The sequence below is a fragment of the Bos mutus genome, chromosome 11 (genome assembly GCF_027580195.1).
Source record: "Bos mutus isolate GX-2022 chromosome 11, NWIPB_WYAK_1.1, whole genome shotgun sequence".
Classification (NCBI taxonomy): domain Eukaryota; kingdom Metazoa; phylum Chordata; class Mammalia; order Artiodactyla; family Bovidae; genus Bos; species Bos mutus.
In genome coordinates, this window is record NC_091627.1 from 7,076,665 (window position 1) to 7,147,498 (window position 70,834).

At 55.2% G+C, this 70,834-nt stretch overlaps 1 long non-coding RNA gene across 1 annotated transcript; it reads right to left on the reverse strand.

The window, feature by feature from the left end:
- Window positions 1-26,078: 26,078 nt before the first annotated feature.
- On the reverse strand, window positions 26,079-33,153 carry LOC138989951 (uncharacterized). The gene is made up of 3 exons (XR_011466141.1): window positions 31,233-33,153; window positions 26,912-26,980; window positions 26,079-26,655 (listed from the first exon to the last, which is right to left on the reverse strand). It is a non-coding gene; the product is annotated as an uncharacterized lncRNA (long non-coding RNA).
- Window positions 33,154-70,834: the final 37,681 nt, after the last annotated feature.

Here is a 70,834-nt window from a genome sequence, read left to right on the forward strand (position 1 = left end):
GCACACATGCTGTTCTGTCCCCTGGTGAAAGAAGAAGGGTAGGGTGATCCCGGCATGAGGACCCTGGACTCACCTCTGCTACACAAGCTGGGGGACCCACCCTTTCCACATTCTGGCCTCAGTAGTTCCAGCGGGTGGTTGGGTGGGTGGGAGGGAGGGTGGGAAAGAGTCAGGAAAGAGGGTGGAGGCCCACCTCCAGGGGAGGCCCTTCGGAGGCAGCTGTGTGGACTTGAAGGGAGGCCTCCTTTCTGCTCCACCCCCCCTGGGGCCTCCAGTAAGAGGGAGGAGGAGGAAGAGGGTAGCTGGTTGGCGGGGAGGATGGTGGGGTCATCTCCGAGTCAGGACTCGGGGGAGAAGTGGGCAGGGCAGTTTCTTCACACCCTGGGTCCCACACCTTTTCCTCCCCCAACGCAGAGGCGGCCAATCCATCCATCCCTCCACCCACTCACCCATCCATCCATTTACTCATTCACGCATTCATTCGTTCACACACTCAGATACTGTGTGGGCAATAGGGTACACAGGTAGCCCAGTGTCTGTCCACAGTGAGCTTCCTGCGGGGCAGCTGACGACACGTGGAGAGCTCAGCACGAGGACGTTCGGGTGTGTTCAGCGCTGGGAAGCTGTGGAGTGAATGTCGTTGGGCTGCGGCCTCCTGCAGGAGCTGACGTTTGGGCTAAGATTGGAAGGATCAGTAACAAGAGCCCTGCAGCACCGTTTACAATAGCCAAGACACGGAAGCCAGCTAAATGTCCATGGACAGAGGACTGGATAAAGAAGATGTGGTACATATATACAACGGAATATTACTCAGCCATTAAAAAGAATGAGCTAATGCCATTTGAAGCCACACGCATGGACCTAGAGAGTGTCATACTGAGCGAAGTAAGTCAGAGGAGGAGAAATATTATATGGCCTCCCTTATACGTGGAATCTAAAAATAAGTGATACAAATGAACACACCTACAAAACAGAAACATACTCACAGACTTCCAGAATGAACTTACGGTTGTCAGGGGGAAGGATGGGGGGAAGGGATAGTTAGGGAGTTTGGGACGGACATGTACACGTGGATAACCAACAAGGACCTGCTGTATAGCTCAGGGGACTCTGCTCAATGTCATCCGCAGCCTGGATGGGAGGGGAGTTTGGGGGAGAATGGATACATGTTATCTGTAGGCTGAGTCCCTTTGCTGTTCACTCGAAACTATCACAATATTATTTGTTAATCAGCTACACCCCAATACAAATTTAAAGTCTTTTTTTTTTTCTTAAGGAGCCCCAGCAGCCCTGGGGAGAGGGTCTCCAAGTGTCAGGAATGGCAAGTGCAAAAGCCTGGAGTGAAGAGTGGAGGGGAGCCTGTGTGAGAGATGGAGGGAAGGATGTAAGATGGGGACCAAGGCAGAGTCCCACATGGGCTGGTACCACGGGCACAGAGTCCCATGTCCTTCTGGGTACAACGCGAAGCCACCGGGCACTGGACATGAACCCAGTCTTGTCTTCAAAGGCGCTGTGGGTCTCGCTGGGCTGCAGTGCGCAGGAGGCCGGGAAGAGTGTGGTGGAGGCGGGGAGGCCCTGGGGAGGCTGCTGTGCAGGGAGAGATGGAGGGGCTGGACCTGGGGTGGCTGTGGGGAGAAACGGGGCACAGGTCGGACAGCAGAGCCAACAGGACGAGCTTATGATTGGGTATGGGGGTCGGGGGGCCTGAGTTTGGGGACATTCACTTTTCATCCCTTGGGACAGAGCGGAGCCTGAGGTTGGGGTAAGAACTGACCCCTCTATGAGTGGCTGTTCAGTTGCTCAGTCATGTCCGACTCTTTGCGACCCTGTGGACCGTAGCACGCCAGGCTTCCCTGTCCTTCCCAATCTCCCAGAGTTTGCTCAAACTCATGTCCATTGAGTCGGTGATGCCATCCAACCATCTCCTCTGTCGCCCCCTTCTCCTCCTGCCCTCAATCTTTCCCGGCATCAGGGTCCTTTCTGATGAGTGGGGCAACCCCCAGACTACAGACTCCCTGGACCCACAGCCCCACCCCACATCCTCGTTTTCTGTAGTTGATGGGGGCCCCACACTGTGTTTGATCAGCTGTCTGGGCCCCTCAGGGGCTGGCAGTCAGTCTGTCCCTCTGCATCAGTCCGTCTCAGAGAGGAGGGACCCCCAGGCAGAGGGAACGTCCACCCGAGTTGGAGCCAGACCCTCCTCGCTCTGCTTTGCTCCAATGCCTCCTCCCAGGAAGCCGGCCCTCCAGGCTGGGGGTTGGATGCTCTGCCAGCTGCGGGTGGCACTCCCTGGATCCCAGGACCCGGCCCCCACAACTGCCGGCTGTTTACCCACAAGGGCTTCTACCTGCCAGAGATCCCTGCTTTCCACAAGGAGCTCCAGCTCCCTGATGGCTGGGGAGGGCTGTTTTAGGGTCAGGACTATACCATCAGGCACCCAGAAAGCTGTGGCCTGGAAAATCCCATGGACAGAGGAGCCTGGTAGGCACAGTCCCTGGGGTCGCAAACAGTCCGACATGACTGAGCGACTTCATTTTCCTTCTTTCTTTCTTTGAGGCTTGTGAAGACACTGCCCGGCTCCTTCCTCCCTCGTGGCCTGACTCAGGGATGCCCCAGCACCCACCCTGCTGTCCAGCCACTTCCTCCCTCCTTCCTCATCCCCTTGTCCAGCAAAGCTACCCTTTTTTTAAAAAAATTATTTTTCATTAATTTATTTGGCTGCACTGGGTCTTAGTTGGGGCATGTGGGATCTAGTTCCCTGACCAGGGATCGAACCCAGGCCCCCTGTGTTGAGAGCTGAGTCTTAGCCACTGGACCACCCAGGAAGTCCCAGCAAAATTACCCTTTAAGTCCTTCCCAGCAGTCCCTCTGCCTGCCTTCTGCTACCCCAGTCCAGGCCCCCATTATTTCTCGCCTGATATCTGCAGCAGCCACCCCACTGGGCCCCCCTCCCCCACTTCTCCCTTTGTCCCTGCAGTCCCTTCTGCTCGGAGAAGCCAGAGCAATCTTTCTGGAAGGTCTCTGAATGCATCGCTCCTCTGCTAAAACCTTCCATGGCTCCCCATGACCCTCAGCATAACATGGAAACTAACATAAGCCCCAGGAAAGGCCCAACCCAAACTGACTTCTCCACCTCCCTCCTTGGTGGTACTTTCCACAGCTTGTAGCTCTCTGCTTCTGAAACGGAACATACTGCAATTGTTTGAATTAGCCCTGTTTTCTCCTCACCCCTGGGCCTTTGCACGTGTTATGTGTTCTTTGCCAGGAGCCTCCCCACGGCCTCTGCCTGGCTGACTCTGACTCAAGCTTTGGGTTTCAGATTAGACCCTCTTTTGCTGCCCTCTCCCCAGACCCTGCCCTGCCCATCACACCCCTGACCACCCTGGACAGATCCTCCTCTTCAGGTCCTCATCATGCCCACACACAGGAGGTGTCTGGGAGACGGTTCAAGGGCAAGTGGGAGGGTCAGGCTCAGGCCTCTGGGGCATGTGGGCAGGGGAGAGAAGGAGGCAGCCTCAGTGCCATTGTTGTAGCCAATGTAACCCCCTGTCTCTTGGGCACCAACAGAGTCCCATGGAAGGCCTTGGGCTACAGCCACAAATTTAGGAGCAGCTGGAGGGCACTGCCAAGGACAACATACTGGTCACTGCGTCCTGCTCTGTGACAAGAGCCATCCTTGCTGGAGGTCACTCTGTCCCTTTCTCATCCCCAGGTCACAGAGGAGGAAACTGAGGCTCTGAGCGGTGCAGGGACTTGCTCAAGGTCACATAGTCCTGCCAGTGGTGGGGTAGGAACCCCGGATTATGGCTGCATTTGTCATCAGCCACCACCTGGCTGGTTTGGGGCACTTCACCTAGACTCTGCAGGCCTCCAGAATAATGGGTTTCTTAACTGCAATGACCGCTTTTCAGGGGGCTTGTGCAGTCAGCGCCCTGAAGGTGAGCATGATGCAGACACAGCTTTTGGAAGAGGTGGGTCAGAGAAGGGCGGTGACGTGGTCGGGGTCACAGAGCGTGGAGGGGTGGTGGGGGCCAGCTTCAGAGGCTGTGGTATCTGGTGAGATTTTTTTCATTCAGCTTCTCTCTGAAACGGCAGCGATCAGGGCTGGCGGGTGGGTGCGCTGCTCGGCCGGGTCAAGGGAGAGCTGGGGAGGCTCCAAGGTGTCAGGGCTGTGGCTTCAGGCCCGCTCTGGCCCTGGCTCTCCCTCTGCTCCCAGGGCAGGAGTGGGGATGGGGAGCATGAAAGGAGTGGTGGACACGTGAGCCACTCAGAGGCTGGAGCCCACCTTCCTGGCCAACTCTGTGGGGTCTCAACATAACGCTTCACTCCCCTGTTCCTGGCGCAACTTGGAAACTTTGGGGGTGAGCCTCAGTGGCAAAAAAAAAAAAAGGAATCAGCCAGCTCGTCTGCAGCTTGGCGCAGCCCCGTGGGAAGAGCACTGGATGAGGAGTCCAAGCTAGGCTCTGGCATGGCCTCCCTGCGTACCTGGCCCAGGCCTGCTCCCTCTCTGGGCATGGGATTCCTGGTGAAAATCTCTCACGTCAACCTAATTCCCCTTGATGCTCTGGATAGCTCATCCAGGGTAGGGATGGGAGTTCAGAACCTCGTTCTCTCCAGGGCCTCCTCAAGTGAGTAAAGGTGATGACCTGGTTGGTCAAAATCACTCACAAAGGGCCAAAACCAACTGCGGCTCAGAACACCAAGAAAACCGTCCCCACGCTTGCTCTCAGGAGACGTAAAACATGCGGGTTTAATCCCTGAGTCAGGAAGATCCCTGGAGGAGGGTATGGCAATCCACTCCAGTATTCTTGCCTGGAGAATCCCATGGATAGAGAAGCCTGGTGGGCTATAGTCCATGAGGTCACAGAGTCAGACAGGACTCAAGTGACTTAGCACATGCTCACGCTTGCTCTCAGTGCAAGAGAAGGCTTCAGACTGAAGTTGAGGGTGGCGGGTAAGGCGGTGTCAAGTTAATACCTTTTGAGAATTTACGGGAGGTGAGCCACACTTGCCCACCCACAGTAGTAGTCTGTCTTTTGGCCTGAGTGTCGACTCCCTATCCTTACTGCCTCAGTGCCATGATTATTCACATCCTGAGATATTGTTGGGTGCCTGCTCTGTGCCAGGCACAGAGGCTCAGAGGGGAGCCCACAGTCGGGCCAGGGAAGTTATCCAGAGCCTGAGAATTAGAACACAGTGTGGCACGAGGGATCACCATCCCCATTTGCCAGATGGGGAATCTGAGGCTTAGAGAAAGGGGCGCTGAGCTGGGAGCTGGAATTCAATGCCTCCACAGTCTCCTACAAACCACACAGGAGCTTGGCAACCCTCAGGAGGCTTGTGGACCCCTTGGCAGGGCCCACAAGAGGTCACACAGTGGTGCCTGTCTGTGCGCCTCTTGCTGCCTCCATTTCAGCTTCTGGGAGGTACAGGGCTGCCGTTAGCCACAGGGCCTTTGCACATGCCTGGACTTCTCTCCCTCGTGCTGTAACAGCCCTAGACCATGTACCCACGAGGATGGGGTTAGGGCCAGTTTCTCCCATGTTTAATGGAAATCCACTCCAGTATTCTTGCCTGGAAAATTCCATAGACAGAGGATCCTGGCAGGCTACAGTCCATGGGGTTGCAAAGAGTTGGACATGACTGAAGAGACTGAGCATACATGCATGCATGCACCCATAAAACCATCACTACTGTCAAGACAGTGAACACATCCACCACCCTTCAAAACTTTTCCTGTGCCCCTGTGGGACCTCCCAGCACCCAGAGTCCCCAGGCAAACACAGAGCTGCTTTGTCACTATAGGTCAGTTGGCACTTTCTAGAATGTTTCTAGAAATGGAGCCACACAGGATGCGCTCTGTGTCTCCTGGCTCCTTTCACTCAGCATCACGACCTTGAGATTCCTGCCCGTTGCTGCAGCATCGGCAGTTCATTTCTTCTTACTGTTACCGAGTCCTGTTCTCTGGTAGGGATGCCCAGGACCTGTGGAGCCACTCTCTAGCCAATGCATATTTGGGTTGGTTCCAGTTTTGCCTGTTACAAATGCAGCTGCGGTGAACATTCGTGTCCAAGTCCGCGTGGACCTAAGTTTTCCTTTCTCTGGGATAAATGCCTAGGAGGGGAATGGCCTGACCATATGGAAGGTGTATGCTCCACTTTTGAAAAAGCTACCAAATGTTTTCCAGAGTGCTTGAACCATTTTACACTCCCATCAGCAGAGGAGGAGGGTCCCAGAGGAGGGGGGGACTGGAACCCCGGCTCAGCCCACTAGAGCTTGTGTCCCTCACTTCCAGGCCCCAGACCTCCAGGACCGTCTGTCTCAGCTGGCCTTGCGCCCCCAGCGCCTCTGGGCTGCAGGAGAGGGACCAACCCCAGCAGGGGGCTGGGCTGCCATCTCGCCCTCCCCTCCAGGGATCTGGCTTCCCTTTCCAGCAGAGAGCTGCCTTCCCCAGCCCCCCCATACTCTGCCTTCCCTGGCCCCCCTGGACGACAGAGCTGGGCACACAGCGGGTGCCAGGCAGATGTCGCTGGGCCCAGGAAGCAATGGGCTGGACCTCCCTGGGTTCTTGTCTCTGGCTGTGTGAGGGGGCCTGGGGCCTCCCAGGCCCCTGACAAAGGCTCCTGGGTGGTGGGGGGAACGCTGAGGGTTTCACTGGGCTCCTTACCAAGCTGGTGAGAGGTGAGTGTGTGTGCGCGTGTGCGCGGGGAAGGGGCCTTGTGCCTTTGAGCACTGGGACAGGAGAAAGAAAGAACCATCAGAACCTAACGGAGGGGGGGGGGAGACAGAGACGAGGACCAGAAAGAAGCCGCCGAACCGAGGAGGGGCAAACCTCCCCTGCCAGACCCCAGGGAGGTGCGAAGAAGGCGGGGTGGGGTGCCAGAGGGGAGCAGGAATTCTTCATTAAAAATGAAAGCCCGCAGCCGGGCCCGCGGCGGCCGAGGAGCCAGGCTGCCGGCAGCTTCCAGCTCGCGGGAGCAGCGAGGCCCGCGCCGGCTCCAGCCGCCCGCGGCCGACCTCACGCGTCCTCAAAGCCAGCCTGTCCCACTTCCCCCGCCGGTTGCTACAGCAACTGAGCTCTGAGTAATCAGCAGCACGGTGACCTTTCTTCCCCCGGAGAGAGGGAGGGAGGGAGGGAGGGGGGCCGGGGGGGAGAGAGGGGGAGGAGGCTTGGAGGAAGGGGGGAGGCGGAAGGGAGGAGGGGGAGAGGATGGTGAGGGGAGAACAGAGGGAGAAAGATGAAGAGGAGGAGGGAGGGGGAGGATGGAGGAGCGGTGGGGGGGGGGGAAGACGGAGGCGGAGGGGGGAGGAGCAGGGGGAGAGAGAGGAGGCAGGCTGAGCGGCCGGTCAGAGCTGTAGAAACACTGCAGCTGGGGTCTGGGGCTTTGCGGGGAGGAGCTGGCAGTCAGAAGGCAGAGCGAGGGGGGGTAGCTGGCAGCCCTGCGGTGGGGGCAGGGAGACGCTGCAGAGCTGGCGTGGGGGAGGCCCGTGGAGGGGTCTGACCCCCACTGATTCCTACCCGGCACCGCCTTCACCCGACCCCCATCTCACGCCCTCCTTTACCCTCAGGCTGCCCCTTTCCAGTCGCGGGGCATTAGGAGAGGTGGACAAGTCCCTGTGTGCACTCTGGCTCCAAAGATACCCTTTTGGAGCGGCCTCGACTCCCCCATTCCCCAGATGGGAAAAGTGAGGCTCCGAGGCTTGACAGTTTCAGAGCCTTTCACCCTCTGTGACACCCCTCCCCACCTCCTCTCATCTGCCTAGGACTGTGAGGCAAAGCCAAGCCAGGGCCAGGTCCGGGATGAGTCCGGGGTCCACCCCCACCCCCGGCTCCCCCACTGCTCTGCTCTCTGGCCTCTGTCTTCCTGGTTGTAAAGCAGAGATGCCCGAGGAGGTGCATGCTGTCCAGGGAGGCAGCCCTTGTTAGGGAGGGTCCATCGACCCTCTCAGACCCAGGTATTGATCTGAAATTCTCTAAACACAGCAGAAGCAAGGCGGGAGGATGTGAGAGACCCAGGGAGCTGGAGGAGCTCAAGGAAGGGCATGGTGCAGACAGGTGTCGGCCACCCAGGGACCCCTGGGGAGTCGGGGCCCCCAACCTGGGAAGGGCTTGGGGACCTCTTAGTATCAGGTATCCTGCCCGCCCACCAGGGGCTCCTCCCCAGCTCAGCAGCCCTGGGCCAGCATCAGGCCCATCACTCGCCTGCTCGCCTGGCCCTGGGGACCCGCCTGCCTCCTGTTTACAGGCAACAACCCCCCCCCCCGCCCCCGCCCCAGTCAGAGTCACAGCCGCCCGTGGAGTGGGGGAGGGATGACAGATGGCGGAGGTGCCATTTTAACCAGAGTCTGCAGCAGTGGGGGAAGGGGAGGAGGGACCCTCGGGCTGGTGGGGGCTGGGACCTTGCGTTGCTGCCACCTCCTGGGGCCTTGGGTCTCCATTCCTCTCACGGCAGCACCTCTCCCTAGCCCGAGGCACCCAGGCCTGAGGGGGCACTGACCCAACAACCATGTCACTTGGGCCACCCAGACTCCCATGGACTCGGCAGGTGCCCCTTGGGTAGGCTGGGTTGGGAGGGGCCCCTGGGAGGCAGTCTCTCAAGGCTCCATGGCAAGGAGAGTCCCATGAGCCCCCAGCTCACAGCAAGGACTCCACCACTGGCCAGGAAATGCCAGGCGTTGGCCGGAGTAGCAGTAGCGGGAGGAATCATGGCCCCAGAGCCCAACCTTTATTTAGCTCCAGGCTTCAGCTGAAAGCCTTAAGGCACAGATCTTGGAAGGGGGCTGCATTCTTAGCTCTTCACTGAGGCCTGTTCAGAACTTCTTTGGACCCCAGCATTTCATCTCTAGTGGTGAAGGGTCCTGGTCCCACCCCACCCACCTCGCTGGAGGTGAACCAGCCAGTGATGGGGAAGTGAAGTGAAGTCGATCAGTCGCATCTGACTCTTTGCGACCCCATGGACTGTAGCCCACCAGGCTCCTCTGTCCATGGGATTTTCCAGGCAAGAGTACTGGACTGGGTTGCCATTCCCTTCTCCAGGGGATCTTCCCGACCCAGGGATTGAACCCGGGTCTCCCACATTGCAGGCAGACGCTTTACCATCTGAGCCACCAGGGAAGCCCTGTGATGGGGAAGCAGATGGCAAAGCACACTGGTACCTCCGAGGCCCGCCTTTCCTAGGTGAGGAAAGCAAGACTCAGAGAGGTGAGGTCACTTGCCCAGGGTGACCCAGCTGGTAACAGGAAGCGCCACACTCTGGGCCGTCCAGAAGGAGGTACGTATGAAGCCACAACGTGGCCGCGCAGAGTGGGCGTTCAGGCTAGCTGCTGTGGCCACGAGCCTGCCTGTACCTGGGGCTCTCGACTCCCTGGAACACCCATGTGTGCAGCCAGTCCTTCGCACGCGGGATGCTCATTCTACAGCAAGCCTGTGGGCCATCATTTGGTTCCCGTGGAGATAATAGCAAGGGCGGCTGTGCCACTCTGAGCCCAGTCCCCGGCCCCTCGCTGGGCAGAGCAGCCACACGTGTTTTGTCATAGGAAGCTCCGAGGCACCTTCCCTGGTGGCTGCTGCTCTCCCTGTTTTCAGGTGAGGAAAGTGAGGCTCAGAGAAGTGTGTTGACTTGCCTCAGGTCCCCACCACACTGAGTGCCAGAGCTGGAATTGGAATCCACTTCTTGATCTCAGAGATGACCTCATAACCCCCGCCCGAATCAGCCAGGCTCAGCCAGACTCAGGGGTGTGGGTGCTGCCCATGATGGACTTGCCTGTAAACCAGAATTCCCTTGAGCTCATTAGGAAATGTCGATGGAAACTGCACAGAAGTTCCCCTGTGGGCACAGGAAAGAGGAAGCTCATCACAGGACAGGCACAGAACAGGGTGAGACTGGTCAGTAGGGCTGGAGAGGCCATGGTGCCATGGGGTACTCACAGCCCAGGGATCTTTTCTCATCCCTGGGTAGTGGTGGTGGGGCAGGGAGTGGGGAGCAGGGACCATTGCCCCTTCAGGCAGATAAGGAAGCTGAAGTCCAAAAAGGTCAGATGATTACTACAAGCCCCAGTGATTCCCATTAGGGTGAGAATCAGGGCAAAGGCAAGATTCCCAACCCCCAACCAGTTACCACTGCTGCCTCTGTCCACCCCCTCACCCATCCTCCGTCCTCCTCTCTCCATCTTCCCATCCATGCCCTCATCTGTGGATCTCTCCACCCAGCTACCATCCATCCACTCACCCACCTACCCACTCATTCATCCATCTGCCCATCCATCCACCCACCCATCCATCCATGAACCCATTCACTTGTCCATCTTCCCAACTACACCTCCATCCACCACTCATCCATCCACCCATCTTACATCTATCCATCCTGTCCGCTCACCTACCCACTCCTGCATAAACCCATTCACCCATCCGTCTTCCCATCTATGCATCCAGCGCTTTGCCCACCCACCCACCCACTCATCTATCCATCATCTGTCCATCCACCCACACATTCACCCATCCATCCATCCATCCATTCATCTACCCATCTCTTCATTTATCAGCTCATCCGGTCATCTAGCTCTCACCTATCCAACCACCACGCCCCATGTAGCCATCTATCCGTCTACCACTCACTCCCCTTTCATTCATCTATTCATTGTACTTTGCTGTTGTTCAGTCACTTTATTCTATAGCTATTCTGAGTCCGGTTCCTTCACCTTTCAGTTCTTAAACATATTCTTATGTGACCTGGACAAGGAAATGGCAACCCATTCCAGTATTCTTGCCTGGAGAATTCCATGGACGAGGAGCCTGGTGGGCTACGGTCCATGGGGTCACAAAGAGTCGGACTCAACTGAGTGACTAACGCTCTGTGAGCTGGGTGCCGATGCTGTCTTCTCTGTGGAAGTATACCAACTCCCCATCTCCCAGTTCAGCATAACAGTTGCAACTGGTCCCCATCAAGACCGCAGCTCCTGTGCAAGAGGTTCAAGCTGCGCTTCTTCCCTCCTTGCCTCCACTTGGGTGGGATCTGGCCTGGAGGTGCTTCTTCTCCTTTTCTCTTCTGAGTCACTTCACCTCCCCATCTGGGTATTTCAGTCCCAAGTGAGAGACCTCAAAAATGTGGAAGATGATTGAGCCACCAACATGGAGGTCACTTCCATAGCCTTTGTTGTTGTTGTTGAGTCGCTGAGTTGTGTCTGACTCTTTTGTGATCCTATGGACTGCAGCCCACCAGGCTCCTCTGTCCATGGGATTTCCCAGGCAAGAATACTGGAGCAGGTTGCCATTTTCTTCTCCAGGGGATCTGCCCGACCTAGGGATCAAAGTCGAGTCTTCTGCATTGCTAGGCAGATTCTTTACTGCCGAGCCTTGCCACTATGCAAAGCACATGGATCATCAGGGCACTGGGGACTGTGCCATGAGCATCAGTGTTGGCCAGGGGATGGGCCAAGACCCACCAGTCCCGGGACCAAGGATCAGAAGGATGATCGGGACCAGGCCACTTCTGCACCTGCCTCCAACCTGCTGTGTGACAAATGGCAACTGAAAACACAACAGTTATCCCCGTTCTGAGGACCGGAGTGAGACGTGGCATTTCAGGAAAAGGCAACAGCCTTTCAGCAACTCGATGGGGAGGTTTTTGAAGGGTTTAGCAGGGCTCAGCCTTTGAGGTGTACATTCTCTTGTTACTAAAATCTTCCAGAAAGGTCCCTTGATTCTGCTCAGGCCAGCCAACTAGGTATGAGCGTAATTCATTCATTCATCCTGCGTTAGCTGTATACCAGGACTGGTACTAGGGCGGGGGCTTCCCTAGTTGCTCAGCTGGTAAGAATCTGCCTGCAGTGCAGGAGACTCTACTTTGATTCCTGGGTTGGGAAGATCCCCTGCAGGAAGGCATGGCAACCCACTCCAGTATTCTTGCCTGGAGAATCCCCATGGACAGAGGAGCCTGGTGGGCTACAGTCTATGGGGTCGCAATGAGTCGGACATGACTGAGTGACTAAGCACAGCACAGGACTTGTTTAAGACTCTAGAAATCAATAACAAATATTTTCTGCCCCTCAGAAATGTGCTGACCCTCGTCTTGGGACAGAAACCACAGTCATATTGCATGTGTGGTGGTTCAGGAGCCAACTCAGTCCTGGGGGCTCTGAGGAGGGGTGTCAACTGGGCCTGGACTGGGCTGGCTAGGAGGGGGTCCCAGAGCAGGGGCACACTCAGGATCTGGAAGGACAAGTCTGATTGGAAAAGGGCGTTCGGGACAGAAGGAACGGAAGGATAGCCCCTGCAGAGCCACAGGGGCAGGGGAGGGGCAGAAAGGGGGAAGAGAGGACAAATGAATCCCTACTCTGTGCGATAGTGGGGGGAGGGGACACTGTACCCAGCATCCCCCTCTCATTATCTCATGGATCCTCCCAACAATTCTGTGGCCGTCATTCCATCCTCTTGCACATTTCATCGATGATAAAGCCAGGCTCAGAGAGGGCCAACAACCTTCCCAAAGTCACACAGCTTCTGCACACTGGATCTGTCAGTCTGACCTCAAAGTCTGGAGCCTCTGCGCATCGCCCCTTCCCTTGAACATCTCGCCCTCAAGGTGGAGGTGTGGGAGAAAGCGCCCCGTCAGCACTGGCTCTCTGGGGCAGCTAGGATGCTCGCGCACTCATTCAGATTAGCAAATATTTAGATTAACAAATATTTATCCCCTTCTCCTCGAGGTCAGGCCCCACACTGGCCTTGGGGGTAGGGCTGTGACGACACTGCGGCCCCTCTCTGCCTTCCTGGGGCTCCCTGGTAGGGGGAGGCGATGGGGATAGAGCTCAACTCCAGGCAAAGCCCTGCTTCATCCAGACTTAAAAATAAACCCAGGTTCTGCCCAGGCCCAAAGAGTGGGGGGCCACAAGCCCCCAGAGCCACGGCTCTGGAAGGCAGCAGACAAAGCTGTCAGCTCGGAGCAGGCTCCTCTCATCAGCATGGGGCCCCAGCCTCCCTGCTTAAAGATCGCCTCGGGCGCTCTCTTAAAGATGCTAACGTCGCAGCTGACATTTGGGAGATCCTGGCAGGCGATCAAACCCAAGCTGAAAAATCGGAGCTGCCGGGCGGGGGCGGGCACCAGGCAGCGGGGACCGGGGCTGGTTGGGGCCGAGGGCAACAGGGCTCAGGCGGCCACTGCTGGCTAAGGCTGTGCTTTCCGACTGGCCCAGTGCGGGTGGGGACTGGGCTGTCTGCTGGAAAGACCCAGCAGAGAAGGAGGGGGAATGCAGAAGGCAGGGAAAGAAGTGAGAGGAGAATGGCTATGGAGAGACTGAAATCTCTTAGTTCGTCCCCCAACTCAGGGCATCATCTGTCAATAATCAGACCAGCTGGGGTAAGAAAATCCACAGGATGAAGAGTTCTAAAAAAAGAGAGAGAGAGATAAGGTGGAGAAAGATTCCGGGTGCCAGTTATACCTCTGACTGCAGCTCTCAGAAATGGGTAATGGTACCCTACTCCAGTACTCTTGCCTGGAAAATCCCATGGACAGAGGAGCCTGGTGGGCTGCAGTCCATGGGGTCGCTAAGAGTCAGACATGACTGAGGGACTTCACTTTCACTTTTCACTTTCATGCATTGGAGAAGGAAATGGCAACCCACTCCAGTGTTCTTGCCTGGAGAATCCCAGGGACGGGGGAGCCTGGTGGGCTGCCATCTATGGGGTTGCACAGAGTCAGACATGACTGAAACGACTTAGCAGCAGCAGACGTGGGGAGCAGAGCACTCTGGGGAGCTGAGAGGTCAGAGGGCGGAGGTCAGAGAGCAGAATTCCCACTCCACAGCTGCCTTGGACACGCTGGGCCTTCCGGAAACTTCCAGATGCCTGAGCCCGCCTTGTCTCCTTTCCCTTTCTTTGTATGCAGTCTCCTTTCCCGCCACCCACCACTGTCCACCCACCTCTACCCTCTCACCCACCTACCTACTCACCCATCCCACCTACTCTACCCCTGCCTCACCAGTTCACCTCTGTTCATCTACCCAGCCATGCCTCTACCTAGGTTGCCAATAACCTCCTTCATTCATCCATCCATTAGTTCATCTCCTCAGCCAGCCATCCTCCACGCGTTCACCCATCTCCAGCCATTCATCCATCTTCACTCATTCATTCATCCGCTCCACCCAAATGTCCATTCGTTCCCTATGCATCTACCCAGAGACCACTTCTTCAGCACAGGAGAGGCACAGCCAGCCCCACCTTAGGGGGTTCGGGAAAGACTTCCTAAGCTGAGACACAAAGAATGGGTAGATGCGATCCAGGCAAAATGGAGGAGGGGCCCGTGTTTCCCAGAGAGATGGGAGGCGAGAGACAGGGGTCTCTCAGGGGAACATCAGGTTGTGTTCTGGCCTCTGCTTAAGAGAGAATAGTTTATCAGTGAGCCCCGGAGAGGCGAGCTCTGAGGCTGGAGTGGGCAGGGAAGCTGGGCACACCGGCTCTGAGGAGGGGATGTGAAAGACCCGGAAGGCCAGGTTATGGTTCTGCAGCTGTTTACCACCGACCCCTTCAAACAGGCCCATCAGTTCCTGCAGCCCTTCCCCCACCTCTCCATCCTCCCAAATCCCAACATCTCATGGTTAGATCGCAACAGCCCCACACTTACAGGCGTTTTTTTTTCTTTTTAATATCTGTGAATTCTGGCTTCTCAGGGTCAGAGCCATGCCTTATCCATCTTGGTGTCCTGTCCCACGGTACTTCGCCAAACAATATATATCCTGCCCCCCAATCTTCCCCTTCTTCCTTGAGGGCACCCCTTCCATACACCCAGTCACTCTTGCCCGGAACCTGGGCTCCACCCTCATTCCCTTCCTCTCTCTCCAGTGCCACCCCCTTGAGAGTTGATCCCCCAGACCTGTCATTTCACCTCTGACATACCTTGAATCTTCTCTCCACCTGCTCAGCCACCAACTTGGATCAGAGCTGCAGTCTCCTCGCCTTCAGGCTTGCTGTCCATCAGGCCACATGCTGGGTGCCATAAGAGAGCTCTTTCTACATTAGAAATGTGACTGTTCGATTCTCCCACTTAAACCTTTCATGGATAACCTTGTCCACTAGATAAAGTCTTAAGTCACTGCCACTGCCAAGAAGACCCTTCCCTAGCTGGCCAGAGCTGCCTTCTCTGGGCTCCAGGTTCATCCCTCTAAGATATGAAATCCGTCAAGTTCATTGCTATTCATCTTGGGTCTCCATAACTATGATCCTGGCTCCAGCCCCTGGACGTCTTGGCCCAAAGCCTAGAAACATCCTGAGTCGTCAGCTCCCTGCTCATCCCCACTCTTGTCTCCACTTAGACCCCTCATTCTGTCTCATAGAGCCAGCAAGCCATCCCATGTCCTCCATCCCACCACCAACACCTGGTTGGCCCTCAGGTAAAAGAAAATATTGCTAAAAGCTGCAAGAATACTCCCAGACCCTCCTTCCCCACGACTGACCATTTCCATTTGTTATTTGTGCCTTAAACCAAAGCCAACTGCTTGGCCTCTTCTGTGCCTACAAAACACTTTTTTAAAAACTGATTTTGTGGCTACAGAAAATTTCCTTCCTGTCTTCACATTCACAGGAAAGAGAAAGCCCTGGCCCTGACTCAGAATTGGATTCTAGCTGGAGGCGTCCTTTCCGCGGCTGGCTCCAGGGAAAGGGTTTATCTGTTTGTTTCTTGACCTTGAGCGGGAGCTGAGGCAGCCAGAAAGAGGAGAGACAGGAGCTGGGAGGGGAAGGAGGAGAAAAGCTGAAACTGTGGCCCCAGAACCCTGCGCTCTGCCCCGAGGGACCAGCCAGGTGAAATTAGAAGAAAGGAAGGAGACAGGCCATGCTGCAGGCACCGCGGACCACAGAGGTCCTGAGGAATGGCTGCCTCTTTGGCTTCTGGTCCTCTGAGGTCCCCAGGGTGTCCCCATCCCTCATCCCTTGGAAACGAAACAAGCTAGAGAGCTGGAAGGAGAAGTAAACCACCCAAACAGATCAACTTTGCCATCCATACGGGGGCCAACTGAGGCTGTTACAGATCCAGTGCTAAGTGGTGGCCATCAGTCCAGGCAAGCGTGCTGTGCCCTCCGTGAGCCTGCATGCTGAGGACAGTGGCACCTACAGGGTGGGGGGGTGGGGGCAAGAGGTAACGAAATAAAGCAAAGCTCCCTTCTCAGAAAGGGTCTCCTTCCTGACACATGACTGAAATTTAACCCACACATGTATTGAGCATCTCCTATTTGCCTGGATCCTTGCTCTCAATGATCTGACCATCTTTTCTCCAATTAAACTGGGGGCACATTTCAAGCAGAGACCGTTTATTTTCTCCCAAATAACTTCATTCTTACTACAAAAGTAAGACAGGCTTGTTATAGGTATTATAGAGAATACAGATAAGCTCAGTGAAGATATTAATAATAAGACTGCTTTTAATCTTGTAACTCAACGATGGCCACTTTTGAGGTTTGGAGGGCTCACTTCCTCTCCTGGTCCTCCTCACCCAGCATTCTCTCTTGGAATCTTGCACGCAACAGACATGTAAGAAGGATCTTTTGTCTGACCCTTTACCTGTTCATTCATTACTCATTAATTCCAAAAGTGATCACTGAGACCTCAGTAGGTCACAGTGTGGTGGTTTACACTCTTTGGGGTGGAAAGAGATGTTTAGACACCAGAGCTCGTGTCTGCGCTGTGTGCTGGTGCCAAGTCGCTTCCAGTCGTGTCCGACTCTTTGCGACCTCATGGACTGTAGCCTGCCAGGCTCCTCTGTCTGTGGGATTCTCCAGGCTAGTGTCAGTATAACCTGAATAAAAGCTGAGGTTCCCCGTGGCTCAGTCTTGGCACTGAGTGACTTCATAGTCCAGCAAGTCAATAATATTTAAATGAGTTTTCTGAATTCACTTTTCCCACAAAGAACTTCAAAGGGATCAAATTCACAACCCTCAGCAGAACAGCCTTTTTCTTTTAAATTAATTTATTTTTAATTGGAGATGATTGCTTAACAATATTGTGTTGGTTTCTGCCATATATCAACATGAATCAGCCATAGGTATGTGTATGTCCTTTTCTTATTAAAAAAAAATATTTTTGGCTGTACCACGCAGCATGTGGGATTTTAGTTCCCCAACCAGGGATCGAACCCACACCCCCTGCCTTGGAAGTGCAGAGTCTTAACCGAACTGGACCACGAGGGGAGCCCCTTAGCAGCCAATTTGCTCTCACCCTAGTTTTCTTCACTGGTGGCTCCTGCAAGGCAAGAGACCTGGGTTCAATCCCTGGGTCAGGAAGATTCCCTGGAGAAGGAAGTGGCAACCCACTCCAGTACTCTTGCCTGGAAAATCTTATGGACGGAGAAGCCTGGTGCAGGCTACAGTCCATGGGGTCGCAAAGAGTCAGACACGACTGAGTGACTTCACTTTCTTTTCTTTCTTTCTAGTTTTCTTGGTAGAACCTCTAGGATTTTGCACAAACTCCTGACCAGTTCTGACACCAAGCTATGGGCCTTTGAGTCGCTCTGTGTTCTTTCTCTTCTTTCTCAGATTCTTATCATGATCTACGCTCAATGGCCAAACCCTTCTCCATCCTCCTGCGGACAGAGTAAGTGGGCAAGAGCCCAGATTCAGATCCAGATCCTGGACCCTGTGACTCATCAGCTGTGCGGTCTTTGGCAAGCCACTTGATCCTGTGTAACCCAAAGTGTGGTCCACAGGCTAGTGCTGGGACACGCGTTGTTTGTTGACACGATAGGGGAAGCATACAGGCCGATAATAATTTAGAAGTGTTCCGAGCAGTTTGGCACTGCCTGCATCCAGTCGTGACAGTGTAGGTGACAAAAGCTTGGAGTTTTTCTCCCCTGAGCTCCTTCACCGCGGATAGTTTGAGAAGCACAGACTTAACCTAGTCGGTGCCTCAGTTTCCTCCTCAGTAAAATGGGAATAAGGATGACCCATAATCTCATCAGGTCTCTGGGAGGAGTAAATATAGTTAATTTATGGGAGGCACTGAGAATGGTGGCTGGGCACTGAAAGCTCTCTTGATTTAAAAAAAAATATTAAAAACATTTTTTGAATTAAAATTTATTTATTTATTTTTGGCTGTGCTGGGTCTTTGCTGCTTTGCGTGGACGTTCTCCCGTTGCAGCAAGCCAGGGCTACGTTTCATTGCTGTTCTCGGGCTTATCACTGCGGAGGCTTCTCTTGCTGTGGAGCACAGACTCCAAGCATGCGGGCTTCAGGGGTCTCGGCACTTGGGCTCAGTAGTTGCAGCTCAGCCCGCAGAGCACACGGGCTTCAGTTGCTGTGGCTCACGGGCTTGGTTGCTCTGCACCATGTGGAATCTTCCCGACCCAGGGACTGAACCCACATCTCCTGCATTAGCAGGCAGATTCTTTACCACTGAGCCACCTGGGGAAGCCCCATCAAGACCTAGGTGTTTTTTTTTTTTTCCCCTCTCTCCCTGAATCTGGGATGGCCCCAGGACCAGCTTTGAAAAGCACAATGCAGTCAATGTGATGCTGTGGGACGTCTGAGATCTGAGGCCTCTAATTCACCCTTCCTGGAGTGCTCCTTCTTGGAAGCCAGCTGCCATGTGAAAAGCCGCCATAGTGTGAGGAAGCCCAAGAGAGGGGGAGGACAAGAGAGAGAGGCCAGTGGAGGAGCACTGAGGTGCCTGACCTACTGAGTAAGACTTCTCCAACCTTCCAGCCCAGCTGCCAGCTAAATGCAACTGAGTAAACACCCCCACCCACACCCTCACGCTTCTCTTGATACAGGTAACGTTTTCTGGTCTCGCACACAGTTGTCAGCTGGATTGTGTCTCCCCAGAGTTTGTACGTTGAAGTCCCACTGCTGCTGTTGTCGTTGTTCAGTTTCCCAGTCGTGTCCGACTCTTCATGACCCCATGGACTGCAGCACGCCAGGCCTCTCTGTCCTTCACCATCTCCCGGAATTTGCCCGAGTTCATGTCCATCGAATCGGTGGTGCCATCCAACCATTTCATCTTCTGTCTCCCTTTTCTCCTTCTGCCTTCAGCCTTTCCCAGGATATTCTAGACATTTCTCTTTCTCAAGGTCTTCAACTAAAACCACAAGTGCTGTATAGTATCCGCTTTGTAAAGCTATTATAGGCAAGAAGCCTCCTAAATGTTTCCCACTGAATAACTCGTGCTAACTCACTTCAGCGGTGTCCTACTCTCTGTGACCCTATGGACCAGAGTCCGTCAGGCTCCTCTGTCCATGGGATTCTCCAGGCAAGGATACTTGAGTGGGTTGCCGTGCTCTCCTCCAGGGGATTTTCCCAACACAGGGGTCCAATCCATGTCTCTTAGGTCTCCTTCATTGGCAGGTGACTTCTTTACCACTAGGGCCACGTGGGAAGCCCCGCTGTATAAGGTGGGTAGCCATGCTTCCCACCTCTAATAACTGACTCATCACCTGTTACCTACTCCAGGGTGAGGGCTACAACTCTTCCTTGTCTCCAGTACTTCTAGGGACCAGTTTCTGTATTTGTCAGATTTTGCTAGGTTATGCTACACAACAAATATCCCTTAAATATCAGTAGATTACCATGGGAAAGGTTTATTTTCATTCAGGTTTAATGTTGGCCACAGTTTGCTTGTCCCTCTGCTTCACATGCCATCTTTTAAAAAGATATTTATTTATTTATTTTACTTGGCCGCCCTGGAGCCATTTATCTAGTTGTGGCACGGAGGAGCTTTAGTTGCGGCATGTGGGATCTATTTCCCTGGCCAGGGATCAAACCCGGGCCCCCTGCATTGGGAATGCAGAGTCTTAGCCACTGGGCCACCAGGGCAGTCCCACACATGCCTGGTGTGGGTTGTGTGTTATATGTTGTATGTGTGATGTGTGCTGCATGTGTGCATATGGTGTGTGCTGTGTGTGGCTTCAGAGCAATTCACATGACCAAGTCTGCTGTGAGTGTGCAAGTGTGTGAAAGTTGCCCTGCCCATAGGAAGGCACCGTGGGTCACTGACCGTGTCGGGGAGATGTCACCTTCTCGGGGCCCAGGATCACTGGAAACAATGGCACCACCTGCCTCGAGACTTAGCCCTGGTTAAGATTTACCAGACGTGGGGCCGGGGCCAGCAACCTCACATCCTTACTCACTTATCATCATCATTTGTGGTTATGCAGTCACTGAGCCATGTCTGAGTCTTTGCGGCCCCATGGACTGCAGCTTACCAGGCTTCCCTGTCCTTTACCATCTCCCTGAGCTTGCTCTAACTCATATCCATTGACTCGGTGATGCCATCCAACCATCTCCTCCTCTGTTACCCACTTCTCCTCCTGCCTTCAATCTTTCCCAGCATCAGGGTCTTTTCCAACGAGTCACTTCTTCACATCAGGTGGACAAAGTATTGGAGCTTCAGCTTCAGCATCATAGCCCTATTTTATAGATAAAAAAACTGAGGACTTGAGAGGGGAAGAGATCTGATCACTGTCTAGTATGATAAACACGATCTATGAACATACTTTGAAGAACCCCCAAGGGTCTACACGCATATGGGGTCTTACTCCCATCACGTCCCTTCTTGGCAGCCATGGTGAGAAATTGCTTGGTGAGAGGGGGCTGGTTCAGGATGAGGCATGAACACGAGTGTTAGCCGTGACAGCGTTCTGTTGGCATAGGGTGCTGTGAGCCAGCTGTGCCCCCTGCCAGGGTGTCAGAAGAGCCCTTTCCTTGGGGAGCCTACACCTCACCTTTCAGCTCCTCTCCACTTGGTTCAACCTGCTCTGCAAATCTAGGAATTCCCACCAGAGCCATGCAGGGTTGGGGGGATAGGGGCAAATGGTTTATGTCAATAAACACAATGGGGGAGAGTGGGGGCCCCCCATTTGTGAAGAGTGAAGTGAAGAATCTCACTTCGTGCCAGGAGCCTGTGTGGTATGTGGATCTGTGTTGATGGCCCGCTTGGGCACAAGCTCCTTCTGCCCTCAGTGCCTCTGGGGGGGTTGAGCATTTTCTGATCCATCCGCTTTGCTGTTGTTGTTTTGCTTGTTTGTTTGCTTGCTTATTTGGTGGGAGCAAAGGAGGGGCTTAAACAATCTTAGGACTTCATTGTTATTATCCTTTTTTGCCCAGTTGGGGAAACTGAGGCCCAGAGAAGTGAAAGCAACCTCCCACGGCCTTGCTAACCCAAACACCACTGAACGTGAGGCCCACGCGGATCTGCGTTCCAGGAGGTTGTGGGGGGGCGCCGGGAGGGGAAGAAGTTAGGGAATGGGGTGTCTTCTGCTCCCCGGGGTTGTCCTCGAGCCTTCCCCGGCCCCTCAGTCAATCGGCTTGTCCATCAGCCACAAGGGAGATGTAGATGTAGCAGTGATTCTGGGGGAGAGGGACAGAGTCCAGCTTCTGAGATAATGGAGAGAGTGCCTGGTGGGGCAGAGGACACAAAAGATGCTGTGAGGATCTGACATACATGAGACACACGTGTACACACACCACACACCATATTCATACATGCAGCACACACCACACATGCCGCAGGCACACCCCTTCACACACACTATATATAACACACAGCCCACACACTCCATACTGAACATACATACCACAAACAACACACCATACCTAACACACACATACCACACACACACACACACACACACACAAAGGGGTCCTTTTCGTGGACCCCTTCACCCAGTCCCCACAATCACCCTGTGAAGTAGGTGCTGTCAATACCCCCATTTTAATGATTGGGAAACTGAGGCTCAAGGATTTGGAGCTTGAAACAGATGGACGTGTCATGGAACACAGGTCAGCCTGTCTCCAGAAGCCACACTGAACGTTCCCTCCGATGCACAAACAACAAAATCCAGAACCAAGACACACCTCCCTGCAGACAGAGCCCCTCCCGGCTGCCTTAGGCACCATCTGGGGCCACGAGGTCCCCCTCTGGGGCATGGAGGCATTTTGGAGGGGAGAGGGAGGCCGGGACTGGATGCCAGCAGGAGAAGAGAGCCCCCTCCGCCTGAGGGACACGGACCACTCCACCTCCTCAGGGGAGGACACAGGGAGGAACCTGACCCAGACCACCCAGACTGCATCCGACATCCCAGGACCCCCAGGCAGGAGGTGAGGGGCTTCCTTCCCCTGCCTCCATGAGGACTGGGGCCCTGGACCCTGTTTTCCCCGAGGCCGTTTTCCCCACCCAGCCCTGGTCCAGCGCGGCCCCACCAGCCAGTACCTAGGAAGGGGAGGGGGATCCTGCCTCCCCCAGCCTCCCTGGTCCTCCCTGTGCACCCTCAGGACAGCAGCTCTCTGATGCCAGCAATACTGCCTGCTGGGGAAGGCCAACCTGTTCTCTGCAGCCCTGAGAGGGCAAGACTGGACACAACCTCTGTGCCCATCCTTCGGGGAGTGGGCCTCCGCCTGCAGGAGCATGCGCACAAGAGAACACTCAGCAGCCACGAGACAGAGCGGGGTCGCCACACATATAAACCTGGAAGTGACAGTCGCTCAGGCATGTCTGACCATTTGTGACCCCCTGGACTGTAGCCTGCCAGGCTCCTCTGTCCATGGGATTCTCCAGGCAAGAATACTGGAGTCAGTTGCCATTTCTCTTCACCAGGGGATCTTCCCAACCCAGGGATCGAACTCGAGTCTCCTGCTTGGCAGGCAGATTCTTTACCATCTGAGCCACCAAGGAAGCCCATAGACCTGGAAAGGAGATCGTCATGTGTAAAGGAAAATAAAGCGCTAAACAGGATGTATGGTACTGCTTGGCTTTTATCAAAAGTATTGATATGTGCTTCCATTGACAGAAAAACCTGGAAGTCTTCGTGGTCAATTCTGGACACTGGGTATCTGGGGAGCTGAACTGTGAGGGGGAGGGAGGGAGATGACTACTATTTTCTTTACACCTTCTGCTCTGTAACAATGAAGATGGCTCATTTTGCTAATTAAAAAAATAAGCAAATAGTGGTAGGCGTGGAGTGGGGCATCCTGAGTGTCTTCCAAAGATACAAGAACTTCCTTCCCAACCTTGGTTCAGACAAAAGTGGGGGCTCCATCCACAGGGCTGGGGCTCTCTTCTCCTCTCCGGGTGCCTCAGTGGTGGTCAAGGAGTGGACTGCTGGGCAGTTTTCAGCATCACTCTCCTAAGTTGGGACCAAGAGGCATTCTGGGAAAACCAGCATAGTCTTGGCCTGGAGAAGCCTGAAGTCTTTGGAGTAAGACAGGTGGGTACATCCCCACAGAGATAAAAGCCATCATCCCATGGGCGAGAGGTGGCAGTGGGGTGGGGGCACCTCTCTGCGCTCGGTGCTCCGCCCAGATCTTCACACACATTGGCTCACTGACCGCAGTGCTATGGGTGTTCTCATTTTACTGATGAGGAAACTGCCTCAGAGAGGGGCCCTGGCGGGGAGCAGACCCAGTGGGTCTGTGCTCCAGCCTCTTCAAGAACAGAGTCATCCCACCATCAAGTCATCCCCAAGAGGCAATGGAGACACCGGGTAAGAAGAGTGGGTGCCGTGGGCACGTAAGGGGCCTGCTGATAGAGCTACCCCGCGGTGCAGTGCAGGCGTTTCTCTGGTCCTCTTGGGAGGTACCATGGGCTCCAGCTGAAGGTCGGAGAGAAGACCTTGGCTACGGTCACTGTACGGGGAAGCCGTGTGGCCTGCATGGGAGCATTGGTCCTCCTGAAGGCAAAGGTCTCCTTGCCCAGACCCCTGCCCGGCGTCCAGCACTATGCCAGCATCCAGCGTCCAGCGTCCCCGTCTCTGGTGCTGCACGGCGCTTGGCATCCAGCATGTACTTGCTACCCCGTCAGCCTCCATCCTTGTCCTGGTCTTGCCAGGGTGTGACCTTAGCCGTGCCATTCTCGTTTGCAGTCCTCGGTTCTCTATCTGGGCAGGGAGGGTGTTCCCTCGGGGTGTCCTAGCTCCCCTTGCAACCCCAACATTCTAGACTTCCCCTGCAGACACCAGGAGGAGCTGGTGAAGTTCGCGGGACTGGGGCAAATTTGGGGGCCCAGGCTCCTTTCTGGAGTGACTCACGAGACCCCCCCAAATGGCAGCCAGCACACCCCAAAACAGCAGCCCTGGCCGACCCTGGCTCCCCACCCGCACCCCTTGCCCTACTGGTCCTCCGTGCCCCTCTGTCACACCCTTGTCTCTGACTGGGGCCATCCCCCACCCTAGAGGATGCCCCGAGCTCCCTGAAACATCTCTCTCTGGCATCCCTTCCCCAACACGCAGCCCCACCGGCGGCGAGGTGAGCAGAGAACGAGGGGGAGAGAAGGAGAGAGCAGAGTGAGCGGGTAGGCAGAGAGGGAGCGAAATGCAAATGTTTTTTATCCTCCTTTCTTTTAAATGCTGAAACCAGCCTTGACAGCCTCTGAAAATAAATGGCACCGACTCGCTGGGATTTCAAATTCCGTGATTAAGGGCTGAAGCAAATACTTTTTCCCTCCCTCCCTCCCGCCTCCCCCGCCCGCCTCCGTGGGCTGATAGAGCGGCTCGCCGGGCCGGGGACAGCTTTTTGCGAGCCTGCCAGGAGCTCTGATACGCAGCCTGCCAGCCGCCGGCAGCGCTCAGCTCCAGGCTGTTTATCAGGAGCGCTCACGCCGGCAGTCGGGAAAGCGGCTTTAAATCCCCTCCCGAGCCCAGCGGGCCCCCTCCTCGAGCCTGCACGCCGCTCACACAGGCACATACACACACACACACACACGTGCACGTGTGCACACATGCACGGTGTACACACACACCAGCACCCATGCACACATGCATGCACAAAGCACAATACACACCCGTGCGTGTGGGCACACACGCACAGCACACACACACACACACACACACACAAGACCTGTGCACACAAATGCACAAAGGCATATACACATGCATGTGTGCACACATACGTAATCCACACATACACATGCACAAAGGCACCCACAGGTGCACACAGCACATTAAATGCATGCACACAGCTAGCTGGGTGGGCCTCTACTTGTTCTCTAACCAAATCGGAGGAAACCTGCAAAGTTGGGGGGTTGAGAGGAAGAGGGGAAGGAGGAGTCCAGTGTGGGGGGGTTGGGGGGGGAGGGGGGTGGAGTGGGTTGGGGGGGTGAGACAGGGGACCAGGAGAAGAGAGGTGTCCTCTGGGTTCACAGGTTGCAGTCGCTGCCTTCAGGTGGCTTCGTAGCGGGGGTCGGGGGCAGCTTTGACACAGCGACAAGCCGAATGTAGCTCTCCCTAACTGTTTATCTACCCCACCCCCTGCCCCGTGCTGCGACTCTCAGCTGCCTGTCTCCCTGCTTGCTGCTCAGGTTCCTCCACACTGATGCCAGACCCCCGAGGTCCTGCTCCCGCTGGGGGTCGGGTAGTGGGGATGGTGGGCAGCTCTGAGCTGTACCATCACAGGTTTGGATTCTGAAAAGGGGGGAGCTTGTACAAGACAGGCCTTGTGGAGCCTGGGGCACAGTGGCCCTGCTAACCCCTCCCCTTCTTCGGGTCTGAAAGCTACGGCTCGGGGCCAGGGAGTCACCCAGCTCCCAGAGAGAGGGAAGGTCTGGGTGGACAATCTGGCGGGTCCGGGGAGGGGCAGGAAGTGGGGTAAGATAGAAAAACAAGAAAACCCTTCCCTGACTCTTCTCAGAGAGGGGGGAGGGCCTCTCCGGCCGTGACTTCTGGGTTCACCCTGCGGCCAGGACACGGTGGATGGACCGGTGAAGGCAGGTGCCCCCAGGTGCCAGGACATAGCGGCGGGGGTGGGGTTCCACTCCCCAGGGGTCATTCATGGGGTCCTAACAGCTGGCTGGGAAGCAAGATCTCCCAGAAAGCCCCCATACCCTCCGCCACCAGGCTACGCTCTGAGCTCCCAGCGAAGGGGAAGGTGGGCACAGCCTTGCAGGGGCACCAACAGAGACCCCAGTACTGTGGTGCAGAGGTAGAGTACCCCCACCCCACACCCCTCCCTCCACACACCCTGAAGCTGGTGTCTCCCTGGGGAAGCTCCAACCAGGAAACGGAGGGTGGGGGTAGAAGGATAGGGAAACGCTGCTCCCGCACTTGGCACACACAACTCATGGAATCCTCACTGCACACACACCCATTTTACAGATGGACACAGGCTGAGGCTCCGGAAGGCGAAGTGACTTGCCCGAGGTCTCTCACTAGGAAGAGATGAGCGTCAGGATTCAGGCCGAGGTGTCTCAGAATTCTTTTTTTCTGTGGGGGGTCGCGGGGGGGGGCAGCAATGCACTGCACATGGGGATCCTGACCAAGGATTGAGTCTGCGCCCCCAGGAGTGGGAGCACAGAGTCTTAACCACTGGACCACCAGGAAATTCCTCCCATTTGTCACTATGTGCGAATTCTCAGGCTGAACGAACAGCCTAATTCTGCCTTCACCTCATTGGCCAGAACTGGGTCATAGGTGCCAGTATCCAATCATTTTGACCTCCATTTGTACAGCAGAACTCCAGAGCTACACGTCAGTTTGGTGGTGGTAGTTTAGTTGCTAAGTCGTGTCTGACTCTTGAGATCCCGCGGACTGTAGCCCGCCATGATCTTATTTCCTGGTCAATACAGCTGCAAAGCAAAGCAGTACCAAGTACGAATGGGACGGAGCGGTCCTTCTTTCGGCATAGAAGCTGCACAGGTTTCTCCAGCCCTGGGGTGGGGGACGTTCAGGTGAGCTCCCTCCAGAGACAGGGACTCTGAAACAGAGAGGGGAGGTGACGTCCCCAGAGTCCCACAGCAGGGTGGTTTTAGAGCTGCCCTGGAGTTTCTCCCTCCTAGCTATAGAACCTGAGACTCGGTGCTGGGATGCCAGAGTTCACAAATAAAATTGCAAGACACTCAGTGAAATCTGATTTTGAATAAACAATAAAGTTTTAAGTATGTCCCATGCAGATGTTTATAGTTAAAAATTATTTGCTATTTATCCGAAGTTCACATTTAACTCTATTTTACCTGGCAACTCTCTCTGAGGGCCTTCCTCTGAAAACAAGCTTTGAATTTGGGTGCTCTTCAAGCCAGAAACTGCAAAACAGACAGAAGCATCACTGGGGTCCCCGACACCATCAATCCCAGTCTGGCTTGATGGTGTCTGGGGTTGCAGGCTGAACTGGGCTCTCCCAACTGCCTTTGACGAACTGGGTGCTGATGACCAGTCAGTCATGGGAGCTGAGGTTCCACACAAAGACCTAGGGTGAGATGACATGAAATGAAAGCTGTGACTTTAAGAAAACTAGCTGTGCAACCTCTCAAACACCCATTCCAATTCCCTTCCTTCTGGCCTTCCTCTGTACAGAATCCAGAAAATGAAAATGCTCCATTTCTCAGCTTCCCTTACAGCTAACGGTGGACATGTGGCCCAGTTCTGGCCAATGAGGTGAAGGCAAAAGATGCAGGGGAAGATTCCCTTTCCCGAGTTACACAGCAAAGATTTCAAGGAATTCACCCTGCCCCCTTCTTCCTGCTTGGAATGTGGACGTGATGACCAGAGGTGCAGCAGCCATCTTATGACCAAGAGGAGCTCCTGAGTGCCCCATTAGGGACAGTGCCCGGTGCTCTGCTGTGTACTCAGCGCTCCAGGTCTTGCTGTGTCAGAGACCGTGTGAGATTTCCAAATGTTCTTTTTGGGGAAGAGTATCCCTTCATTTCGGAGAAGGCAATGGCACCCCACTCCAGTACTCTTGCCTGGAAAATCCCATGGACAGAGGAGCCTGGAAGGCTGCAGTCCATGGGGTCGCTGAGGGTCGGACACGACTGAGCGACTTCACTTTCACTTTTCACTTTCATGCATTGGAAAAGGAAATGGCAGCCCACTCCAGTGTTCTTGCTTGGAGAATCCCAGGGGCAGGGGAGCCTGGTGGGCTGCTGTCTATGGGGTCGCACAGAGTCGGACACGACTGAAGCGACTTAGCAGCAGCAGCAGCAGCATCCCTTCATTTTAAGATTATGTCCCTCACACCTTTTGGGTTTTATTTACAAAATTTATTTAATTGAAAGATAATTACAATACTGTGTTGATTTCTGTCATACATCAACATGGATCAGCCGTAGGTATACATATGTCCCTTCCTTCTTGAGCCTCCCTCCCACCTCTCACCCCATCCCACCCCTCTAGTTGTCACAGGGACCTTTTGGGTTTTTAAATGTAATTTATTTCAAGAACTGAAGTGAGAGTTGATGATGCAATTTTTGATGCGTGTGCTTCTTTGTTTTGTTTGTTCCCATTAACACTCTTCCCTGGAAGAATTTAAAACTGTCATTACCCCATCAGTCCCTCAAGATTTCTTTGGAAATTGTATTGGTCTCTGAAACCCAAAGGCTTTGAGAATGTGCTCGAGCATCTCTCAGCTCACACATGCACCCAGGCCCAGCTGGGAGAGAGAATGCAGGAGGAGCGGGCAGCTTCCCTTGAGAGGGCCCAGCAGCTCAGTGGGGGCGGGGGCAGACGCCCAGGGGCCACCATTCTAGATGCCTGCACTCTGGACCCCAAGGCCTGGCACGAGAATGTTCCCAGCCTGCTCTGTGCCTCCTCCTCTGCGGCCCTCTCACTGCCCCCCAACCCAGAGGCATCCCCTGAGGAGTGGGAACACCCTGTTACAGCTCCGCAGGAGGTGGGGCGCCCGGCACACCGTGTTCCAGAGGCCAGGGAGAGCGTGTTTGGCCTCAGGGCGGTGGACCGTGTGTGCACACCTGCCCCAAGGCCCAGTGGCTTGGCAAGTCCCTGTCGGGGACAGCCACACTCAGCCGGACATCCAGCTCAGCAAACCTTGAGATGGCCAGAGATAACAGGAACTCCTGGGAGACTCCAGCCTGCCCCCCTTAGCAGAGGCCCTGCAAATGGTCCAGGAGACCCTGACAGCCCACCTCTCTCTCTCTCTCACCGGGGAAAGAGCAATAGCAGAAGCAGTGGGCTGGGAAACTGCTCAGCCGGGGAGACAAAAGGCTGTGCTACCCTCAGAGCATTTGAAACCTCGCATCTCTTGCACCTCAGCCCTAATGAGAAGCAGGAAGAACTGCAGCTGGCAGGGAAGGCAGATGCTCCAAGGGGATGGCAGGGCACAGCGTTTATCCAGATAGATCTCCACTACCTGCCACCCTGGGGACCATCCTGCCCCACAGAGGCCCCCCAAAGAGCGTTTCCAAGCAACAGAGAGCAAGCAGAAGTCCGGGGCTGTGTTTGGGGCTCACTCTTAATGGTGCAGATGGGAGGGCACAGGAGAATCAGACCACGCACGGGAAATGGCACGGGTGCAATGGTGCTTGTGCCCACGGTCCCAGGAGGTCTGGGCTGTGACAGCCACAAAGATTTGGCACACCCTATTCCAACCTCCAGATGTGAAAACACACACCTGGGGGACAGCAGAGGGGCACGTGGTCCTCTTCCTAGGGATGCGGCCAGCCTCCATCAACTACAAGGACATCCAGCCTCATACTCCTCACACCCCAGCTCCAGGCCCAGCCTGTGTTTAACAAAGCAGTGAAGAGTGCCCAATAAGCGTCTGGCTGGGCATAGGTGGCTCAGTGGTAAAGAACACACCTACCAATGCAGGAGACGCAGAGACATGGGTTCGACCCCTGAGTCGGGAAGATCCCCTGGAGGAGGGCATGGCAACCCACTCCTGTATTCTTGCCTGGAGAATCCCCATGGTCAGAGGAGCCTGGCGGGCTACAGTCCTTGGGGTTGCAAAGAGTCGGACACGACTGAGTGACAGAGCACGCACGCGTGCACGGCATCAGACGCTGTCGAGTTCAAAGCCTGACTGAGCTGAAAACGTCCTGACTGGGTGACCTTGAGCGCATAGCTTGCCCTCTCTGAGCCTCAGTTTCCTTTCTGTGAAGGGGAAGATGATGTCCACTTCCAGCAACTACCGTGAGAGTTCATGTCTGTGTTGATAACAGGCTCTAGACCACTGGTTAGAAAAATGGCCTGATTCCTTCCAGAATTTTCCACTGTTGCTATGCTCACAGGGCTCCTGGGAGACGCCTCCAGATCTCTTACCATTCAGAGAAGCATGGGCTCCACTTGCATGAAGGAGGATTTATCTTATTTTTAACGAAGTTGAGGCCACTTTGCAATCAGAGCCCTCGTGGTTGGAGTGCAGAAGATCCTAGGAAGGGGTATTAATCAAGGCGCCTTAAGGACATGCAAATCAGGAGAAAGCTCAAGTGATTAAGGGGGTGATGGGGCCTGGGGTCCAGCCTTTATCCCCATCTGAGATGAGAGAACCAGAGGCCCAGCTGGAGGCAGCGGCCAAGGGGCCTCAGGGGACCAGGGACAGAACACTGTCAGCCAGTGGACATAGAGGGAGAGACAGCCACGCAGAGGCAGCTGAACAACCCTGATGGTGGAGCCGATGTGGCGCCCCTGCCAGCTACCCGCTTCCCCTGCAGCTGCAGAGCAAGGGGCTGCCTGGCAGGGCCCTTTGCCCAGACTGGATGGGCTGCTCTTCAATGATCAGAGAACGGCCCTGTGGGAGTGACGGGCCCAGGGCAGGGCACATGGCTTTTGGAAATCTGGCAACCTCTCCCGTGTGATGGATGCACCCACGCCGTGTAGACCTGAGAGCTCCACATCTCCATGGGATTCTCCATGGAGAATGGATTCATCTCCCCGGCAAGAATACTGAAGTGGGTTGCCATGCCCTCCTCCAGGGGATTTTTCGACCTAGGGATAGAACCCGTGTCTCACGTCTCCTGCATTGGCAGGCAGGTTCTTTACTACTAGCGCCACCTAGGAAGCCATCCGCACGTGTGGATGTGACCTAAGATCACAGGGGGGTGTGTGCGCAAGGAGGCCATCTTGGAGATGGACACATTCATGAAAAGCTGGACTCAAAGAATGGCCGACAAGGGGGTTGTCTGAGCTGGTCACGTGTTTTCAGACTTCCTTGTCTCCCTGTAAAACAAGGACTGAGGTGTGGGAAGATGCTACAACACATTGTTTAGTGACAGGGAAAAAATGTAGGTTGTAAAACACCGGCTGGTAAAGACCACCTTTGGAAAAAAAAAAGAGATATCTAGAATAATCTGGAAGGAAGGGGAGTCACAGAAACATCCACAGTAGTTACTGTGGAGAGGGTAGTTTTCAGATTATTATTACTTTCTTCTTTTGTATTAATTTTTTTATGGTGATGAGCATGTATTACATGAATAATAAATAAAGCTAGTTTCTCTTCTCTTCGTACGAAAACCGCTCTGATGCTTGACTTCACCTCTTCTCCCCAATCCCTTTACAATGAAATAAAAGATTCAACTGGACCTTGAGAGTGATACCCACCCAGCCCCTTTGGGCATCAGATCAGTGAGCCTTCTTCCTAGCACAAAGCAGCTAACCACCAGGCAGGCCAGAACTGGAGTTATTGTTGACTCTAATCTTCTTTGGATGATGCAGGGGAGAAAAAGGAACATACAAATATCAAATCATTAGGTTGTACACCTGAAACTAACATGCCATGTGTCAATTACAACAAAAAAAAAAAAAAGGAAGACAGGGCAATCATTCCATACAGGGCATAGATAACATCTTGTGTGAGTCCAAAGCCTTTCTCCTAAACTGCTTGACCAGTGGGGTGCCGGGACTGAGTTGTCCTTTTAGAGTAGCAATATTGCGCATGCAGTACAGCTTAGCTGACACCCCAGCAGGGCCAGGGCAGCCCCCACAGTCAAGTACATGAATGTCTCTGCAATGAAATGTATAAATGTTCACATCGAGGGGAATAAATAAAGCTATAAATAGTCTCCTGTTGGTTGAGGTCAGATTTTTGCTTCCTAATGAATTTGCCACCATCTTACAAAAGAATTTTGGGTTTTCAGACCTTTGGTTAATTTCAAAATTCCAGATAAGGGGTGGGGGTCAGGTCAGAATCGGCCTGGGGTGCTCTGGTTTGGCTATTTCCCTGCAGGGCTCCTTCCCCAGCAGCAGGGCTAGATGCCTGCCCAGTCCCTCGGGAACCCCACTTGGTTTAATGCTCTGGGGTCGCCATCTCCCAACTCTCAGTACTTTTTGGACAAGGGACCCCTATTCTCCTTTTGCACAAAACCCCACAAATCACATGGCTAGCCCTTTCTGTGTCAAGGCAGTCACTTAGTAAGTCCTCGCTGAATGAATGAATGAGATGCTGTCCCTGTCCTGCCCGCTCTGCCCCGCCCTGATATTCCATCAGCGTGGAGAACGGAGAATTTATGCTCATCAAGTCCTGAGTGGCCCACTCACCAGAGCCAGAGGGCGCCCAGACCCTCATTTAGAATCTCGGGGGGAGGCACTTGAGTTTCTAACGTGCCCTGAATGGTTCAGACCCACATGACACTGCGAACGAACCGTGTGTGGTCTTCTGGAGGGCAACCTTGCTCTCTCTCCCTCCTTGGCTGGCTGTGTGATCTTGGGCAGGTTGCCAGACCTCTCTGAACTTCCTAAAATGGGCAAAGGGTTAACTCTTACTCTTGAGCCCTACCAGCCAACTGTCTGGGAACAAGCCCCTTTCTGCCAGTTATGGGGAGCTCCTGGGGAGGGGCAGGAAGTCTAAACTGCAAGTCTGCCCCGTTTGCCGTGGACCCCGGCACCCAGCCTGTTTGGGGGTGGGCAGGTGGAGGGCTCAGGAAACATGTCCCGTGTGTGTGCATGGGAAAGCAAGCTGGTCCCCCTCTCACAGGGCTGCGTGAGGGTGGGGGAGGGTGTGCAGAAGGCATACAGAAGGTGCCCCATAAGTGGAGCTGTCTTTCTTGGTCTCACAGCCTCCTCCTGGGGCTGTGGCAGCAGGTGAGCCCTGCCACGGGTGGAGGCCTGCAGGCTGGAGGAGAGGAAGGCAGGAGGCAAGGAAGGCAGGGGCTGGGAGGATCGAGTCCAGGCACGTCCTGATACCAATTAAGGCCGGCCTGGCGCAGGGGGGCCGCAGTCGGCATTTATCAGCCTGCCAGGGAGGGGCTGGCAAGCTGTCCTCCGGCTGACGGATTAGACAGCGGACAATTAGGTTTCAGGCAGGCTGTCTCTCTCTCTCTCTCTCTCTCACACACACACACACACACACACATCCCTTCCTCCATCAGTCTGTAAGGCCCGGTGACAGAGCCCAGCTGGGTCCCAGCCCAGCCCCCAGTCGGACACAGAGCACCCACCGCGAGGAGGGGAGGAACGCCCCCTCAAAGAGAATACGCGGGAGCCGGGGACGCAACCCGACAGCCACAAGGACCACAGCTCAAGACCCCACAGTCTCCACCCCCAGCCCCAGCCTTCCCTTCCCACCGGATCGGGAGTGGGATACCCTCCAGAGCTCAGCACACAGAACCCCACAGCCGTGATGGGTGCTTTTTAGAGCCGAGTGGGGAGGGGTGAGCCTGAGCCTCCTGGGGACCCCTTCCTTCCCCAGAAATAGCCTCTCCGCTTCTCCAGTCAGAACCTCTGATCACTAGGTCCCAGTGGAAGGAACGTGTGGGCCAGGAAGGGGACTCTGAAGGACTCTGGGAACCGGAGGAAAAGCCTTCAAGATTCTAGACCGTGCCACACTGCAGACTCTTGGGATGAGTTAGGAACACTAGAGGGGAAGAGGATGGCTTGAATTTTCCTTTGGTTAAGGCAGGATCTGGTGGGACTGTCGGGCAGCTCTGACCCACGGCGGCAGGCCCTGACCTCTCCCCTGGGTCTTGGACGCGGTGCCCGACCCCCGCCTCCACGCCCCACACCAACCCCTGTAGAACCTTCCCTCGACAAGCTCTAAGCTAAGCTTATCACCATGTCGGCGAACGGGCAACGTAGTCACTCCAGAAATCTGGTCCAGAAATCTGGGTTCAGCTTCATCTCCCCACACCCCTTCCCCTCCACAGCTGGAACATCAAGCCCCATTCCTTTACCTCCTGGAGAGCTTTCGCATCTGCCTTCCCCTCTCAGTCCCCAGGGAACCACCTTGCCTGGAGACTGCCCTAAGTCTCTGGCTTCTGTTCTTTCCTCTAACTCCATTCTGCTCTCCGCCATCCAGGAGTCAGCTCGAATGCCCTCTGACCCCGCCCCCGGCCCCCTGCTTCAGTTCTCCCGGGTCCCGGCACCTCTGGGAGAGAGGCCAGCTCCTAGATGTAGCCTCTGGCCAGGTCTCTCGCCTCTCTTCTCTGCTGGCCTCATTCACTCTTCACCCTCTGTTGTGATCTTGTTTATTTATTTAGTTACTTGGTTGCTATTTGCTCCCCTGCACCTCCCATTGGAATGTGATTCTTGGGGACAGAGACCAGCTCTCTCTTGTTCGCCTTGCTAAGCACATATTACCTGGCAGGGATGCTGGGTGGTTGTAGAGAAGTTTCCATGACGCCCACCCAACGGGGCCACAGTGACCAGCTGTTTCCCCAAGACCACACTTGCCTTAGCCTCCACCCTTCTGCCAGGAATGCCCCTGGCCTCCTGCACCTCCCTTGGCCGCCAGCTCCCACCCCCACCTCCCTAAGGCTCCTGACTTACCGGCTGCATTCCCTGGTCCCCTCCCCTGGGCTGAGCTGAGCCTGATCACCACCGAGGCGGGGTGGCCAGTTCACTCGTCTGCCTCTCCCACTGCATGGTGGGCTTCCCGGAGGCTGTCTCATGCACGGTGCCCAGAACACAGTAGGTGCTAGATAAATGTTGGTGAATGAGGTCAGAATGCCGACTCTATCCCCAGCACAGCCCTGCCTTCCTCTGGCCTGATCTCCCTGCTAACTGAGGTTCTGAGGGTCCCAGGACGGGAGGGGACATGACCAGGCCGGGTGACACAGACATGATGTGCCCTGGGGGCCCTGGAACTAAGGATTCTACTCTGGAAAGGGGGGGCAAGGGCTTCTGGAATAACTGGGCTTTGAAGGACAGGAGGACAAGTTGGGGCAAAAAAAGAGAATAATTCATTTTTATTAACGAAAAATTGCAAGTCAGATACCGGTTCCTTAGATGACTTCCCTTGCTGATTCCTTGTAATCAGCCTTTGGATAGATAGTTTTGCCCCCAATCTTCAGATAACAGGTGGCCAAAGAGACCTGAAGCTGCTCGCCCAGGATCACATAGCTCCATGTGGCAGATTCAAATTCAAACCCGGGTGTGGCTGCTTCCAGGCACCGTATCTTTGCTCCATGCATCGTGCCAGGGTCTCAGCCCAGGTAACTCAAGTGAGCAAAGGCCTGGCGACCGGATGGAATCGTGGAAACAGAAATTACCTAAGAAGACTCTGAGGACTAACTCCCTACCCTAGAGGTCTGCAGTGAAAGCCAGGGAGGGGGAAGTGGGTCAGTCACTTGTCTTCTTTGTGCCTCAGTTTCTGTGACTGCAAAATGGGAACATAACAGCACCTGCTTCATACTGAGGGATCAATATCTCTAAAGTGCCCAGAACAGTGCCTGGTGGAAAGCATTGCATACATGGTTTCAAATAAATAAACAAGGGACGTGGTTGGTCTGAGTCCAGGCAGAGGTGCAGCAGAGCCCCTGGGGCGTCTCTGGACGGGAGGGTCCGAGGGCCCCGGGGAAGCAGAGGCGGGATGATGGGCTAGGGGCTGACAGGAGAGGTCATGGCTTCACTTGTCCCAGCCAGTGGTCGAGGCGGATCCTCGGAGACCCCTGGAAGGGCTCAGTGAGACCACGAGACCCGAGGGCAGCCCTCTCCCCTGGTCCTTGGAAGCTGAGCCACAGGGAGAGAGAATAAGCGTCGTTCTTTCACCCAAAGAGGCGCATGCGCACACAGGCTCCTGGATCACATCCCAAGGCAGTGAGAGGAGGTGAACTGTCCCCGTCCCCAGAGGACAAGTTAGATGGTCAGGGAGAGGGGCGTATTCCCCCTCAGCACCATCCCAATTAAAATATAAAATCATGAAGACACCCAAGGCAGAGGCGTGGGGGAGGGGCGATAGTCCTGGACTAGGGGGTCAGGAGGTTGGTTGGTTTTCAGTTCTGCTCCATAATCCACTCACCCATTTACTCATTCAACAAACATACAGTGTACACCTCTATATGCCTGATGCTGGGGTACCAACTGAGCCCACAGACACAGTGCCTGCTCTCAGGGGACACAGTCCAGGTGACACGCTGAATGGGCCCGTTACCACTGTCACAGGACACTGAAGGAGAGTGGGGAGATGGACGGGACCCCTGGGCTCACCCGGATATCAGGGCAGCCTTCCCTTGGGGGTGGCCATGGTTAAGCCGGTCCTGCTGGATATGGGTATATCCTGCAGATATAAGCCATCTGTGAGGCTTCGGAAAAACACCGCGTTTCTCCAAACCTCCACAGTTTGAAAAGGGGATATTTCATCATAGCCGGGCATTATACATGCTAGGGGAACCTCGGTGATTCTATCAGATCAAAGAAAAAGAATTTATCCTTTAAGAAATCCCTGCTGATTTACACAGGCTTTCCTGGTGGCTCAGTGGTAAAGGATCTGCCTGCCAGTGCCAGAAACGTGGATTCTACCCCTGGGTTGGGAAGATCTCTGGGAGAAGGAAATGGCAACCCACTCCAGTATTTCTTGCCTGGAAAATCCCATAGACAGGAGCCTGGCAGGCTACAGTCCATGGGATTGCAAAGAGACATGACTTAGCAACAGAACAACTGCTGATTTACTCTGTTAATTCCTCAAATGGGGAGAGGGCGTTGCTAAGGCCAGGAGGATCGGTGACCTAGACCTAAGACTTCACCAGGCCAAGGTCAGAGGCAGAGTCTGAGGCTGTGAGATCCCCAGGAGGCCCGGGGCAGCTCCCGGCCCTTTATGTGTCCCTGGGCCCAGAGCCCTCCTCTCCCTCTGCCTCCAGAGTTTGCTCCCAAAAGGGCAGGCCCATCCTCTCTGTCCTTGTCACCTCTGTGGCCCTCAAGACAGGCCCTCTCGCTCTATAAAGGGAGGAATCACAGCCAGGAAGACCAAGTTCCACGGTATCCAAGAGTCCCCTCTTGGACTTTGGGTGTCATTCTTGCTTGATCACCAATTCCCCCCTCATTCACACACGTACCACCAAGCCCAGATATGGAGCCTCCACAAAGCCCCTTATTAAGAAATTGGTCAATTTCCTGCTAATTAAAATAAATACTATGCCACATTAAAGGCCAATTAGTTTGCAGAGCTGCCAGGGAAACGTCGCCTGGAAAATGTACACCCCACCCCATCCCCCACCTCCTCAGAAAAGGGCAGCCGCAGCACTAGCAGCAGAGGTGGGGGGAGGCCTGGCAACACGGGCTTCCAGAGAGGGTGGGGAGGAAGGGATGACCAGCTGGGGGCCAGGCGGCAGCGGGAGCTGCCAGGTGGGGCTTCCCTTTCCTGGACGGACCCTGCTCGCTCGGCCAGGCAGCCCTGGACCCCACCCCTCCCCAGGAAACGCAATCCCTGAGACCAGGTCTCCCTGGCCAAGTCCACACCCAAAGGCAAGCCTGTTCTCCATAAGGAGTACCTTTAATTTCTGAAAAAGATGGGATCTGGGGACTTCCCTGGTGACCCAGTGGTTAAAGCTCCATGCTTCCAACGTGGGTGGTACAGTTTTGATCCCTGGTCAGGGAACCAAGATCCCACTTGACTCATGGCCAAAATAGAAAATAAGTGGTCCATTTTTTTTTTTTTTTTTTTTAAAGAAGACAGGATCTCTAAGGCTGTAATCACAGGCCCTCCCTGTACCCCTAAGTGATCTCACTGAGCCCCAAGCAGTCCTTGGAGAGAGGTGCCGCTATCCCCATTTTGCAGATGAGCAAGCTGAAGCCCAAAGCCAACAAGTCCCTCTCCTGAGGTCACCAAGTCCCTCTCCTAAGGTCTCAGCTTCTAGGGGCAGAGCAGGAGGTATGCCAGGTACCCTCCAACTTATACACAGATAAACCTGTAACGGTTCCTTTTACAACATTGAGGATTTTTCCATAACATAAAAAAGGGCAGGGGAATGGCTACGTCTGCATAAAAGCAAATTTTATTGGCTGCATTTGTTCACGGTGAGGCCTAACTGTTCCCTAATTATAAGAAAGCAGCTGTTTGGTCCATGCTAGGCCCTGTGCAGTTGTCATCTCATGCAACCTCACTCGCACCTGAGGCTCAGAAGAGCTTAGGTAAAGTGCCCAAGGTCACACAGCCTGTCCATGTCTTAGCCACGGAAATCTGCCTTTGAGGTCCAAGTTTCTCCATTTCCTCAAGGTCAAAGCCAAAGACTGCAGGTCTTCTGCTCTCCTGGCAAGGCAATGAGCTACAGAAAACAACACGGGGTTCACTCTGTGACAGACACAATCCTTTCTCGCCCTGGGCCTCAGCTCTCTCATCTGCCACATGGACTTCATTCAACTTGAACATCCTGCAGAGGCACTCGGTCTGGGGCCAGTGGCTGGGTATAGAGCATCCACCCAGACAGGAGAAACAGTATCCCTCTGCCAGGACACGGAGATCTGGCTGCCCTGCAGTGAGGGGCAGGAAGAAGCCCAGCGACCAGACAGAGACAGAATGAAAAGTGTGGGGACAGCGCTCCCATGGCGCTGGCCACAGAGCCACACCCCTGGCTGCTGCCGCACCACAGGCAGCTCACAGGGCAGGGAAGGGACGTCCCCTCTGCCCCCAGCAGCTCCCGTAGGACCTGGGTATCTGGTGCCCCTCCACCCCACACACCCACCCCAGGCACCATTTCCTACTCGGTCCCATAGATTAGTGGCTCTTCCCAGGCCAGGAGCAGAAGGCTGTGAAGGTAAGCAGGGGAAGGGCTAGGAAATGTGCAGGGGGTGGGAGGGAGGGTGGGGGGCCTCTGAACCTCCCCCTCGTGCTGAGCGCTAACTTGGAGGCCCCAGCATGTCACAGAAACTGCTCCCACGGGACTCATCAGAGGGGCGCTCAGGCATCCTGCTTCTGTCTGATAAGGAAGCAGCAGGGCAGGAGTGGGGAGTGGTCTGCGTCCTTCCACCGTGAGGGCTCACGGCTTGGGCACTGGCCAAAGTAGGAGAGTCAGAGGGGAGGTAAACACGGACACCATGTGGGCGACAGCCATGGGCCGTGTGGGCACAGAACTCTGGATGCAGAGAGGATGCAGAGCAACTCGCCAGGAGGGTGGTTCCCAGAGCAGCTGACGGCGGACCGAGGTCCAAAAGCAGCAGGGAGAAGAAAGGGCGCTCCTGGCAGAGCGCACCGTGCAAGCAAAGGCCCAGAGGCCTGACCCGAAAGAACATGGCGCACCAGGAGGACAGAGCAGCCCAGTGGAGTTGAGTGGTTGGCGCTAACGAGATGGGTGAGGAAGACTGGGGTTCACGCGGTCAGGGCCTTTGGCATCATCATCGAGCTCGAACCCATCTGCCAGTGCTAGAGAGGCGGGTTCCATCCCTGGGTTGGGAAGGCCATAGCATCCCGCTCCCGGATTCTTGCCTGAGAAATCCCACGGAGCAGACTCTGTAAACTACAGTCCATGGGGTCGCAAAGGAGTCAGACACGACTTATCGACTAAACAACAGCAGGGATAACAATGCCATCTGCTATTGAACGGTTATAATGCATCCAGCACCATGCTAAGCCTGAGGCACGCTCTGAAGCTCACTCACTCCTCTTGTTGTTCAGTCACTCAGTCCTGTCTGACGCTCTTTGACCCCATAGACTACAGCATGCCAGGTTTCTCTGTCCTCCACTATCTCCAAGAGGATGCCCAAACTCATGTCCATTGAGTTGGTGATGCCATCCAATCATCTCATCCTCTGTCGCCCCCTTCTCCTCTTGCCCTCAATACTTCCCAGCATCAGGGTTTTTTCCAATGAGTCGGCTCTTTGCATCAGGTGGCCAAAGTATTGGCGCTTCAGCTTCAGCATCAGTCCTTCCAGTGAATATTCAGGGTTGATTTCTTTTAGGATGGACTGGTTGGATCTCCTTGCTGTCCAAGGGACTCTCAAGAGTCTTCAGCACCACAGTTCAAAACATCGATTCTTCAACTCATGCTACAGTCCTCTTACGTGAGTACTATTATCATCCTCATTGTCGGATGCGATAACCGAGATCCAGAGAGATTATGTAAGTTGCTGGTTGTCACACAGCTGATAGCAGCTGGACTGAGACTTGGATCCAGGCCCCCAGACCTCACCCAGCAGCATGTGATACCTCTAAGGAGTTCAGACTTCACCTTAAGGCAACAAGGAACCACGAGGGATTTTAAAGGCAGGTGGATGGTACAGCCTCGATGCCCCAACCCCCAGAGTCAGGCTTGTGGAGACCTGGTGGATCTGTTTCTGAGGACCAGTGGTGGCTCCATGACTTCCAGGGACCTGCCCTTGTCTTCCTTCTGCTGTTTCTATTCTCCCTGGGGCCGGGGGCATCACCGCCTGGGACCCAGACTCCCACCAGTCAGGAGTCTCTGCTCCTCCAACCCTTCCCCACCTTTCCCACTCTCTTCTCCTTTCCCTTCCTTGCTCAGGGATGGCATCTATGGGGTGCATCTGGGAAAGAGACTCCCAGTGGAGCCGAACAACCCTCAGAACGAACCCAGAAGATGTATCCTCCCCTTGGGTGCTGCAGCAGCCCCACATCCCTTCCCCACGTCCTTCCCAGCCTCTTGCCACCCTTGGAGGGGGTCTCGGGCTTTGCCAAGAGTATTGGAGAGCTCCCTCCCACCACCTCGTCCAGAGGCTCCTCTTTCATCCTGCCTTCCTTGTCCCCCAAAGGCCTCAGCATGACAGGCATCACACGCAGCAGATTTGGGGAGCACTTCAGCACTTCCCCTCCCCATCCTCCTCATTGTGCACGTAGAGAAGCCGAGGTCTGGACTAGGACAGTCAGCAGAGCGGCTGGGGACCGTCTTTCCTGGGCTCCTACCCCACCACACACACACTGACAGCCCTGTGTTTCCACGTAGGGGAGTCTCACATTTGATTCTCACATCTGCCCAGAGCAAGATGAGTTCTAAGAGGAAGACTGGGCTGTCTTGCTCTAGCTCCTTCGATCGCTAAAAATGCAGACTCTCCTGTCAGCGCCTGTGCCTCCAAAGGAGTGAAAGGAGGCAGGCAGCAGGTCCATGTCTTGCCCAAGGTCATGTAGCAGAGCAGGCACAGTCAAACGGGTCTCCTGTCTGAGGTCCTCCCGTTCTTTAGCATTAAGGCTGGCAAAGGCATTGGCCTTGACTCCCTTTCTGTGCTCATGGCAGACATGACTAGTTGATCACAGCACTCTTCTTCTCAAAGCCAGGATGCAGCTTCAGAATCCTCAGCGTAGGCTTCTCAACACAGCCTTTACCAAGCGTGGAGTTGGTGACCAAGGGTGACACCTGTCCACCACTCTTCCCCGGTTTGTGGGTCTAGTCTGATCTTGTATCTGCCACCGCACCCGGCCTGGTGCCCAGCACAGGTCACAGTGATAAACATTCGTTGAGTGAGTGAGTGAGTGAACAAATGATGACTGCTTAATGAGTGTGTTGCTGTTGTTGTCCAGTTGCTAAGCCTTGTCTGACTCTTTGTGATCCTATGGACTGCAACACGCCAGGCTTCCCTGTCCTTCACTGTCTCCCTGAGTTTGTTCAAATTCGTGTCCATTGAGTTGGTGGTGCCATCCAACCATCACATCCTCTGTCACCCCTTTCTCCTCCTGCCTTCAATCTTTCCCAGCATCAGGGTCTTTTTCATTGGGTCCGCTCTTCGAATCAGGTGGCCAACGTATTGGAGCTTTAGCTTCAGTGTCAGTCCTTCCAATGAATATTCAGGGTTGATTTCTTTTAGGATTGAATGGTTTGATCTCCTTGCTGTCCCAGGGACTCTCAAGAGTCTTCTTCAGCACCACAGTTTGAAAGCATCAATTCTGCGGCGCTCAGCATTCTTTATGGTCCAACTCTCACATCCGTACTGAACACCTCCCAAAGCCAGTTGCTCTAGAGCAGCTCCCTTCACTGTAACAACATGACCACAAAAGTAATAATAACGACCCCAAAATGGGAGGTCTCCTGAGTCTTCTGCTCCTGCTACTGCTGCTAAGTCGCTTCAGTCGTGTCCAACTCTGTGAGACCCCATAGACGGCAGCCCACCAGGCTCCCCCGTCCCTGGGATTCTCCAGGCAAGAACACTGGAGTGGGTTGCCATTTCCTTCTCCAAGGTATGAAAGTGAAAAGTGAAAGTGAAGTCGCTCAGTCGTGTCCGACCCTCAGCGACCCCATGGACTGCAGCCCACCAGGCTCCTCCATCCATGGGATTTTCCAGGCAAGAGTACTGGAGTGGGGTGCCATTGCCTGAGTCTTCTAAGGCACTTCAACTGGGGTGAGGGACATTGGGAGGTCATTTCCCCGGGGTCACATACGACCTGGTCTCCCGCTTCTTGGTCCAGCACTCTGCCCCTGATGAAAGGAAGAAAGGATGAGTGGAGTGAGTGATCGGTGACTGTCCCCTACCCAGGGAGGCATTCAGTGACTCAAGGCAAAAGGACTGACTTTGACACAGGAGCAGGCGGTTGGCCCACGGCCCCTCCCTCCCCCGCCCAAGTATTTTCATTAGGACTCTGCTGCTGCACCTGGCTCCTTGGCCCCTGCCCCAGGAAGATGCAGGCGCCTCTGCTGGCTTTATTAAGGACCTATTAACCCAGTGTCTCTCAGGCCTGGGTTATAGAAGCAGCTCTGGGCAGAGCTAATGATGCTGTCATTGCAGACCTCGGTGGAAAGCCCCAGAGGAGTTCCAGTGGGGAGGGTAGGGAACCTGGGGTTACAGTGAGGGCTGCAGAGTTGCACAGGCCTGCCTGGTTTCATCCCAGTTCCTCTACTAATTGGCTCAGTGGCCTTGGGGCACCTCACTTCCCTTGTTTTGAGTTGCAGCTTCCTCATCTATAAAATGGGGTAATAATGTACTTGTTTGAAAAGTCATTGAGCTAACGCCTGACACCACCCAGCATGCAGCAAAGCACTCGCTGTAACCAGTAACATCCTGAAGACCCTCTGGGAGCTGGGCAGGGAGAAGCACTCATAACACACTGACCACCTGGTGAGACAGCCAGTGGCTCTGCGCATCTCGAATTTATGGAAGAAAAACTGAGGATACCAGGGAGGTTAAGTGCTTGGCCAAAGCTTCACTGCCAGGAAGGGACAGGGCCAGGATTCAAATGTAGGCAGTGGATGCCACAGCCAGAATCGGGCCATTTCCTGCCTGGAGAGGGAACAAAGCCTCGGGCATGTGGGCGGGGCTGGGGGGCTGCCTCTCCCACCAGTGCCTTAAAATGACAGCACAGCAGAGGGAAGGGGGCGCTGGGACAATAACGGAGATTTATGGCTTCCAACTCGATTGACTGCAGCATCTGGATGCCACACGTGACACCTGGAAGTGTGGGGGACCCCAACCCTCGGCGATAAATAGCAGGGAGGAACAGACACGGTGGGAGAACTGGGGTAAGCTGCCAGGTTGACCGCAGGGCCTGGTGGGGCCCACCTGGCTCTCCTCAAGCAGATGTACCCCTGAGGGTGTCTCCCACTGAGAGTGCTGAGTCTCAGCAGGGCCCAGAATGGCTGAAGCCAAGTGTCGATTCAAAGGGGGAGGGCTGTGGCCTGAGCCACAAAAACGGTCAGAGGATGAGCAGGAAGGTGGGGAGAACAGTAGTAATAGAAATAACCCGATGCTTGCTCTGTGTTCATGACCATCCACCATGTGACCAGCTTTGTAATACTGGCCACTTTCTAGCTGTGTAATCCCCAGCCAGTGACTTCATCCGTGGCTGTCCTCTCAACTGTGACACTGGGATCATCCTGGTACTTACCTCTCAGGGTTATTTGAAGGCTAAATTAGATAAGGAAATTCAAGGACTGTGCAGTAGTGCCTGGCAAAGAGTTAAGTTCCCCATCAGTGGTTGTAAGTATTATCCCCATTTGCCAGATGGGAAGACTGAGGCCTCAAGAAGGTAAGCGACTTGCCTCAGATTGTACAGTGGGTTGGTGGTAGAGCCTGTGCCAAAGATGGATCTCAGGGCCCAAGGCAACAATCCTGAGTCACACCACAGAGAGTAGTAAACCTCCTCCAGCTCCAGTAAGAGCTGCTGTGTTCTGGGCACCTACTCTGTACCTGGCACTGTGCTGAGAGCTTGTGTGTGTAACTTAACAGAACCATCACAACTTTCGAGATAGGCATTGCATTGTTCTCATTGTCCAGATGTACAAGCTCTGGGGAAGCCAAGGGGGTTCACCACCAGGACTGATTCTGAAGTCCTGGTTCCCAGCACAGGCTACTGCCCTCTGGACGGAGGTTGTCTTTATTTTATCTTTATTTTACCAACTGCTCCAAGCTCCCTTCTGTGTCTTTCTTTCCTCCTCCAAGAAGAGGAGGGATAAATATGATGCTAAGTCGGCCTCGGTGGACCAGAAGTCTTCTGATCAATCCCTTCAGGGCTGGGGCCCTTCTCTCGCTCCTCAAAAGAGGGAGAGAGAATGAGAGAAGAAAACTCACTCAAGCCCCTCCCACTCGCCTTTGCTCTCCCCAGGCTGAGTGGCCAGAAACCTGGCAGCCTACACAAGGTCACACTGGGGAACCAGGCTGGATGGAGGGGGCAGGGGGAGGGGATTTGAAGCAGCAGTCCCTCTTCTGTGCACACACGCTCCCTACATTCCCATCTGGTCAGCCTGGATGCTGAAAATCCAAGTCTACCCCATACAAAAAACAAAAGCGTCTCCTTTCCATTATAGAAAACCCTAGAGACCTGGGCTGCTCTGCTTGCCTTATCTCTTGGCCAGTGTGGCCAGGGCAGGGGCTGGGTGAAATGACAGTTGTCCTGGCCAGAGAAGAGAGGTCCCAGCCCTTGGCCTGGGTCCCCACTGGAGCCATACCCTGGGGAGCAGCCCAGAGAGCCTGGAGCCCACTGACACCACCCTCCCTGCCAGAAGCAGTGCCAGATGAGGAGGCTCCAGGCTCCTGGCTTCTGCCCCAGCACATGGGCCCCCTGACCTGTCCTCCTGAGAGCTCCTGGTCTGTCCATCCGAGGTGACCCTTTCTCCTTCCCCACAGAAGCCCAGACCTCTGACCCTTATTAAAAACAAAATCCGAAGAGGGAAAAAAAAAAATCCTGCACAAACAGCCTGAGACGTGTCCCCTCCCTCCCTCCAAAACACACACACACACACACACACAGCCTCAGACGTGCAAGGCTGCAGCCAGGCTTCCACATAAACAAGTTGTTGCACAGTGGCTTTTGTTTATGAAACATTTAGGTTCCCTCAACTTTTTTTGTGTGGGGGGGTGTGGACTGTTTCACAGTTTTCTGGTGAACAGGGAGTGGAGAGGGAGCCTGGGGTTTGCCTAGATTTCACTTCTCCCTCTGTGTCCTCTGCCGGTTAGAATCTGGAGAAGGTGATATGAGGGGAAGGGACCAGGCAACTCAGGAGGTGTGTGTGGGGACGGGGACCCCTGGGCATCACCTGAAAAAAGTCACCCCCCGCCCCCCATGGGAAGGTCCGGCTGAGGGCTTCAGGCAGCCAGGTCAGCCCCAGGGCCTCGTTAGACCGTCCCAGGCCGGGCCTGCTGGAGGGCAAAGCGGGTGTTCCGCGTCCCCTCGGCGTCCCTGACGCGACCCAGCGCCTGGCGCTCAGAAAACATTTGGGACCGCGCGGGCTGACGTGTCCCTGCCCCCCACCCCCACCAGGCACCCCGCCTTCGACGCCTGGAAACCAGCGAATCCGCCAGAAACAAAGGCAGGGCTGCTCTAAAAAACGCAAACAACAAACAGTTTTGCTTTTTCTTTTTTTTCCTTCCCATCCAAGCGGGCAGCTAGGCAGGTTTGGGGGGTCCGGGCGGGGCCAGAGCTGCAGCGTTTGACCCCCTCTTCGGCGCCCCTCGACCCCGCGTCGGTCGCGCGGGACTGGCCCCGGGGCGCATGCGCGGGCCGGGGCGCCGGAGGCCGCGGCCGCCCGCGCAGCCTCGCGCGAGCCGGTCTCCGTGGTAACGGGCTCACAGGGGGGAGGGGCCCGGCGCGCGGGCCGCGGCGGCAGCTATTTCTGCCGCTTCCTGTTCCTCCCGGCCACGTCGCCATGGCAACGGTGTTACTCACCGAGGCCGCTTCCCGGCTCTGCCGGCGCGCGTGACCCCGGCCGCCCGCGCCCCCTCGTCTCTCACTTGCTGTGCTCGGGCTCTCTCCCCCCCAATCCCGGCGTCGTCCTCCTCCGGCACCGCACCCCCCGGTGCCCCCTCCTCCCCGCCCCGCCGGTGCCCGCGGCCGCCCCGGAGCGAGCGAGCGAGGGAGGGAGAGATTGATGGGGGACGCTTATTAAAAAACATTGTAACCGTTTCCGTTTTTATTACGTTGACAAGGAAGCGTTATTTACTGTTATTGTTTGCCGAGCTGGCCGCGCCGGAGCGCGGGCGGCCCTCCCGGGAGCTCACCTTTCGGGCGTTCCCGGGGTTAGTAGAGGGTGGAAGCGGGGTGGGGGGGGGGCGGTGGGCGGTGGGCGGGGATCGGGGCGGAGAAGGGGGCGCGCTCCCCACCCCCGGGCAGCCCCCCCGGCCCGTGGGGTTCGCTCCTCGCCCCATCCCCACGCCGGCCCGGCCGACCCCACCTCGCCGGGCCTGTTGTTTGCGCGGGGGGGAAAGTGCAGAGGCCGGGTGACTCGTGTTGAAGGAGAAGGCAACAAAAATTTTTTTAAAAAGGAACAGATGACTTCATTCTCCTCGGGAAGGCTCTGTCCTACGTGGACAATTTCCTGGGGACTGTGGTGGAACAGCCCCGCTGCCGCTGGAAGCACAAGAAACTAAACCGGATAAAGACCAAAAAATTCTCGGTCTTGCCTGAAACCCAGCCAGGGGAGGCTGGTGGCGCGTGAACCGCGAGGAGGGTCGAATTCTTCCACTCGCGCTTGGGGCTTGGCTTCCAACAAACCTCCCCACTTAAAACTCCTGTACCCTGAGAGAGTGAGTAAGTGGCCCATGGTCACACAGCTAGGTTTCATTCTGCCCAGACACCTGCAGGGACAAACGCAGCAGAGACCGGGGAGCAGAGCCAGTGTTTGGACCCGGGGCCTCGGAAGAGGGGTGAGGCTCAGCTTGAGGCCGGGCGAGGGGAGATGAACTCGGCAGGTATAAACTGCCCCTGGTTCTTCCAACTCCAGGCTTACCCCCACCGGGAGCCCTCAACTGGGAATGTGTCGGGGGATGTGTCCGTGGGGGATCGGATGGACCTGAAGATGCCCCACCCCCCAGGCCCCTGCTGAGAGATGTTAATCTCACCTGCTAATGAAAGTTGGCAATTCTGTCCCTAACTCCCCACTCTTAGCTGAAATGCAAACAGTCGTGTTCTGTACAGAGAAGCAGAGGAAAAAGCCAGAGGAAAAGGGCCTGAGTTCACAATCTAAAAAGGACTTTTAAAATCTGTTTATACTTATAAACAAACGACTCCTAATGAGCAGGCCAGGCTTTGGAAGTGACATTCAGAGACTCCCCCCAGCCTGTTTTGTGTTTTCCACCCCCCCACCCCCGCAACTTCCAAGGGCAGGAGGCTTGGGATTGGGTTGCTGTGGCCTCTCCCAGTCTCTTGGCCTTAGATGATCAACAAGGACTTTTCCAGCCCCCAGATGATTTCTGGAGCCTACTGTGAGGGCCAGCTTCTGGCTAAAGCCTGTGGGTCTGGGGCTCTGTTCCCAAAAACCATGACAGCTCTCAACTTTGGAATCCCTCCCTGAATGTATGGACCAAAAGTCTTGGGCTCCAAGAGAAGAGAGTACCCCCACCCCCTAGTCCTTCCACAGCAGGGTGCTGCCAGCCTGGTGGTACAGGAAGAGAGAGGGAAAGTAGGGAAGCCAGCACCACCCTTCGTGTCTCTGTCACCAGCACTTGTTCCCCCTTCCGCCAGCCTTCCAAGCAAACCCATCTCTGGCAGTAGGTAGCAGATTTAGAGAGTTGAGCTGTGGGCAGCATTTGAATAGAAGCAAGTTGACAGATGACACCCAGCATCACAGAACTTAAGAGCTGGGAGGATCTTGGAGATTATCCAAACCAACCACTTTCCGATTTTACCAATGGGCACACTGAGGCCCAGAGTGGGGAAGAGACCCGGCTGGCATCTGCCTCTGTCTAATGGCAGAACCTAGATCAGAACCCAGGCACCTTGCCACCCATTTGGGTGCTCATTGTCCCACACTGATTCTGCCATGGAATTATCTGTATGATCAGAAACAGGATGGGGTGGAGCAAGATAACTATGGCAAGGCAGGAGACACTGAAATCAGACTGCCTGGGTTTCAAGGGAGACCCTGGACAAGGGCTCACTTCTCCCTGAGCCTCGATGTCCTTATTAAATGGGGATAATAACAGTACCTGCCCTAAGTTTGTCTTAAGGACTAAAGGAGATGGTACAGGAAAAGCACCCAGACTAAGCCTGGTACATTAGTACTTAACTGATGTTTGTAAGGATGCTGACAGCAGTGATAACGCTCGTGGTTGCACCGGGTTGAATGGCGGCCCCCAAAAGATAAGTCCACATCTTTATCCCTGGAACCTGTGGATGTGACCTTATCTGGAGAAAGGGTCCTTTGTAGATGTCAAGGATACTGAGATCCGATCATCCTAGATTACCCAGGTGGGGTCTCCGTGTCATCAAAAGTGTCCTTAGAGGAGACGAGGCAGGGACACAGAAGAGGGGAAAGCCATGTGCAGGCTGAGGCAGAGACAGTGATGTGACGGTAACAGGCCTCAGCCCTGGACTTCCAGGCTCTGCAGGAGCTCCTCGGGGAGCTGTGGTCAGTCCCCAAGGCTTTCTGGAGCTCAGGAGTCTGTTCTCTGCAGTGAGGATCGGGGATGGAGTGTCCAGCTGAAAGAGCAGAAAAATGATAAGGATGATCTCAGGACATCACTGCCCAGGGAGGGCCATAGGAAGAGCCAGACATCCTTCTGGAAGCTCTGCCATACCAGCTGCAAGGCCCTGAGCAAACGCGTTAATCTGTTGGCCTCCCGTGGGGCCTGATGTTAGAGAAGTTGCTGTTTCATTCCTGGGTGCCAAGAACCTGGGACTCCAGCACTGCAGAAGTAGGGGCCCTTCCGCCCCAGGCCACGGGGCTGCCTCAGGGTGAGGGGCCAGCAGGAAGGAGGGGACTGTAGCGCTCTCTCGCTGGTTCACTAGGTGCCTGCCTCCTCCCTCTCAGGCAGAGAGAGCACGGGCTATTTTTATACACAGGTAAGCCTGCCCTGGTCTCCTGGCCCCTCCCAACTGCCAGAAACCTCCCTGCAGGCAGGGACCATGGACTGCTGACCTCCGGAGCTTGGCCTGGTCCTCAACACATGCGGATTGAGCATGGACCATTTTCCAGAACAGCCAGCCCCTCTGTCCTCTCTCCATCCGGCACAATGGAGCCAAGACAAGATGGGGGTGGCCACCTCTCTTTGAATGTGATCTTTCTCCACCAGACTCTGGACCACTCAAGGAAGATGTGTGACAAGCTCAGTAGAACAGCAGAGTCAGCCTGGCCTTGCCTTTCTTCCGGAGGCCATGGCTCCCGGTAACCATAGCAGCAGGCAGACTGAGCCCCAGCTACAGAAAGCCCACTGGTCTCTGGCAGAAGACAGGCAGGCTCAGGCCACTGGAGTTTCTCTTATTAGGCACAATCGTATTAACTCTCTCCTCAACTTCTCTCACTCTGGCTTTTTGCAGAGCAAGAATGACCCTAACAGCACTCATTCATTCACTTGGCCCATCAGGGCAATCAACAAGCACATGCTCTTGCCAGGGACTGTCCTAAAAACTGGGAGGCTTTCTGGACAGCAAGACACAGCTCCCGAGTTTGGGAGGCACATGTTCTAGGGACGAAAGAGATAAAGAAACAGGCCAATACCAAGGGCCAGGGAGCAAGACAAGTTAGAGAGACAACAGGGTGAGGGGTTAGGCTAGAGAACGAAAGGGCTGGAGTTTGGAGAGGAAGGTCACAGTGATGAGGATGGTGACCACGGACTGAGACCTGGGTGAAGGGAGGCGGTGAGCCCCGCAGAGAGGGGGATGAGAAGTCCTGGGCAGGAGAACAGCGATGACCCTGAGGTGGTGTCTCCGGGTGCCCTGAGGGCTGGTGCTGTTCTTCTGGGGGTGGGGCTCAGATTGTCTCTATGAACACCTGAAGCCAATGGGGGAGAGCAAGCCAGGGGCTGATTTGTGTTTTTAAAGAATCTCTCTGGTTTCTGAGTGGATCACAACCTGAAGAAGCCTGCGGAAAGGTGGGAAAAGTCAGAAGCTGGTGGAGTCCAGGCAAGAGACGGTGCTGGCCTGGCTGGGGACAGTAACAGTGGGAGAGACAGACATGGCTGAATTCAGGATTTCTTTCAAGTAGAGTCATCAGGATTTGCCAAAGGATCGGATGTGGGTGTGGAAGAAAGAGAAAAGTCAAGGTTGACTGCTGTGTCACAAACAGTGGGAGGTACCATTTCCAGAGATAACGAAGACTATAGGAAAAGTGGGGGTGGGGCAGGGGGGTATCAAGGGTCGGTATTTGCACACAGGATGTCTGCAAAGCCTGTCTGATACTCACATATTGTGTGCTGAGAGCTATCAGAGCTATCATTTAATCCACACCACGAAAGAGACTGAGACACAGAAAACAAACCTATGGTTACCAAAGGGGAAAGGGTGGGAGGGATACATTAGGTTGGGATTAACGTGCACATTACTGTCCATAAAATGGAAAGGGGGCTCTACATGTACCTAGAGCTGATTCGCGTTGTCGTACAGCAGAAAGTGATACAACATTGTAAAGCAGCTCTGTGCTCAGTCGCTGAGCCAGGCCTTCGTGACCCCACGGACTGTAGCTGGCCAGGCTCCTCTGTCAATAGGATTGCCCAGGCAAGAATACTGAAGTGGGTTGCCATCTCCTCCTGCAAAGGATCTTCCCAACCCAGGGATCAAACCCACGTCTCCTGCATTGGCAGGCGGATTCTTTACCACTGAGCCTATGCACCAATCAAAAATAAATAGATAATCAACCAGGACCTACCGTATAGCACAAGGAACTATACTCAGTATTTTGCAATGACCTATAAGGACCTATTGTGCTGTACACCTAAAACTGACAAGACAAGGTAAATCAACTGTACTCCAATACATAATAATATAAGAAATTCACACAACCACCCTACGAGGTAATCACCCCTGTTATCCCCATTTTACAGATGAGGAAACTGAAATCTAGAGAGGCAAATCTGCCCAAGGATGGCAGATGGTCAGGCTACAAACCCAGGCAGTCTGATTTCAAAGGCCATCTTCTTATTCGTCTAATCACTGGCTCATGTGTCCATTCATTCACTGTTGTCTGCACCACATGCTAAGCCTTGCTCTGAGGTCTGGCAATGCAGGGATCCTTTCATGCTATGCACCATCCAAGCACTGGGGAAGCAAGCCAGACCCTGGCCCAGCCAGCACGCAGCTGACTTTCTAAGGAGACAGGCAGGTGACGAGCAAAGAGAAGCACCGTGACAAGAGGCTCACAGATTTGTGCTAAGTGCAACGGAGCAGAGCAGCAGTGTGCTTATTCAGGAGAGTAATCGGGCCACACGCTGCAGAGCGGTTGGGGCTGCCTCGGAGGATGGGAGACATCTCAGAAGCAGTCAAGCCAAGAGCAAGAGGAATGGTATTCCCAGCAGAGGGAACAGTAGACGCAAAGGCTCTTGTGGTGGGAGAGCAGGCAGGGGAGAGGGCTAGGCCGGCAGCATGTCCAGGGGGCTGAGTGCCCACAGAAACTAACTGCAAAGAGGAGGCAAGCTGGGCCAGGGGCAAGCGAAATGGGCAAACAAACCAAGGCCTCATAGGCAAGTGGCCCTGGAGGGGCCAAGAAGGACATCAACATCGAGGTAGCAATGACGCACAAACTGGAAACGTGCCTGGGGGCTGTGACCCTGGAGGACACCAGGACAGGGCTGGCCCAGGCCCACAAAGCGTGAAGAATAATGCCCCCCACCCCCAGGTCTTCCCCCTTCTAACCTGAACCCAGGGCTGACCACAGCTGTGCCCTAAAGCACCAGGCTGTTCCACCCTTCTCGGGGTTAACCGTGGCCTTCCACGGGGACCCAGGGCCCAGCAGTATCCCCCCTGGCACCACTGAGTCTGGTCATCTAGAAAGAGCCAGGCTGACCCTGGCCACCTGATGAGTCATTCATTCACTCACTCGTTCAACATCTATTCGTCACTGCTCCATCACCGGTACTAGGGATGCAGCAGGGGGTAAGACCAAGACCTTTCCATCACGGAGCTAAAGGTTTAGAAACAAATGGCAAGTCAGGGAGAGGTACAGGTATGAGGCAGAGGACAGAGGGCTTCACTGTCGGAGCTGGGACGGTAACTCCAACTTTGGGACCCAAGGCTTGACGGATGCTCCCTGAGCCCAGGGGTCCCCTGGCCCACCCCCTCCCCTGCTCACGGTGATGCAAGGAAGAGCAAGCAGGGCTCCTGGGCTCCCGGAACCATTGTTCCCCTTCCCTCTCCTCCACTCTTGGCCCTCCCTCAAAACTGGGTCCCTCCTTTCCTTGGTCAGCTGCCAATCTGGGGACAAAGCCAGTCACACAAGCACAGCAACCTCCCAATGCCCAGAGGCCTGGATCTGAGCTGGGGAAAGCTGGCCTCAAAGTCTAGGCCAAAGCAGACTCAGCTCTCCCTCCTCAGCACACAAAGGGTTGTGGGGCACACAGCCTCTGAGCCCCAGGCCTAAGACTGAATGCTTCCTGCAAGCTGGAGGGCGGGAGGCAAGGCTGACTATTCAGAACAACACGCAGCAACATAAAACAGCTTTCGACAGCTACTCCTTTTCTTACCCTCTCCACTCCCTGAGCCAAGCATCCCCAGGTGAGTTCAGGGCAGCCCATGAGGGCTTGTCTATCAATAGCCCCATTTTATGGAGGAGGAAAACTGAGGTTCCATGGATCCGATGACTTTTTCAGGTGGTAGAACCAGGGCTCCAACTCAGGGCTGACACCCAGTCGGTGCTGGCAGAAAGGCCGAGAAATCGGGTGACGGGGGAAGAGTGGCAGCTGCCTTAGCCCCACATTACAGATGAAGTCAGTCACCCTCAAAGTTGCACAGCTAGTAAGCAGGGACGGGGCTTGAACCCAAGATTGTTGATCTCCAGGGCCCAGGTTCCCAGGTACCTAGAGGAACAAGGGGGAAGAAGAGGGGATTGGAGGCCTGAGAACTCTGATGGCCCTTGGTGCGGGCCTTCCGAGTCCATATGCGCCGGGCAGAGAGGAGCATGGAGGACCGGGGGTCTCCAAGGCAGGCTTGCTGGTCACCCAGCTACCCTCTCCTTCCCTGTTACCAACTCTGGGGTCCCAGCCCAGACCTGACCCCTCTGCCCTCGGGGCTGCTCTCAACTCCTGGGTCCCTGCAATGTGGGACCACTGGGAGGGCGCGCTGTGGATCCTGCCTTCCAGAAACTTTGGCCGGGTCAGGGATAAGCCTTGCCCCAGAGCCTCAGAAAAATGTAGCTGCCAAACCGCTGGAATGCCAGCCCACCACAGCCTTAGCTTTAGGCTGAGCCAGGAGGTGCCTTCAGGGATGGGGACGTGGGTTCTCCTCCTGGGGTCAGTCCTCACCCATCACTGCTGCAGGGATGCAGAGCAGGAGTGTGTGTGTGTGTGTGTGTGTGTGTGTGTGTGTGGTGGGCAGAAACAGTGGATGGGAGAGGGAGGGAGAGAGAGATCCAGACTGAGCAGAGGGCTGGGTGACAGAGACAGCAACGCGCACGCACAGAAAGGAGGGAGCTTGAAAGCTGCGGAAAGGAGCTGACAGAGAGGACAAGACGACAGAAGGGAGAGAGGGACACCAGCAAGGGGCCAGCCTGGCAGCAGAATCAGAGCATCCTGAAAGCAGAGCCCTGAAGGGCTGGATGGGGAGAGAGACCAGGAGAAGGAAGGGCTGGGGGACCAGGAGAGGGTGTGGGAGATTCGCCCAGAGTACAGCTGGGGGCCCTGAGCGGGGATGGGAGCTGAGGCTGCAGGTCTTAGACGGGCCAGTGCTCTCTCCATACGACAGCCTTCATCAGCCCCAGGAGGGGGCGAGGCAAGACGCCAAAGTCTGGCCCCCTCAACCCCTGCCCCCCAGCTGCCCTGGGGAGAGGACAGGCATGTGAGGGTTCCAGCCACTGCTGGGATCCCTCAGGGCCTCAGGCTCCCTGCCCTGAGCCCCCAAACCCCTCTTCTCTCTGCATCAGCCTGGACTGTGTGACCTTGGGCAGGGACCTTGCCTCTCTGGGCCTCCAAGCCCCCCTGAAAGGTGCTGAGCTTAGGGTGAGGGGCAGGGTCCAGCAGATGCCAGGCCTGGGCTGCAGGGGTCAGACCCAGATGGGCCGACGGTCTGTACCTAAGATGCTTGGCCTCCCTGAGCCCCATAGCACCCCTCTGGGGGGAATAAAATAGGGTCACGGCCACTGTGACAAGGAACAGAGAGCAGTGTAAACTGTAAAGTGCCATGCGCAGAGGATTGCTTCTCTTACACGGTCATTCACAAAGGTTGAGGTTTTTGACACCAGTTCCCCGTCCCTACACCCGCACAGGAGGACTCTGCCCCCGTGGACCAGAGGCAAAGGCCGTCCCTGAGGGAGCAGGGCTGTCCTGGGGCGTTTGTCCGTCAGCAGCAGGTCCCACTGCGGTCAGGCTCCACCCGAGGGAGTCCTGGAAAGGCATCCAGGTGGACCCCACTGACGGTTAGCCCTGGAGACGGGGTGGGGGGCGCAGCTCGAAGAACCCTCAGGCTCCAGGGTCCCTTCACAACCTTTCGCATCCTGAGGTCCGGAGGAACCCGCCAGGGGTTAGGCGGAGGAACAGAGAACCGGGCAGAAGGCTGGGGTCGGCGCGCTCACCGGGACCGGCCCCTTTCCCCACCAGGCAGGAGGGAGAGGCGTGGGGAGCGGGGAGAAGAAGGGGAGGTGGGAAGGAAGGCCGGGAAGAGCAAGGGAGGGGAGAGGGGGGCCCGGAGAGGGAGGCGGGCAGGAGAGGCGCACGCGGAGAGGGACTGAACCTTGAGAGGAGCAGCCCAAGGAAAGGAGTAAACGAGGAGAGAAGGGAGGGAACAGCCGCGGGGCCGCAGGAGCCCCGCGTGCGGCGAGCAGGCTCCGCCGCGGAGGCTTCCAGAGACAAAGGCCTGGAGGCCGCGGAGGAGGTGGGGAGGAGGGGGAGCTGAGGAGGGGGAGGGGAGAGGGGAGGGGAGGGCATCGCCGCGCCAGGGGGCTCCGAACCGGCCGAGACCCTGCACCCCCACCCCCCACACCTCCATCCAGCTGAGGCTCTGACCCGCGGGAGAGGGAGTGCGCTCCAAACTTAAGAGGGAGAAAAGTCTGCCAGCTGCCCTTGGGGCTGTCACAACAGATAAAACCTCATCCAGGCTTCACCAGGAGCGCCCCTGCACACTAATGCACAGCAGCCGAGCTAAAAATACTGGCTGGAGCGGGGAGTTGGGGAGGGGGGGAAGCAGGATGCTGGATGGAGGAAGAGGAAGGAGGGTGGGAGGTTGGAGGAGGATGGAGAGGAGGCTGGGAGGAGGAGGGTGGGGAAGGGGGGGAGGAGGAGGGAGGGGAGGAGCAGGGGCTCAGGCAGCCCCGGTTTTCCGGAGCGTCCTAATGACCCAGATGTGCAGCTGCGGAGATGGCTGCTCGGGGAAACTGCAAATCCCCCGGCCCCTGGCGGCGAGGTGGGGGGAAGAACTGGAGGCAGAAAAGGAGAGAGGCAGGGAGGGAGAGAAGCCTGAGTAAGAGGGGAACCTGGGAGATGGGGGTGCTCTGAAGGGCAAGGATGGGGTTGAAGGGGAAAGATGAGGACGGAGGGGAGGATGGAGAGGGAGGAGGGGGGAACAGGGAGTGGAGGGTTAGAGGCAAGAGGATGGAGGACCGTCCCTGGGGCTCTGAGGAAGAGACCTCCTGCTCTCTGCCCTGCCCCCTGCCCCTGGATATCGGGGAGTCTGGCTAGGGGTGTCTGGGTTGAGCAGCTGGCCTGTGTCTGGTGGCACCCCAGTCTTTGGTCAAATCACTGGAAGGATGGGTCCAAGATTGGAATCTGGCTTCTTGTGACCTGCTCCTTACGGAACTAGGGCCCGAGCCCAGTCCCAGCTAAGCTTTGACATCCCGCTCAGTTGAACACTCAGAATCTCCTGGTGAGGGAGGGACCCATGCTATCCCTGTTGGTCAGATTCACTCATTCATTCACCACCATAGACTGAGCACCTTTTCTGGGTCGGCCTGTGCCAGGTGCCGGGTACTGGGGAGAGCAAGACAGAAAAGTGGCTGGCCCACTTGGACAAAGACGTCCTTGGACCCATGATCATGCAAAGAAGGAAGAGAGAAATCAGCAAGGTCATCATGGTCAGGGAAAGACAGTCATGAGGGCCTCTCCCAGGGGATGACAGGAACCTAAAACCTGAGTGGTGAGAAGCCACCAAAACTCCAAGAGCCCTGCCTCCTTGGTTCCTCACCATCCTGGGGGCCCGCAGTCCCCGCACATTGTGACCTGCCGCCTCCATGTCATCCGTGTGACAGTGGGCGGGTGTGCCAGCATCTGGGACAGACCCCACCAGCCCATGCAAGGCCTGGTGACTTTGGGAAAACCACCTCACCTCTCTGCAAAGCAAGGCCTTTTTTCCTCTCTTTTGCCCATCTTGTTCATTCTGAGTCAGGATGCGGCGACCATGGCCTTGTGGGGCGTGTTGGCCAGGTGGGCTGGGCGTGGTGGGGTAGGGCAGATTGAGGTCTCTTAAGCCCCAAGCTGCTTTCCCTGCCCTTGAACACCAGGTCTGTCCCTTAACCTCTGTGCCTCAGTCTCCTAATCTCTAAAATGGGGCTCCAGTGAGGCCTTGATGGGCTGCCTGGTTCTAGGCCCAGAACTAACAGTCAGCACGCCCCAACTAGAAGCCCTTTCTCCCAGGGAGTCGCCTGCAACCCCCAGACCCCTTCCCTGCAGCCTTGTTTCTCCACAGTTATAATCCAGTCAGAGGCAGCAGCTTGCAGTCCAGCTGCAGTTGTTACCAGTGGGACCCTGGGCCGTGACTTAACTGTCTTTGCCTCAGTTTCCCCAGGCTCTACAGGGATGGTAGCTGCCTCCTGGGGTTGAGGTAGCTGCCAGCTGTCGGCAGCGTGCCTGACCCCGGGGCTGTCCCACAGACCTTGGCCCGTGGCCCCCTTGCTTTCTGCAGCTTGTTTCCTCTGTGTCTCCCACCCTGGACGGTGAGTCCCCTGGAGCAGGGCCTGTCTGACCCGTGCCCAGAGCACCAGGCGCCTGCTGTGAGTCAGCTCCTGCCGAGTGCTGTGGCCATCTGGGGCTGAGTAAATACGGACTTCTGGAGCTCCTCCCACTGCTGGGGAATGCCTGTCTTATTTTTTTCTTCAAATTCTCTTCGCTGACAGAGTACAGGGTTCAAAACCCCACACCAGGATCAAATAGAAGGATGCCCAGCTCCTCCCCGCCCACTCTTCCTGACTGTCGCCCCCTCCTCCGCCACTGGAGTGCTACCTGGGCCCCAGGATGCCCTTCCTGGGTGTGGTCCCTTCCCCTCGGACCACCCTGGTCCCAGTGGGCTGCAGCTGGGCGCCCTCATGCGCAGAGCACAGAGAAGGGGTGTCACCAAAAGCGGGACAGGAGGAAGGAGGAGGAGGAGAGTCAGAGAGACCTGGAAATGAATCCCAGAGGGTCAGAGGGTGTACCTAAGTTATATGGATCTGGCTTTTCCTTGTATTTCCTTATGTTTTTATCCTACTGTCTTGCTAGCCATTTAATGCAGCCCTAGCTTCTTAGGGCTTTTCCCAACATCCCTGTCCCCTTGACTACCTGGCCCCCTCCTGTAGCTCTTGGTGTGTGTGTGTGTGTGTGTGTGTGTGTGGCTGCTGAGTCCAGGGAGTGAGCGGCCTCTGGGGCTTCAGAGGGAAAGTGTTGGCCCCAGAGCTGAGCCTGGCAGGACAAGTGCCCCCAGCGCCCGGGGCATGGCCAGATCTTGCTAAGGCGGCACCAGGCCGTGTGGCTGTTTGATTTCCCCCTACTTTCCAAACTAGTTGAAATTACACACCAAGCATCGATTTAATTAAGTTTTCCGGTGTGTGGCATAATTAGTAAGACACACGACTGAAACAGGGTGGGCGGGCCTATCCCTGCTCTTGCCTGTTAGAATTCTCAGCCCTCGGGGCACAAAATATGGCGAGTCGTAAGACGGGAGATGGAGGAGACGTTGGGGTGGGGGGCGGGGAGCCAGCGGGAGCTGCCATGCTCCTCCGAGGGCTTCTGTTCCATGTGATGGGAGACGGACAGGTGGCCCTGCCCCACAGGGAATCAACCTCCGCACCTAGTGCCAGACACCGAACTCGAGTGAAGTTCAAGGAGCCTGTCACCCTCACGGGGACATCAGAACGGGCGCTAAGGAGCTAAAGAGGGGCCTCGCTCTCCCCGGAGAATCGGTGCTTTGTCTCTAAGGACGTGTTTCCAGGACAGGGTCACCCAGGCCACAGGCCACGGGGCCCGCCCAGCCTCTTGGCCGTGTTCTAACACAGATGGACAGATCCATAGACACAGAGCCCTGTGGAAGGCGGCGGGATGCTCTCCTCCCATCGACCCCTCCCTAACACTTCCATGTCGCTCTCACACGTGGGCTGGACCACGGGAGGGCAGGCCTGTGGCCTTTCAGCTGCTTCTCCAGCCCTGTTAGGAAGGGCTCTGTGCTGCCATCCACCTGGATGAGGCTCAGACTGTCCCCAAACCTAGAAACACCTCTAGGAATCTTCCAGCCCACGCACACCTGGGGAACTGAGGCCCAGAGGCGGGAGTGGGGCTGGGTCCTAGATACTGACTGAGTGAAGGAGACTCCGCTGGCGTAGATCCTCTGTTGAAAAGCACCCCGCTGGGCCCCACCTTGTCCAGCCCGTCTCTCCCCTGTGTGAACCACAGTTGCCCTCCTCACCCCTGCTCCCGGCCACCCTCCTGCCCTGCAGTGGCTTCTCCATTCACTTTCACCTGAACACAGCTGCTGCCCCTGCCCTGCCCCTGTCCTGAGCCCCCATGGGACACAGATCGCACATCCCCTCCCCCCCTCCCCTTTTCCCTCCTTCCTTCTCCACCCCAAGGGGCCCTGCATCAGGACTGATCACCTACCCCAGTGGACTCGAGCCCCCAAGGGCGGCCCCCACATTTCTTCTCACCACCGTGTCCCCAAGGCCGAGTTTAATGAAATGATAGTGTGAACACTGAGTAAGCACTTACTGTGTGCTTTACATGGATGAGCCCCCAGTTTATTGCTCCTTCCACTGGCCCTGTGCATCCACCCTCCTGCCCCAAACACTGAGGCTCAGAGAGATTACAGAAACTTGTCCGGGTGACACGGCTGCTAAATGACTAGCTGGGGGTTTGAATCCCGGAGCCTGTGGCTGTAACCCACGAGTCTGACCACTGTGTGAAGCAGCCTCCCGCCCGCCCTCCATCCATCCTCCGCCCATCCTTTATCCACCTTACCCATCTTCCCATCCTTGTCCCACCCAGCCTCCTATCCAGCCTCCCATCGGCCTCCCATCCATCTTCCATCCGTCCCCATCCAGTCCCCTGTCCAGCCTGCCATCCATTTTCCATGCGTTCTCCTAATGGCCAGTGTCCTAAGCCTTCACTATGCTTTGTCAAGCCTCCAAGTGCTTTATTCAGCTTTCTGTCCTTTGCTGGCCCAGCCACTCACACCTGCCTGGAGCTTTCCCTGTCTACTCGCTGCTCCCCCAATGTGTACCTGGTCCCGTCCCTGCAGCATCAACTCCTCTGCCCCCAGGAGGGCACCTCGGTGCCCACCCCCAAGCCAGCCCCAGTCGGGAGCCCGGGGGCTGTTGCTGGTCCACCATCTCATTGGGTCCAGCCCTCCGGAGCGCGTTCTCAGTGGTGGAGGGACCAATGCCACCTTAGGGGCACGCACAGTGGGCTGTCCCTGGGGGGACACAAACTAATTTTAACAACGGCCTTAGGAAAAAGATGCTGTTGTCCCTTTTTTCCCCTCCTTTGGGGAAGAAAGTGTGTTCGCACATGCCCCTGTATCTGCATGTATGATTCAGAGCATCAGAAATCAGAAAGCCTCGACTTAGGCATCACCTGGCCACCTCTGCAGCAGCCTCGCATGCTGATCCTTGGAACCCAGGGCCCCAAGTTACTCAGACACCCAAACTCTTGGCAATGCCCTCACCTGCCAGCCTCGGTGCCCAGTAGCATCTCAGTGACCTTTGACCCACCTTGGGAGGCAGCTGAGCGGACAGGGGAGAACAGGAGCCTGGCCGGGGCAAGCTAGGCACCCTTGGGTCAGCTAATGACCTCTGCGGCCCTCAGCCACCTTCCCTGACCAGTGGGGAGGTAGACAGGCTGCCAAGAGGAGGCCAGGCAGGCCCGGAGAGCACTGGGCACACTGCTGGTGCTTCAGGCCTCTGTATGCCCTCATCTCCACGGACAGGCTGATTCACCCAGCCCAGACCAGCTGACAGGCCAGACAAATGAGGGCACGGGACCCCATTCACTCTCCGTGGACCTACCTTGGAGTTTGGGAACCTCTTGGGAGTATGAAGCCTTTGGAAACTCTCCCCCGTCCCCCCGCCCCACCATCCTTTTCCCTTCCAAGGCAGGATCTGGCCTCTTGAAATTCTGCACACTAATAAAATTGTAACTAATTTACATCCGAGATGGGAGTGAGTGGCAGCGGTTGTCATGGAGACCATCTCCAGGGCCCCGGCTGCCTCCGCCTCTTGGTGCAGCCAAGAGATCAAGAGATTCTCGCTCCAGCTCTGCAGCTGGGGCCAGTCTTCATGCCTCCCGGGCACCCTGTCCTCCCCCCAACACTGGGCAGGACCCTAGGGGATGGGATGAGGGCAGGCACCCAAACTACACAGCTGTTCTAAGCTGGGGCTCAGCGTCCATTCTGATCCCTGCTTTTCTTTCACCCTCTGGGCACTGCAGGCTTCTCTCACTTCTAATGGATGCCCCCAGAGGAACACGAGGCCCTTTCCCTAAGCACTCAGGATGGGGACAATTTCCAGGGATGAGGCAGAACAGCAGAGTCTTGTGCTACCTTGCAACCTGTCTTCCCGTGGTGCATTCTGGGAGAAGCCCCAAGGTCTAAAGACATGAAGACACACTCGTGGATGTCACAGAACTTGCCCAACATCAGGAAAGACGTCAAAACAATGGAACAGTGACTCTGTGCCATGCACCATGCCAAGTCCCACAGACGGGTCATCTCATTCAAACGCCAAAGCAACCCAATGCAGAGGGAGTATTTTAATTTCCCTTTTATCAATAATGAAAATGTCTCAGAAAGATGAGTGGACAGCACCCAAGTTCAGATCCCTGGTAAGCATCAGGGCCAGAGGTAAAACCAAGTTTCCTGATTCTAAAACCGTTACAGCAAAGATGATAAACTGCCTCCAGGGAAGCAATAAGACAGAATCATTATAAGAAAACAGTGTACATGCAACCAGAAAGGGAGGTGAGGGCACGATGGGGCCCTCCGGAACCATGGAATCTAAATGGGGTTTTGAGGGATGAATAGGAGTTCTCCAAGGGGACAAGTGGGAGAAGAGTGTTCCAGGCAGAGGAACATGTACAAAGGCACAGAGGTGATAAGCTGCCTGCTGCCTTCAGAGACCATGAGCTGGATGCTGGAGGAGAATGGAGAAGGGAGGGGGTCAGATCTAAGCCAGACTAAGCCCCCTGGTGCTTATCCTGCAGATGAGGCAATAAAAAGCTGAGATCCAAGCAGGACCATGCCTGGCATTTGTGGTCCCCAAGGCCAAAGTGAAAGTCCGTGTCTAGACATTTAAGGCTAACAATCTGGTGAGAAAACTGCTCTCGGAAAACCTGTTCTAACCACCTTCCTTGATAGTACAACTTCTTGGTGCTCTGGAAGGCCAGGTTCAATTTATATCCTTGTGACCTTAGGGTTTTGAGCCAGAATGTGACGGTATGAGTGGGTCCCTGTCTTCAGCCCTGAAGGGGGACTTATTTGTGAAATGCAGGGTCCTGGGCCTTGCTCCAAACCCCAGAAATCGTGCTCTTGGGAGATGGGTCCCAGTGCCTCTCCGTTTCAATAGGATCCCCAGGTGATGACTGTGGGTCAAAAGATGGAGAGGCCCCTGATGAAGGGAGTCAGAGTCTGGGGAGTGGAGGGGAATACCATTCTGATCTGTGTTCTAGAAAGATGTCTCCAGCATTGATCAAGAGTGGGTGAGACAGGCGAGGTGGCAGAACCAGCGTTCAGGTGGGAGGGGTCGGAGGCCAGGGCCAGTGGCCGGTTGCCAGCTGTGTGTGAGATGCAGGGCCTGGACTGGATGAGGCTGGGTGCTGATGAGGTTTGGAGGTGAGCAAGGATCCAGGGTGGCTCCTTCGGGATCATAAAATCTAATTAGGCTGGAGGAGGTCTGGGCTCTGGGCAGACTTCATTAGGCAAGAGGCTGCTCTCCTCTGCCTGACCCCAGCCTCCCTAGGGCCCCTTCAGTGTCACACTGAGGGTCAACTCCAGGCTATGAGAGGGGAAAAGAATTAAAAGCTGGTCCTTCTCCCCGCCCCTACCTTGCCCGTAGGAGCTTGCAGTCCTGCAGTGGAGGCTGGAGCAGGCTGCATGGACAAGGCGGGCGTGATAGGCTTGTTCCAGTTCTAGGCTTGTGGGGGTGGGGAGGAAGGGAGGTTTCCTGCTGCAGTAAGACTTGGCCTCCCTCCAGAGAGCAGCAGACCCTCTCAGCATCCATATCTGGCTACTCCGCTCCAGAAAGCGTCCTGGAAATAAAAATAAGAGCCCCGAAAACAACAGCAGCACCTCTTCCCATTGATGGGGCATTTATGGCAGGCCAGACACTCACTGGAGGGACTGATGCTGAAGCTGAAGCACCAATACTTTGGCCACCTGATGCGAAGAGTCGACTCATTGGAAAAGACCCTGATGCTGGGAAAGATTGAGGGCAGGAGGAAAAGGGAGTGGCAGAGGATGAGATGACTGGATGGCAGCACCGACTCAGTGGATGTGAGTTTGAACGAACTCAGGGAGATGGTAAAGGACAGGGAAGCCTGGTATGCTGCAGTCCAAGGGGTCACAAAGAGTTGGACATGCCTGAGCGACTGAACAAGACACTGAGTCACACAGCGAGGGAGGTGGTAGCAGAGGTGGGCTGATGGACTGGGAGCCAGTCTTCTCTGGGCCCAGCAGAGAGGATTAAGACTCAGCCCCCAGGGAGTTCCCTGGTGGTCTAGTGGTTAGGATCCCAAGCTTTCACTGCCGTGTGGCCTGAGTTCAATCCCTGATTAGAGAACTGAGATTCTACAAGCTGTGTAGTGTGGCCAAAACAAAAACAAAAAATGTTAAAAAAAAAAAGAAAAAAAAGACTCAGGCCCTGTCCTCACAGCCTATTTGGGGCTGATACTGTTCCCAGATACATTTGAGGTGCATCTAGAAGACTCTGGAGAGACCCATGCGTCCCTAGAAGGTTATGCTGCAGAACACTAGCTTTTCAGACCATATGGGACTAGACTGTATTTATCAGCAGCAGGAAGACGGAGAGCCCAGAGGAGCTGCTGGGGAAGGCATCACTGGAGCTGAATGCTGAAACAGCAGTCGTGTTTAAACAAGTGAGAAGTGGAGAGGCCGACCTAGGTGGGGGGTTACAGGCTGGGCAAGGGTGGGGGTGGGGACGCTCTAGGAACAAAGGAGAGGCCAAGGGGCTGGAAGGACCAGTCAGGGAGGCAGGGATGACGATCCCAGCAGCTCAGGCCTGGCATGTACCCTCATGCGCTTGCGCTTTCTGGAAGCTATCCACACCATCAGGCCCGCGTTGGTTCCCGTGAGTTCCCCCAAACAAGAGCCATCATCATGGAGGAGGAGGCATCATCATGAAGGGGATTAAGTTGAGCCTCTCCAGAGAACAAGGGGCCTCCGATCTCCCCAGAATCCTGGGAGAAAAGTTCACATGTGCCCCTCCACACCTACCCCCACCAGGGCCCCGTAACCACGTGATCCATCAATAGCCCGTAGTACCAGCTATTACCTTGGCCTGACTGTGCCCTGCCTGACGCTAGCAGAGGTGAACGCTCTGGTTTCAAACCTTGCTCCCCCACTTACTATGTGACTTTAGGTGAGTTTCTCAACTTCTCTGAGCTCAATTTCCTTATGCATAGAGTGAGGACAAAAACACCAAACCCTAAATCACCAACTACTAAAAGTGTGTTGATTTATCTCAGGATTAAATGAGAGGATGCAAAGACAGCCTTCAGGGGAACACTTGGTGCAGGGTTCCCACGTGATAAATGTTGGTGTGGCCACAGAAGGTTCACACTCGACTTACCCTTTGAAAGTGAAAGTGAAGTCTCTCAGTTGTGCCCACCTCTTTGCAACCCCATGGACTGTGGCCCACCAGGCTCCTCCGTCCATTGGATTCTCCAGGCAAGAATACTGGAGTGGGTTGTCATTTCCTTCTCCAGGGGATCTTCCCAACCCAAGGATCAAACTCAGGTCTCCCGCACTGCAGGCAGACTCTTTACCGTCTGAGCCACCAGGGACTTCCTTACCCTTTATGCGTGTGTAATTCTCACCACTCCTGTGTCATCTGACAGCAGAGCAGGGCTGGGAATCTCCTATGACACAGATGGGGTTGCTGGCGGCCTTTACTTTTTATATTCAAGTCTATGATCCATTGAGAATCATTTTTTGGTTTTGTATAAGATAGGTTGAGTTTCATTTTTTTTTTTAATGTCTAACACCATTTGCTGAAAAACGTCCTTTACCCATTGACTCGTTTTACACCGTCTTGATCTCCCCCATTTGGCCAGCTTTGCTACCTGATCCTTCGTGCCTTTCATTCATTAATTTCATAAATACTGTGGGACACATAAAAAGAAAAGAATCTTGACCTTTACCTTACCCCATATTAAAAAAGACAATCAAAAAAATAAAAATAAAAAATAAAAATAAAAAAGACAATCAACCCACAGTGGTTGACAGACTTAAATCTCTCACATAAAACTTAGAAAACACAGGAGAAAAATCTTTGAGACTTGGGATTAGACAGAGTTCTTAGACATAACAATAAAGCACAATTAACAAAAGAAAAAAAATTTTGATATGTTTTACTTCATCAAAATTTAACACTTTTGTTCTATACAAGAAACTGTTAAGGGAATGAAAAGACAAGCCTCAGATTGCAAGAAAATATTTGCAAATCACATATCTGGACAAAGGAATTGTATCCAGACTATATAAAGAACGGTCAAAACTCAATAGTTTCACAACAGTCTAATCTGAAAACAAAAGACTTGTATAGACACTTCATCAGAGATTTACCAGATGAAAAATAAATGCATGAAAAAACACTCAATATCGTTAACCATCATGACATGAGATGAGACATGAGAGGGACATGAGAATCAAAAGCATAAGGCGCCACTTCACACCCACTGGGATGGCTAAAATAAAAACTGACAATATCAAGTGCTGACAAGAACAGAGCAACTGGAACTCTTGTACATTACAGATCAGGATACCCAACAGGACGTTCAGCCTGGAAAACAGTCTACCAGGTTCTTAAAAAGTTAATCATACTCTTGCCCTGTAATGCAGCTATCCTACTCCCGGGCATTTATCCCAGAGAAACGAAAACTCAGGTCCATGCAAAGACGTGTGTGTTCATGGTCACAGAGGCATGGATGTTCATAATAGCTTTATTTGTAAAAGCCCTGAGGTAGAAGCAACCCAGATGTCCTTCAGCGGATGAATGGATAAAATGGGACATCCTGACCATGGACTATTATTCAGAAATAAAAAGGAGCAAACTATTGATACCCACATTACCTTGGACAACTCTCAAGGCCATGATGCTGAATGAAAAAGGCCAATCTCAAAATATCACATACTGCATTATTCCATTTTCTAAGAGACAAGTGATGCAGAACAGATCTGTGGTTGCTGGGGTTGGGAGCAAGGGGAGGATGTCTATAGAAGAACAGCACAACGGAGACTTCGGGCTGGTAGAAGACCGTTTTGCATCCCGCTTGTGGTGGTTACACAAAGTTATACACATGATACAAGTCACAGAACTGTACTCCAAAAAGATGTCAGTAAAAATGCAATTTTTTAAAAAAGATGATGCAGGGCCTCGAGTTCTCGGATGGCTTCTTTCTGCAGCAGGGCACCATCTCCTATGTGGAATGCAGCCTATGTCAGGGCCCGTTGTCTGGGACGTGGAGGACTGGCTGAATCGTAGTTCTGCTTGCCCACTGAGCGGTACCTTTGTGCAGTGAACAACCTATACACATGTCCGTGTGGGTCCTAGAAGCCCCATTTCTATTCTCAGCCGCTGCTCTCTCCTCCAAGGATGGAGCTTTAATAAGCATCCCCCAGGGAGCTGGGGCCAGGGGTGGGCTTTGCATTCGCCCTGAATGGCCAAGTGGGGGCCTCTTGCTAATGGCTGCAAATACACTTAATGCTGAGGCTACAGGCCAGTGCTTTTGGGGCCTGGCACTTAATGGCTTGCCTGCCAAGGAAAAAGGATTGTCAGTTGGCCAGACACATAGCCAAGCTCTGATGGATGCAGGGAGTGGGGCAACCCCTCCCAGCCTGGAAACTCCCCTCAGACTGATGTGTGCGGGTTGTGAGCAGGTGTAGGAAGGACCCTGCTGGACAGACCAGGCTGGACCTGTCCCCTGCTCACCTTTTTGGCTCATCGACCCCAAGGTCTGGTCTGGTGCTGCCCTCACTTCACTACGAGTAAATTGAGGTTCAGGGAGATGGGGCCGGCTTGCCTGAGGCCACTCAGCCTGAGGCTCTGGCTCAGACCTGTCTGCAAAATGGGAACTTGACCTGTTGACTTGCTTCACGCAGTCCCTGTAGACCACTTCAGCCTCTTCAATCCCACGACTTAACTTTTCTGAGCGTCAGGTTTCCACTGAGATGAAAGGGCACTTTGCTTTCTCATACATAAAAGACTCTTGACTCTCCCAACGTGGGTTCTTCAAGATTAGTTCAGGCCCCACCTCATCCAGGAAGTCTTCTTTGACCCCCTCCAGGCTGGATCAGAACACCTCCGAGAAACAGGACTCCACATTCATCCTTGGGAAGCAAGAATGAGCCCCTGCTGCCCTCCTAACTGGCCCAGCTGACACCATGAGGAGAGCAGAGGGAAAACAACTGCAGAGAAGTCAAGCCAGAGCCTCAAGAGCATCATGAACCTCTGGATCAAACCATACCTGAATCAAAACCATGCTGCATTTTTCTATTACATGGGCCCATAGTTTCTATTTTGATTGGGTTTTCTGCCTGCTGTAACTGAGAGTCTAAACAGATATCGGAGTTCACCAAATGTGGGCAGTAACTGTTTCTAGGGGGACAAATATGAAGGAACTTCCATTCTTCAATGTATGTGTTTTATTTTATTTATTACTTTTATTTACTCTGATTAGGTGAAACTGAAACATACTGTCAGATGACCTCACAGCAAGAAGCAGCAAGGAGCCTGATCCAAGCTGCCCGGTCGTGTGCGACTCTTTGACATCTCATGGATTGCAGCTTCCAGGCAAGAGTACTGGAGTGGGTTGCCATTTCCTTCTCCAGCGGATCTTCCCGACCCAGGGATCGAACCCGGGTCTCCCGCACTGCAGGCAGATGCTTTACCCTCTGAGCCGCCAGGGAAGCCCCAATGTATGTGTTTCATACTGTTTCCAGTTTTACAGTGAATATGCAGCACATCAATGCTGGTGTTTCTATCTGGAGCAAACAAGTTGTCCACGGGCTTGTGGCTTGAAGAATCAGTGGCGATTCCCGGTAATAAAGGAGGCGTGAACTGGGGTGGGTGGGGGGAAGATGGCAGTTTGACCTGGGGCATGGGAGGCTTCTGTGGAGCCCACACTTAGGAGAAAGAAACTGAGGCAAAAGAGAGTCAAGGTGGGGGCCAAGCGGCAGGGCTGAGGAAGGGGGCACACCGCGACGACCCAGTCAAGATCTTATTCATCAGCCGCGGACATGAGGCTTCCCTCCCCGCCGGGTGCTCCCTCTGGGGGCTGTGACAGTGCCTCAAGCATCCCTATTGCTGGAACTGATGACTAAAGCCGGCCGTGAGTGGCAGAACCCATCCGGCTGTACCTTTCTTGGAAGTGGCCTTCCAGCCACCTTCCATTAGCACAGGTGGCAGAGACCCCTCAGATCCAGCTGACAAGTTGATTCCTCAAGCCTGAGCCGACGCTCTGTGGATGGCTGTAAATTACTGCAGCAACGTGCTTCCATCTGAGGCTTTTCACTGCCTGGAATGACATCCCACCCACAGTCTGCTTTGTCCACCTGGGGACCTGAGATGTGAGCCAGGCAGCCTTCTGCTTCAGTTTCACACAGAAAGAAATGAGGCACAGAGAGGCCAAGCTACTGGCTCACAATCACACGGTGAGGCAGAGTTTGCTGGAAACGGAAGCCAGTTCTCCTGCCTCCGGACCTGGTCCCCCTTCTCTTGCCTCCTGCTGGTCCTCACAGCAAAAATTGGGGCAGGAAATTGTTTTGGGTGAGGTTCCTCCAAAGAGGCCTGAGAAGACCTTGGCAGGGACTGGGGAGGTGAGCAGTGAAGAGGCTCCTTGAAGGAGTGAGGGTGGGGTGGGCTGGGGGTCCCTGGCAAGGGATTGGTTTCTGCCTAATCCCCACATCTGGGCTGGGCCCACCAGTGTCCCTCCTCTGCCCGAAGTGCCCGGTCCTGTGCTCTGTATTGGTCATCACTTTGAATCCCCAAACATCCTATTATGACATCATTTTACAGGGAAGGAGATGAAGGTTCAGAACAGTTAGGTAATTTGCCTAGTCACACAGCTAGTGGGGAAAGGAGGTCTTTGGCCCCTTGGGAGCCCAGAGCCTGTGCAAAGGCCCTGAGGTGGGCCCTGGGCACAGGATGCACTGAAAGACTTGTAAGGAGGCCAGCAGGCTGGGGCCTTAAAGGAAGCCGCAGAGGCCCTTCTCAGCTTCGTCCAAATCCTACATTCTCAAGCAAAGGGCTCTGGCTACCACCGGATGTGGCTTTCTGCTTAGTGGAGCAAGGCTCCATCCATCCTGGCCTCGGTTTCCTGTTTAGAGAGGGAAAGACTACAGAGAGGCCTCTGGAGTATGAAGAAGTAGCAGCAGCTTCTGGGCGAATCGTGTTTTGTTCTTTTTTTAAAAAAGACGCAGAATGTGAAAGAAGTCGGTGAGGGCAGAGGGGGTTGGCCTGTTCACAGACTCAGGATGAAGACAGCTCTTTTCTCTGGTCTGTTCCACCCGGGACCCCAATCTGCCGGGGCAGCGCAGGGTGCCACTGGGACCGAAGAAACGAGCAGGGCTGGGCTGGGGGCCCGTCGGTGCCAGTTCTCAGCGCCATCGGACGCTGGGCGGCCGACCCCTCGATGCCGGAGCGCGCCCTCCCTGTGGGCTAGGGTCGCATCCGCCGGGAGCGCGCGGGCACAGGCGCCCCGCCCCCGCACCGCCCCACGCGCACACGCGCTCACGGAGCCGGCGGTGGAGCCGAAAGGAAGCAAGAAGTGAAAGTGAGCAACCTCTAGTGAAAGAAAAAGACATGCACAGACAGCTCGGGAATTTACGCCGGTGGCAACGGGCTGGGCGCGCGCGGCGCATTCCCGGCAGCTGAGCGCGTGCTTGGTGGCTTGCAGGGGAATCGCCACCCCCTCGGCCAGGCAGTCATTCGGCTCGATGGCGTCCCCAGGCCCTACGGCGACCAGGCTCCTTCCCTTTCCCCTGGTTCCGGCCACAGCCCAGGGCTGGGCACCCTGCAGCGCTCAAAAACCCCCTGGGCGGTGGCCAAGTCCTGCTGCTAGGCTTGAGCTTATCCCAGAGCCTAAAGGACCCTTAGCCTTGAGCCCTCCTCCCCTCTCCTTCCCCAGCCCCTTCCCTGAGGCTCCCTGGAGGATGAGACCCTGCAGCTGGTCCTGACTCAGGTGGCCTTGGCCAGAGTCGGAATCCCAGAGACAGAACCTCCAAGTGACTGCCTTGGGAGGCCGAGGGCCACATGGCCGGTGAGAAGGGCTCCCAGACACGGCCCTGGGGCCTCGGGAGCCCCCTCCCCTCTTCCTTCCCTTCCAGAACAAGCTTTTCCAGCCCCGCCGCTGCAGAGCCAGGTTTCTGGCTGTGTGGATTGTTTTCCACCCCTGGGGCTTGGGTGGCAAGAGGGAAGACAGGGAAGCTGGTTGCCCACCTGGTGTTCTGCCTTTCCCTCACCGCCTCCTCCAGAGGCGCCCCAGGGACCCTCACAGCTGAAACAAACACAGAAACCAGACCCAGTCTTAACAGAAAAGGCTCAGACGCTGGGGCGCGCATCAAGTCTGGCCTTTTGGACATACATCAGGTAGAAGCTGTGAATAGTCCTGCCAGGGCTGCCCAGTCTGGAGCTCTGGGTGGACAGGTAGTCCAGGGGCACCAGGGTTTCTTCAGACACAGAGAAGGGCGTGGCTTCTTTTCCAGTGGACAGCAAATTGGTGGGAGAGGGGAAGACCCATCCCAGACCTTGTCTCAGCTGGGTAAGGTCCTGGGGTCCTGTAGGGTGTCCCTCTCTGAGCCAGGATGCTGGAAGAAAACATCTGTCCCAGGCCTCGCAGCTCAGAGCCTAGAGGTAAACAAACAAAACGTGGTGGGCTGAGAGCTCCCAACAACGCCAGCCAGGGAAGCAATCCAGAGGACGTGCAGTCAGACTGCCAAGGTGCTCCCTGCAAAGGCAGGGTGGCGGTAAAGCAGAGCAGGCTAAGGAGGCCGCAGACCCCGCGCCCCACGTTCCCCAGTTCTGTAGACTGGCCACATTTCAGAGAGCCGGAGACACCATCAGAATGGAGGTGAGTTTCCCTCAAGGGGTCTGGGGCTGGCTTTCCCTCTACAGATGGACAAACTGAGGGCCTGAGAGGTTAGGGCAGGTGGCCCAGGGTCACCCAGCCGGCTAGACTTCCGGCTGCACCCTGGCACATGCTGCCTGCCAAGTCACTTCAGTCGTGTCTCACTCTGTGCGACCCCATGGGCTGTGCACGCCACGCTCCTCTGTTCATGGGGATTCTCCAGGCGAGAA